Here is a 67,702-nt window from a genome sequence, read left to right on the forward strand (position 1 = left end):
TGGCTGCCTGAGCTAGTGTAGACACGTTGTGCAGAGTCGCTAGGTCAAGCCTGTGGGTTTGGGATTCTCACCTGTTATTGTAAAGCCTATTCTATTCTATTGCTTCACAACAAATTGCCATAAATTTAGCAGCTTAAAACAACACTCATGTATTATCTTTAAAGATTTATGGGTCAGGAGTCTGAGCAGGCTTGGCTGGGCTCTGCTCAGGTTAGTACAAGGCTGAAACCCAGGTGTCCACCGTCTGGGCTCTGGGGGGACACATCTGTAAATACTCCAGAAATGACACCTGTTCGCGAGGGCTTCCAACAGTTCTCCGCAGAGCGCTGCTAGGGAGGTTTTGGCCACCAGAGGGTGCAAGAACCACAATCCCTGTCCCGGGGGAGCTTTGCCTGTGTTCCCCCTCCTTTCAGCCGGTGTGGTCCAGGTCCCAGCAGCAGCATCCTCTGCAAACGTGTTAGAAAAGCAGAGCCTCTTGTGAATGGGACGGGCTATCACTCTCATGATTACGTTAGTCAGTTAGCCTGCACTTTAATAAAGGAAGATTGTTGTTCAAGGAAGGATGACTGTCCTTGGCAGGCTTGACCAAATCATCAGATTCCTTTGTGTCTGGTTCTAGAAGTCACAGACTAGAGAAGCCAGAGATTCAAAGCCCAGGGAGGATTTGACACATAGGATCCTGCCGCCAGCCCGGGGAAGAGGAAGAAGGCCTGTGGGAAGAAGCTGTGAGTGGCCTCCAGGAGTTAAAAGTGGCTCCCAACAAGCAAATGGGCACCTCAGTCATTCAACTGCAAGGAATTGAGTTTGGCCAACAACCTAAGTGAGCTTGAAAGCATATTCTTCCAGAGCCTCCAGTGAGCATGCAGCCAGTCAACACCTTGAGCGTGAGACCCTGAACAGAGGAGCAAGCTGAGCTGTGCCATACTCCTCACGGTGGAAACTGATAATACATTTGTGTTGTTTTAAGCCACTAGGTATGTGCTAATTTCTTGCACAGCAATAGAAAGCTAATAAGAATTTTGCTTCCAGGAATGGGGTGCTGCCATAACAAACACTAAAAAAATGTGTCAATGGACCAGGCGCGGTGGCTCACGCCTATAATCCTAGCACTCTGGGAGGCCAAGGCAGGAGGCTTGCTTGAGTTCAGGAGTTTAGGATCAGCCTGAGCAAGAGTGAGACCCCATCTCTACAAAAAATAGGAAAATTAGCTGGGTGTGGTGGTGTGCATCTGTGGTCCCAGCTGCTCGGGGGGCTGAGGCAGGAGGATCGCTTGAGCCCAGGAGTTTGAGGTTGCTGTGAGCTAGGCTGACGCCACTGTATTCTAGCTGGGGTGACAGTGAGACTGTGTCTCAAAAAAAAAAAAAAAAAGTGTCAATAGCTTTGGAACTGGGCAGTGAGTAGAAGCTGGAAGAATTTTGAGGAACATCATAAGGAAAACTTCAGTTGCCTTAGAGAAAGCCTACATTTCCTTGGACAGACTATGAGTAGAAAACTTGGACTTTAAGGATGCTGTCGATGAGAGCCCAGAAGGAAGTGAGGAGCAGGTTTTTGGAAATGGAGGCAAGTGAGGTCCTAAGGATGTCATGGCAGAAATTGCATACCTGTGCTGTGTGGAGAGCAAGCTGTCAGTGGATACTTGCACATAGGGCTAAGGAGATTTCTAGGCAAAGCTTTTGAGGCGCTACCTTGTTTCTTGTTGCTGCTTATAGCAAAATTTGAGAGGAGAGAGAGAAATTGAGGGGAGAACTGTTAAACAAAACGAACCAGGACTGGATGGTTTTGAAAATTCTCAGCCTCTCCAGAAATCAGAAGATGCTAGAAGTCAGAGAGGGTTGCTCAAACCACAGCACAGAGAAAAGGCTGAGACTATAGCTTTCTGCTAAGACCCCAGAAAGACCAAGAGGTCAGAATAGCCAAAGAGATTGAGTATTTCTCCCAGGTCTCCTCAGTCACAACAGAGGGCCGCTAGGAGGCCGTCATCACGGCAGGAGGCCAAGGCAGAGGAGGGATTGCCTCAGACCTGTGCGTGTGACTGTGTCTAATGAAGTAAAACCTGGTGAGACCCACTTACAAGGACCATGAGGTTCTTGAGATGTTCATGTCGGTAGAAACACTCCCAGCTCATACAAACAGGAACAGAGAAAGTACACAAGGAAAGCGGACCTTCAAAATTCTACTTGCAGAAAGCAAGCTGACAGACCTACTCAGATGCAAACATGTGCTACTTGCCATGAAAAAGGAAGGATAGTTAAGAATTTCCAAGGGACACAGCTGAGAGCCACAGAGAATTTTTTCCCAAGGCCTTGAAACCTAGTGGAGTTTGCCCAGTAGGATATAAACACTGCCAAGGACCAGGAGCTCCTTGTTACTGCCACTCCTCCCCCCAAGCCTCTTTTGGACAGAAATGTCTGCGACTGTTATCCTGTGCCCATCCCATAAGAGCTGTCGTGCATTTCATAGGTCCACAGGTGGGGAGGGATGTGCGCCAGAGCTGTACTTGGTGGATTACAGCAAGGAATCTCATGCACACCCCATGTAGAAAATTTAGATGATGAGATTGTGGATTTTGAGCTGATGGAATAAAGATATTTACATTAAAAAAAAAAAAAAAAAAAAAAAAAAAGAAAAGCAGAGCCTCGGGACCTAAAACCAGACCCCATCCGGAATCAAAATTTGCACTTTGTCAACCTCCCCATGCCCCCCAAGACTATTCATGTGCACATTTGAGGGGAACTCTAACTCAGTGGTTCTCTACCTTGGCTGCATGTTAGATTCACCAGAATTCCTGATTTGAGGACAACGCCCCCGGAGATTCTGATTTCACTGGTCTGGGGTGCGTCCTGGGTCCCCGATTGTTAAAAGCTCCCCTGGGGATTCTAAGGCGCAGTCAAGGTTGAGAATGGCTGCATGTCCGGGTCATTGCGCACGGTAAGAACCTTGGGCATGCATGGGACCATGCTATGACACACGGGAGGAGGACATAAACCCCCCACTCTCGGGAGTGTCCTGGCATGCAAGACCCCAGATCTCAGGGGCCTCCTGGTAACAGTGAAGTCAGGGCCGATGTAAAATGCCTCGAAGTGTTACTCCAAGTACTCGGAGGACTCAAGTCAAACACCAGCTGGTCAGACTGATTCTAGTTCCCCCACCCATGCTCGGTGGCAGTGCTCACCCCAGTTCCCTACAGGTGTTTGCTGGTCTTGCCTCCCCAGCTCCACTGTGGGCTCCTGGAGAGCAGTGAAGCTGTTGGTTCTGCCCTCAACGAAGGACCACTGCTCTGCCACCTGGGCGGCCCCCAGCTTGTGGTGGAATGGGCGAGTTGGGCTTCAGGAAAGAAGGTGCCCGGAAGACAGAGGAGCTCAGCAGTGTTAGGTGGGACTTTAAAACATATTAATATTTATTCTTTTCCATTTATGTGGCACTTTACAGTTTACAATTTGCATCGTTGCATATTCATAATATCCACCTGGGTTAGATGAGAGCAGGGTAGCTGGACAGACGAGGTAAAATGAGTGGCAGAGGCAAATGGATATGCTGGAATTTGCAGGATGAGTCAGGCAGAATTAGAACAAGAAACCATTGTTCCTAAATTTCCTAATTTTCTACATGCTATTTCCTGGATGTGGCAATGTCCAACTTCTGACCATTCTTTTCTCACTGTCAGGAGTATTTCTGAGAATTCGGTATTTGGTCTTTCTTGTCCACTCTCCTCCCCAAAGCTGTGGGTTTGTTTTGTCATTCCAGAATCTTCTGTTAACCTCCCACCAACATGTCCACTGACGTATTTGGTTTCTCTTTTTTTTTTTTTTTTTGAGACAGAGTCTCCCTCTGTTGCCCGGGCTAGAGTGCCGTGGCGTCAGCCTAGCTCACAGCAACCTCAAACTCCTGGGCTCAAGCAATCCTCCTGCCTCAGCCTCCCGAGTAGCTGGGACTACAGGCATGCGCCACCATGCCTGGCTAATTTTTTCTGTATATTTTTAGTTGTCCAGCTAATTTCTTTTTATTTTTTTAGTAGAGATGGGGTCTCGCTCTTGCTCAGGCTAGTCTCAAACTCCTGAGCTCAAATGATCCACCTGCCTTGGCCTCCCAGAGTGCTAGGACTACAGGCGTGAGCCACTGCGCCCGGCAGGTTTCTCATTTTTGATAGAAGATTCACCAGCTATAAAGTGTTCAATATGTGCAGGCTACAAGAAACTTAGAAGTTTTTTGAATGCAAGGAACTTATTTGCCTTTAAGGGGAGGAGGACTTGGTTGGGAAGACAACTGTGGGTCTGGGGGGTGCTAGCCACATGCTTTTGGTCAACCTGGGTGGTAGGTCCAAGGATGTTTCTTTTATAATGCATATTAAGCTGTACATTTATATTTTGTGCCCTTTTCTGTGTGCATAACCTGTCACAAAAAGGTTTTTAAAAATGATGAAATTAGCTGGGCTTGGAGGACTAGCTACTTGGAGGCTGAGGCAGGAGGATCACTTGAGCCCAGGCATTTGGGATTATGGTGAGCTACGATTGTGCCACTGTACTCCAGCCTGGGCAAAAGAGCAAGACCCTGTCTCAAAAACAAACAAACAAACAAAACAAACAATAAACCATGATGCACCAAAGGAAGAAAATCTAACAAAAGATAGGAAAGAACTTTACAAGAAAAACTATTTTTTTAAATGCCTAAACATCTGGTGGCAATGGTTGCACAGTAATGTGAATATACTAAATGCGACTCAACTGCACATTTTAAAATGGTTGAGGTGAGCCCAGCTTATTGAAATAGGAAAACAATTTTTTTAAATTAACAAAAAGTAAAAAAAAAAACCCCACACAAATTATGATTAAGGTGGTAAATTTTGTTATGCGTGTCTTTTACCACAATTTAAAAAAATACCTAAACACAAGGTGACGATTAAAATCACCTAAATATTATATACATGCAGGTTCCCCCATGTGGACACTTTGGAAAACTCGGCATTGAAAAGCTATCAGTTGTTGGCTATACGGCATAACAACCAAATTCTCATTGTGGATTTTTCTACCCCTTTAGAACTTGACAAGATTATTCCGGTGTAAGAAGAACTTACTTTATCTGATATCAAGACTTACCATAGAGCTCACATGAGTGAGGCAATGTCTTATGGGCCCAGGGCTGGAGAGCAGACCACCAGAACCAACCTGGCACCCAGAGACAGGCCACACGGACGGGGCAGGGGTGGCCAGGCAGTCAGAGGAAGCTCGGCTTCCCCAGGACCATCCACAACAGCTCTGTTCATCAGAGCAGAAAACCAGAACCAACCCAGTGCCCGTGATCAGGAAAAATGGATAAATAAATTGTGATGTGTTCCCACCACAGAATAGTGTGTGGTGGCAAAAATAGGTAAAATATAATTAACCTGCAACCCTATGAATGAATCTTAGAGATAATGTTGAGTGAGGAAAGCAAGTCACAGATGATATATGGTATGATTTCATTTTATCAAGCTCTAAAGCAAGCAAAACTAAAAAATATATATATTGTTTAGAGATGCATATCAATGTGATAAAAACCATTAAAGTGTAAGGGAGTGATAACTGTCTAATGAAGGTGATGGAGACTTCTGGAATAAAGGCAAAGGTGGGAAGGGGGTGCCTGAGGCAGTCACAGGGGTGACATCTCCGGTGACGTGCTGGTTCTCAAATTGGGCTGGGGGGAGACAGGGGGCTCGTCGTTATGCAGTGTTAACCCACATCTATGATACAGATATCCTTTGGCATGTGACAATTATTATATCATAAAAATGGAAAAGTATAAGTACGCGGACCCGAGCCTTGGGGAAAGTCAGCGTTTGCAAACCAGGTGGAGAAGCAGGAGGTGAGGGCAGGTGTGATGGGGCTGTCCCTGCCGGGGAAGTGGAGTTGCGGGGACAGCTGCCCAGAAGGAAGAGGCGTCTCCCAGGTTCGGGGCTTCTAAGTAGAGCGCAGGGAGGTGATGAAAATGTGCTGGATCTGGCCAGCTGGGGTCGGGGTGATCCCCAAACTTGGGGAGCAGTTCGGGGCGAGTTGGGGGACAGAAGCAACATCGTGGCTGGCGGCAGACCAACACTAGAGACAGACCACTAGAGCACTAGGGTGAGGACAGCCCTGTCCTCAACTGGGCAGTCAGAGGGAAGGGTGAGGTGGCCTTCTTCGGCGCCTGCCTTGGTAGGGGCACCCGTCCCACCCCCACTCTGCCCTTTCTCCCAGGAGCAGCTGGCCAGAGGGTAACATGACTCTGGCCAGACATGCTGGTCCAGCTGGCAAGGTCATGACTTTCTGGCCCTGCCAGGAGTCCTGGGGGGAAGGCAGGGCCTTGTCCACCGCCCTTACCCTGGAAGTTGGAGCCCCGTGAGGACAGAGGAGGAGGAACCCATAAGGTAGGTGCATTGGGGTTCTAGGGTGCCTGGGAAGGTCCAGGCCTGGCCTGTGAGAGTCAGGGTCTTTCGAAAACCCGGGAAAACCCTCTTGGGCTCCCCCAGGTCTTCCTTCCCTGTCCTCCAGACAGCTGGATGCCAAGAAGCCATCGCTGTGTGTGCCGAGAGGACAGACTTTGGTCTGGCCGTCCCCGACCCAGGCAGCCTCCAACTTCACAGCAGCAGCCGCAGTAGCTGGCCTGGCTTCCCGGGCCCAGGAGGCCGTGTGGCACCTCCTTGTGTTTGTCTTGGGAGGGGCAAGTGCTGAACAAACGAGAGGGGAATCCTTACTCTGCTTCTCTCTCTGCCTGACCAGCCGTTCCCAGGCCCTGGCCTCTGGTGCCCAGTGCGGCCTGGCTCCGTCCTGGCCGTGTGTGTGAAAAGGACATGGGGTGTGGGAGTGGCGGGGGTGTATAGAATACTCAGGGCCTTCCTGAATGCTCAGCAAAATAGCCCCCAGCTCCGGGGCAGGAAGAGGCGTTTACTGAGCACTCGCTGCGCGGCTGGGCCCTCTGCATGGCAGAGCCCCCTGACGCTGCCCAGCCACCCTAGGGTGTCATATCAAGATCTCCAGTTTTCAGGAGAGGAAACTGGGGCTCAGGGTCATGACGGGAGGATGTGAGCAGAGGTGGGAATCCCGCTCAGATCTCTCTGGCCACCAAACCATGCTCTTAACCACAGCTTGTCTCTTTTAGTGGGGCTGCAGGGGAGGATGGTAAGGGGCCCTTTCTTTCACTTCTCTTTTGTCTCTCCCAGAGACCACGCCACTGGCAGCTGTCCCAGACCCTCCTCATGAACGAGTTCCTGCCCCTGCTGCCCTGGGCACCCCCGTTGTCCCAGGACAGTGCCCAGGGCTTGTCTGCCCCCCCAGCTGAGCAGCAGAGGCAGCAGCCACAGGGCAATGGGGCACAGAGCCTGGCGCCTGAGGCTTGGAGGCTCCTGGAGGTGCCTGAAATTCACATAACACCATCCAGTGATGGGGAGTCACCCCCCTGCAGCCCGACCCCACAGCGCTCGCAGCGGCTGAGAACCCCAGAGCTGGAGAATCTGTCCCAGGACAGGTCAGACCTGGGCAGTGGGACGGGAAAGAGGGTCTCTCGGTCTAGGGGCTGCTGCTCAAGGGCGGGTTCCTTGTGGCAGTCACAGTCCAGGTAGAGGGTTGCAGGTCAGTTAGAGTGTCGCCTTAGCCCCACAGGGACCTGACCTTGAAGTTATAAAAAAGCTGCACAAACAAAAACAGGCAACTGAGAGCGTGCTTTGGGACAACCCACTATGAGCTCATCTGAGCACTGCCTAGGAAGAGCAGAGGCAGACACCCTCCTTGATCCACCCAGCGCTTTTCAAACTGTGGGGCAGGACCCACTTGAGGGCCATGAAATCAGTGTAGTGACTTGCAATGAGCACTTTTTATACAAACTAAAATAAAACAGAATCGAACATAATATGTACAAGCGATAGGGTAAGTGTGGTTTCCTGCAACTTCTGTGGCATTACATATATTTCTAAATGTGCGATGGGGGCCAATGTAAAAGGTATTTCCTGCTGTAGCTCACAGGCAAAAAGAAAAAAAGTTCAAAGAAAATTTCTGCAAAGAAACACTACCTCTGGCACAAAGAAACAGGAACTGGGAGGTTCAAGGCCACAGAGGGAAAGAGGAAAGAAATATACTGGCCCCAAACAGAAATATCCACAGTGGTTTCTTCCCACAGTGGACACTTGATAAGACCTAGTTTATGAAGTAGGGCTCTGTGCAGGGATGTCGACAAATCTCAGAAACAATGATGATGGGGAAAGCAAGTTGCAAAATGATACAGTAGGAGCCCCATTGTGTATCTCTTTTAAAAGATACTGAATAATAGGCTATATTGTTGGTGGGTGCATCCTAATACGGAAAAAAGGATAGAAAGTTGCACAGGAAAGACACACATCAACTGCAGGGCGTGTCTTGAGGGGCACGGGCAGAGAAAGGAGGGATGGGGGGCTGGGCCTTTGGATGTAACTTTAATAGTTTATTTCTTTTTTTAAAAGAAAGTGGGGGGAGGATCTGAAGCAAAATGTCCACATCTATTACATGTAAGTGGTGGGGACATAGATGACCATGATAGTTTTTCCTGTTTGAAATAAATATTCCCTAATCAACAATGTAAAAATATTTCAAAAGAAGAACCAGGCAAAGAGAAATACAAAGAGAGCAGAGGGACAGAGAAAGAGAGGCAGGAGGGTGCCTGACATCTGAGGGTAAGAGGCTGCCAGGGGAAGGACTGCAGGGAGAGCTTTCTGGGCAGGGTGGCCCTCAGGCAGGAGGCAGGGACATGCCCACAGAGTTAGAGAACAGCAGGGAGGCTGGGAGCCTGGAGGGTGTGAGTGAGTAGGTGATGAGGAGGGGAAGTCAGAGAGGTGACAGGGCCAGATCACTTGGGCCCCAGGGTGAGGTCTTTGGGGTTACCTGGAGCGAGGTGCAGCCCGCCAGGGCTTTGAGCCAGCAGGGCCCTGACCTGACTCAGGTGTTACCAGGCTCCCTCTGGCTGCAGGTGGGGACCAGACTATGGGGGCAGGGACAGAGCAGGGGACCAGGTAGGAGGCTGCTGGGATGTCCAGGTGGGAGGGGATGGAGGCAGGGTGGGGGTAGTGGAGGGGGGAGAAGAGTTTAGATTCTGGAGAGATTTTACAGGTGGAGCCGACAGGGTTTGTGACAGGTTGGATGTGGGTGTAAAGGAAAGAGAAGGTGTCAAGGAAGACTGACGTTTGGGGCCTGCCAGCCACCAAAATTGAGAAGTCAGTGGAGTTTTTTGGTGGGGGAGGGGAAAGGTGAAGGGCTCGAGGGATGGGAAGGGAGTGTTTTCAGAAGAGGTAGGGACAGCCTATCCTGGAGAGCCCCGGCTCAGGCGCTGCGAGGTGGGACTCCTATTTCCGCGTTCTGGGGCCAAGAGTCCAGGACATTACCAGACTGTGACAGCAGCTTGCAGAGGTGGACGCAGGTTACGGCGTCAGAGCCTTCCCACCGGGTTCCTTCCGCACGTCCCTTCCCGTCTCTGAGGCCGGGCTTTCCGGACGGTAAAAGGCCGAGGATGCCCGCCCCTGCGCCGTTGCCTGGGAAAGCCCTGGCCGCAGAGTTAGTGGGGTCCCCAGGACGGTGCGGGGCACTTGACAGGGTCACAGCACAGATAAGTGGGGGGCTGATTCTGACTTATCTGGCTGATGGAACAGTGAAGTCCCCAGGGATCGAGGCACGGGACCCCCCGCGGCCAGGAACTCGGGAGCTCAGTACTGGGAGGGGGAAGGAGGAGGCCTTACCCGCCCCATCCCTTCCCGCCAACTTCGGGGCCCCCTACACACACGCACGCGCGCGCACACACACACACACACACACACGCGCATCTCTGCTTCCCAGCATATCCCGCCCTCCCCGCCGCCCCGCCGCGCAGGTCCCCCCCGCCCCCCCCCACTCCCCGGGAGGCCGGGGGCTCCTGCCCAGGGGCATAACTGGAGCTGGGGACCCTTTACTCGGGGAGGGGCTCCCAGCTTGTGCCAGCAGCGGCCATCACGGCGCTCGGTTTCACTAAAGTCCCTCTCTGTCTCTCTTTCTGTCTCTGTCTCTCTCTCCTCCTTTTCTTCCTTCCCGCTCTCCGCGTGCGGCTGTCCCCAGCCTCGTTCTCTCCATCTAGGCCTCGGGTCCCTCCTTGTCCTTCCCCCCGGGCGGGGGGCGGCGCCGTGACGCAGCGGGGCGGGGGCAGGAAAGGGGTGTCGCTGACGCCTCGGCGGCCTCCAGCGGCTCCGGCCTTTTGTGCGGGTGGCTGGGTCGGGCGGGGGCGGTGGCCCAGGGAGGCCAGGCCGGTGCCCCGCGGGGACACCCAGATCTGCCCAGCCCCGCTCAGCCGGGCCCTGCCCTGCCCTGTGGCCGGGCGCGCCGCATCCATGTTCGAGTAAGGACCGGGCCGCGGAGGGTCGGGGACCGAGGGGACCCGGGAGGTCGCGGGGGGAGGGATTCCGCGGGCTCGGGGAGGGGGTGCTGCTGCTGGACCCCAAGTCTGGGCCTTGTGGGCTTGGGGCCGGGCCGAGGCGACCGGAGATGGAGCGGGGAGAGGTGGGGAAGGGGCTTGGGGACTGGAGGTGGAGCGCACGGCCCGCAGGGCCTAGGTCTGGTCGTCACTGCCGGCCAGTGCGCGATGCGCCGGGTTGCGGGGCTTGGCTGGGGGCCCGCGACTCGCCTAGCTGGGAACACGGCCTGCGGGAAGGGCGCCTAAGCTTCGCTCGCCCCTGCCTGGAAGGCCAGGGTGGGCGCGCAGCTGGCCCGGAGCCCTGGGCAGGCCCGGAACAGCCCCTCTGGGCTAGGCCCCCTCCCACCGCCCTCGTCAGTCGCTGTCTGGCTGCTGGGGGCGGGGGCTTCCTGAGGGCCCCACGCCCGTGTGCCTGAGAACCTCTGGGGCGCGTGTGCGGAACCGACCCACTCTCTATCTGGGCCCCACGTGCGACTGTGCTTCCCATAGTAAATTGTGTCTTGGAAGCGTGTGTACGTGGTCTGGGGCTCCTGGTGTGCACGGTTGTGCTTCTCTTCGGTGATGTTTGTGTGTGTCATTTACCGGAGGCTCTGAGTGTGACCTGAATTACCTGTGTGTCTGATTGTGACCCTATAGTGTGTGTCTGTGGCCCACGTGTGCGGCTGTGAGCCTCTGGTTGTACGTGTGTTGCATGTATTTCATTGCATCTGTGGCTCTCTGTTCAAATGCAAATGACCCGTGCACGTCTGGTTGTGACTTTGGAGCGTGTGTACGTGTGTCTGGGGCTCCTAGTGTGCGGCATCTGTGATCCTGTTTGGCTGCTTTTGTGTGCGATTAACCTACCATGAATTCCATCTGTGGCTCCAAAGTCACCGTAAGTTACCAGCGTGTGTCCAGTTGTGACTTTGCAGTGTGTGAACAAGCGTGTCTGAGGCTCTCTGTGTTCCACCATGACCCTCCTCTGTGCCTGCACATACCTGTAAGTTAGCTCTGTGTGCAAATGTCAGTTACCTGTGTGTGTCCATTTGTGACATTGTTGTGTGTATGGGGCTCTGTGTGTTGCTGTGACCTTTTGTGGTTATGCCTGTAATTTATCTCTGATTCCATCTTTGTGTGGCTGTTCCTGTGGGTATCTGTTCGTGACATCTTTGTATGCACCCAATGTATGCACCCATTTTTGTATGCACTCTCTGTGTGCAGCTGAGACCTTCTGTGACTTTGCATGTGTAAGAAGAGTGAGAGACAGAGACCCCTTGTGGCTCTCTGCGGGCCTGGGACTGCCCTCCTGAGACCTTGGGTGTATCCTTGACCCTCAAGAGGTAATAACAGCTGTCGTTGTCCCCCTGCTACAGTTTGTAAATCACATCCCATGCTTTATTTCGATACCTGGTCACCGGGTCCTCGGGGTCCACAACCCCTGCAGCCGCATTACTCCTGGGTCCTGCGTGGCGGCACGAGTGTCAGGGTTCTCTGCCGTAGCGATGGCAGCTGACACCTCCATCCTTTGCCACTTTAGTACTGGCCTTTGCTCTGTCTTTCCTGCCAGACGGTGAACACCACGAGGGCAGAGGGACACTCAGTCAGGATGTGTTGGCTGACCGTCTGGCTAACTTTACCCAGGATTGTGTATGTATTAGCTGAGGTCCTCTGTGACTCTTCTTTCGCTGTGTGGCTCTCTTTGTGACTGTGTGAATGTTATTTGCCTTCGACTCTTCCCTGAGACTGCCTTGTGGCTACCCATGTGAATATAATTTACCTGGGACTTTCTGTATTTCACTATGTATTTCTGCGACCCTCTGCAGCTCTGTGTACATATACATGTATGCATGTGTGTGTAACTTTTGGGGGACTTTGCCATATGACCATAGTATACGTGCCATGCTGCAGGGGTGTGTGTGTATGTGATTATTCCGGTAGTCCCTGTGGCTCTCTGTCGGACTATAACATACCTGTGATGCTATTGCTGTGTGTGTGTGTGTGTGTGTGTGTGTGTGTGTGAGAGGGAGAAAGGGGGAGTCAGGGAGAGAGAGAGGAAAGAGGAAAGAGACAGACTTTTTGCAGTCCTGGGGAAATGCAGTTTACCTGTGACACTGGCTGTGTGTGACCCTCATCGAGTTTCCCCCTTATGCACACCTGTGTATGCATCTGCCCCTCTCCGAACAGAGGCCGCTCTGGGCCTATTGCGGCCCAGGAAGCTGCAGGTCACGTGTCTGCAGTGGCAAAAACTTTATCACTTCCCGGTCCCTGCCCCATAACGGTCCTCCAGCCACAGCAGGCTCCTCCCTTCACTCTGCCCTCAGCTGGCCTGGCTGTGCAGCCCCAGGCTGCCCTTGAGTACTTCCTCTTTGCTCAGCTCAGGAGCCCGGTCTGTGTGCCCTGAACCTTTCCCCAGGCTTCCGGGTCTAGGGGCCCGTCACTGGAGCGTAGGGCAGGTCTGTGTTTCAGGTTACAGGTGTGAGAAGATAGCTGGGGGGGCAGGGGGTGTGGTCCCCTAATTCAGAGCCCTTCCCTGCTCACCAGCGCCCCTGGGGTGAAGCCCAAAGTCCTGACCACAGCCCCCGGCACGGGCTCCCCAGCCCCACTGGCCACCCCGCTCTTCCACACACCTGCAAAGCCCAGTCGTTTCCCAGCACTTGATGTTCTCGCACCTAGGACTGTCGTCTCCATTCTTTCCCAGCTCTCTCCTTTGTCCTCAGGGCTCAGTCAGGGGCTCCTTGCTCAGCGAGGCCTTTGCTGACTCTCACTGAAGAAACCCTCTCTGCTCCCAGCTGTCCCTTTATCTCTGTGGCCCTCAAACTTGAGCGTGCAACGGAATCTCCTGGCCCCACCCCAGTTTCTGGTTCAAGAGGTCGGGAGCCGGCCCTGGCACCTGCATTTCAGGCGACTTCCGAGTGCTGCGGTGCCGCAGGCGTGGGCCCCGCACACGGAGCAGGGCCTCGCAGCACCGGCAGCGGCCGAGGTCTCCAGCTTCATTCGCACGTTTTCTTTCTGTGTGGTCCCCAGCTAGAGCGGCGGGCCCCTGCAGGCAGGGCATTGTGTCTCTAGTTTGCTCACCTCGGTGTCCCCAGTGCCAGGTGCAGGGTATTCAGAGAGTGAATGACCGGAGTTTGGGGTCAGTCCGTGGCGGCTCAGGTGCTCTTGAGGTACCCGTAGCCGCTTGGACAGCGGCGCGCTGGGTGGCGGCAGGGCCGTACACTCCGCTTGGGTCTGCCAGTCCCTGCGGGCGGGAAGAGGACGTGGGCCAGCCAGAGTGCCTTCTGCGTGCCTGGCTTTGTGTGTCCTATGTCACTGTCTCCTGCCAGCGCCCCTGAGGGGTGGGCGCGGTTATTATTCCCATTACACACGAGAGGGAAGGGAGGCGCCAGAAGGTCAGACTCTGGCTCAAGGTCACACAGGGAGGAAGTGGCAACACTTGACCAGAAGCCCCTTCGACTGTGGGACCCCACTCCAGGCTGCTGCCCTGGAGGCCTGCGAGTCCTGCAAGTCACACACGGGTGGAATCCCAGTTCTGTGGGGGCCAGGGAGGAGGACCGAGGGATCGTGCGCTCAGCCCACAGCAGCCAGTGCTCGTGGAGCACCTGCTGTGTGCCCGGCCCGTCCTAGGCGGTGGGGACACTCACGTCCTGTGGGGGAGGAGGGTAAGAACTGAGGGGGGACACAGAAGAGAGGTCAGGAGAGCAATGGGGGTGACGTTTAATAAGGAGGGTGGCTTTGAAACATGTCCATTGAGCAGAGACCTGGGGGAGGCGAGGGAGCCCCTTGGACTTCTGGGAGGAAGAGCATTTTGGGCAGAGGGCACAGCCAAGGCAAGAGCCAGGGAGAGGGAATGGGGGCTGATGAGGGTCGAGGAGGACCAGCCCTGCACTTTTACTAGAGGGAGGTGCGGCTAGGAGGGCCCTGACGGGACTCACGGTTCCCAGGCTCCCTCTGGCTGTGGGTGGGGAACAGACTGCGGGGGCAGAAACAGAGCAGAGACCAGGGAGGAGGAGGCTGGGATGGCCCAGGGGTCCAGTGGCAGTGTCCCCGGCCACCATCTATTTAATTTATTTATTCATTTGTTTTACTCCACAAATTCAATTTATAAGTATTGCATGAATGCCTACCCCGGGCTCTGTCCTGGGGCCAGAGAAATGACCAAGACAACCCCAAGGTTTGCCATCACACAGCGACAGCCCAGAGCACTCAGGGCTGGGGTGGGAGCTGCCTGGGAGCTTGTGGGGACCCGCAGAAGGGAAGACGAGTCTGAGCAAGAGTCTTGAAGGATTTGCTATGCAAAGAAGAGAAACGATGGTCTAGACAGAGGGGACTAAGGCTTGGAGGCCAGAGAGACAAGTGTGAGTTTCTCCCAGTGGTGGAAGGAATCCCACCTCCACCCTGGAGCAGTTGAAGGCTCCCGCGTTGGAGTCCTGCCCTGAAATAAACCAGACACGCGTCCTTCGGCAAGTGGTTTATACCACCTGGAACCTGTTTCCTCCTCTGTAAAGCAGGGTCAGTAATAGACTCAAATGCACAGGCTATCTGAGGAGTAGTAAAATCAATCATACGAGAGCTTGACATAGTTCCTGATAAGAAGTCAACAATGAATGTCCCTTTAAAGTTCCCGATACTTACCCTACAGCCCTTGTGACAACGTTAGTATTTGTACAGTCAAAACCTTTGAGTCTGTTTGCTTAGTGTCTGCCTCCCCACTGGGAGGTTTAATTAGCCAAGAGCAGGAGCCACCCTGACTGATAGTCCCTGCCAGCTCCAGCCAGCGCACGGATTCTTCATGTCGTCACCGATGTTTATTGAGCATTCGCTATGCGCCACGTACAGTTTGGGGTGTGGGGACACAGTGGCAACCAAGACCTCCCCAAGTTCAATCTGGGCAGACAATAAACAAAGTCAATGAGCAGGGTGAGCGAAGATAGCCTGGGGTGTGACGAGGGGAAGGGGCCTATCCTAGGCTGGGTGGCCAGGATCAAGGACACTTGAGCTGAAGGGACGGAGCTGATGATGCCGGGGCTGTGGAAGGACTGTCCAGGGGGAGGAACCAGAATGAAGTCGGAGCACCTCAGGGACAGAAGGAGGCTGGGGTGGCCAGAGTGGAAGGAGGCCATGTAGGTGACAGGACCAGATTGCTAGGGTCGTAGGCCCCAAGGTGAGGGCTTTGCTGTTGCCTGGAGTGAGGTGCAGCCCGGGCAGGGCTCTGAGCCAGGACGGCCCTCACCTGACTCAGGTGTTCCCAGGTTCCTTCTGGCTGCCGGTGAGGAGCAGTCCATGGAGGGGGCAGGGGCACAGCAGGAGACCAGGGAGGAGGCTGCTGGGATGTCCAGGCGGGAGGGGATGGAGGCTGGTGCAGGGAGAAGTGAGTAGAATAGAAATAATGGAAATAGGTTTTGGACGTGGAGCTAGTGGGACTTGCTGACAGATTAGAAATGAGAGGTGAGGAATCAAAAAAAGAAATTAGGATGTTTAGGTTTTTAGCTTGAGCAATTGAATAGAAAGTCACTGTTCAATAAATATTTGTTGTATGAATGAAGTAATAAGTTAATAAAAAATAGCAGGTGTTATTGAGAGCTTGTTCTGTGCCAGGCTCTGTTAGAAATACTTCACGTGTATTAATTTAAGTCTCAAAACAGCCAGATGAGAAGGTGCATTAATCATTCCTGGATTGCGGCTGAAGTAACCGAGGCACAGAAACATGGGAAACCTGCTCTGAGTCACTAATGGGAAGTGGGGCGGGATGGCGGGATGGCGGGTGGATAAGCGCATAGGGGATGGATGCACAGGTGGGTGGGTGGGTCTCCAAAAATAGGCCTGTCCACGCACCCCAGCCTTTTCCCCCGTGACGCCCCCTTCCTCTTCCTGTCCCCAGCACCACGCCCCACTCTGGCCGGAGCACGCCCAGCAGTTCCCCATCTCTCCGTAAGCGGCTGCAGCTCTTGCCCCCAAGCCGGCCTCCACCTGAGCCGGAACCAGGCACCATGGTGGAGAAGGGATCAGATAGCTCCTCGGAGAAGGGTGGGGTGCCCGGGACCCCCAGCACCCAGAGCCTGGGCAGCCGGAATTTCATCCGCAACAGCAAGGTTGGTGCCAGCCCTGGTGGGGTGTGGAGAGAGGTGGGAGGGCAGTGGGCCGGGGCGGTGTCCAGGGGCTCATCTCGACTCCTCTCTTTTCTCTTGCAGAAGATGCAGAGCTGGTACAGTGTAAGTGTCTGGGGCAAGGGGCTTGCTAGAGGGGCGGAAGGGAGGGAGAGGCCAGGTGCGGGCCGGGGGAGCCCCAGGCTGTGACAGTCCAAGAGTGGGTGCTGAGATTAGCAGACCTGGGGTCACAGCCTATGATGCTGTTTCTCTGCTGTGTTACCTTGGGTGAGTCACTTAACCTCTCTGGGCCTTTCTTGCTCTCTTCAAGAAACAGCCCCACCTTACAAGGCTGAAGGGAACACTCGATAAGCCAGTGATGCTGGCTGGTACTTGGCGCAGGGTTTGGCTTATATAAGAAATCAGTAAATGGCAGCTGTCATTGTGGTTACTGCTGTGTTAGGGGCAGTGGAAACCAGAAGCAGGCTAGATACTGAGGGAGCTCCAAGAGTTTTGCAGGGCAGGACTGTCCTCGTCCAGGTCCCCACCTCCCACGTCCCTCCAGATGCTGAGCCCCACTTACAAGCAGCGTAATGAGGACTTCCGGAAACTGTTCAGCAAACTCCCCGAAGCCGAACGCCTCATCGTGGGTGAGTCCTGGCCCCCTGGCCTGAGTTCCCAGCTCTGTCCCCTGACTCCCCCCGGGCTGTGGCTGCCGGCACAGCCCTGTGACTCAGGTGTCTACCTGTCTCTCTCCTGGCCACTCTCAGATTACTCCTGTGCCCTGCAGCGCGAGATCCTCCTTCAGGGCCGCCTCTATCTCTCTGAGAACTGGATCTGCTTCTACAGCAACATCTTCCGCTGGGAGACGACGGTGAGCCGCTGGTGGGCGCAGCGGGCTGGGCGGGCAGGGCCTGGCCCCGTCTGACCCTCCTTTCGTACCCAGATTTCCATCCAGCTGAAGGAAGTGACGTGTCTGAAGAAGGAAAAGACGGCCAAGCTGATCCCCAACGCCATTCAGATCTGTACAGAGAGCGAGAAGGTGAGCTGGGGACAGACAATGGGACCACGTGGTCTCCAACCTCAGCAGGCCCCTCCCCCGCAAAGCCCCGTTTACTCTGCACCCCAAGAATCTCGTCTCCCAGCCCGTGTGCCTGCAGCCTGCCCCTCACACGGCTGCCCCGGGGCTGCAGGAGTACTGCAGTCCTTCCCTCCCGTGCACCTGGCACCTCAGCCGCCGGCCCCTCGGAAGTCCCCCCTGACTCTCCACCCAATTCTGCCCGGGGCTGTCACACCAGTGGCAGTGGGGGACACTTCCCAGCAGACTTCCCTTTGTGTTTTGCTGGCCAAAAGTGGATCAGCTGAGCACCCCTCGCGGCAAAGGAGGCTAGGAACATGCCCTGGGCTCCCCGATCCCAGCAGACCGCTCTGGGCTGACCCAGTCTGGAGCTGTGTCTGTCGCCCACCCTGGACTCTGAGGACAGGGCCAGCTCTTCACAGTGACCCTGTGCAGGGCGGGGCACAGGACAAGCATCTTGTGCAATGAATCGATTCATCAGGACAGAGACCGGAACACGGTGTGGATAAGGAACGGACGCCCCCGACTCCGGCCTTGTCCCTCCCCGCCCCCTCACGCTACCCCCCACTTCCCTACAGCATTTCTTCACGTCCTTCGGGGCCCGTGACCGCTGCTTCCTCCTCATCTTCCGCCTCTGGCAGAACGCGCTGCTTGAAAAGGTGGGCCTGGGTGGAGGCTGGGGGTGTGCTGGGGGGCCCCAGAGCCAGGGTTCCAGAACTCAGAGAGCTGCAGGCCTTGCTCCACGGCATCTCCGTGGGCCCCAGCGGGACATCCACAGGTCCCCGTGCCTGACCCTGAAGCTGCATCTCTGGCAGTGGAAGAGTGAGTCGGTGTAAACCAGTCATCACTCATCCCTGGGGCTGGGGAAGATCTGTACCCTGAACGAGATCAGGGCTCTGCTGGCAGGGAGGGAGGTGGGTAGATGGTGGTGGTCATCGGTGGCAGTGTCATCGGTGGCTGCTGCCACCCCTAGCACCGTGGAGCCCAGGCCCACTCATCCAGCCGAGCTGCAGTCACGTCCTGCCCTCCAGGAGGCTCTCGTCCCCCTGGGGCAGCTCCAGCCGTGGCAAGAGTGCCAGAGGGCCCCATTCAGAAGCCAGAGAGAGGGACAGTGTGGGGTCAAAGGCTCCTAGGAGGCGAGGGCAGACGAGGGCTCAACACTCAGGCCCTGGAGTTCCAGCCCCACCATGAGTGACCTGGGGCGAGTCATCGAGCCCAATCTGTCAAATGGGGACCGTCCCTACTTGATACCACCCAGAGCTGGGCCCAGAATAAGAACTCAGTCATGTCCGCTCCTAGGAGGCAGAAAAGCCCAGTGGTTGGCTCCAAGGTGCTAGACCAGCTCCCCTGGGATCACACCTCAGCCCTGCCACCTCCTAGCTGTATGGCCTCGGGCTTGGGACTGTGTCTCTCAGCAACATTGTCTTAAAATGATATTAGCACCAGTGTCCAGAACAGTTTTGGAGACTCAGTGAGCTCTCACACGTAAAGGGTTAGAAGGATGCCTGGGACCTAGTAACAACTCACTGGATGTCTGCTGCCGTTACCGTTTCATCGTCACCCTCATCCAGCCACTCTGGCCATGGGGGCTGCAAGCCCAGGGCTCCCGAGGACACCTGGGAATGTCATGAGGTGGGGGAGGGCAGGACAGCATAAGGGGTGGGAACTTCTGCATCAACCAGCCAGACTCTTGCGAGGACTGGGGAGGTGTGAGGTATAAAGTCCTGAGCTCAGGGCCCTTGCCCCGGTTCCTGGCGCCTTGGGGCCGCGGTCTTGCGCGGGAGGTCATGGCTGCCCCCATGTGGCCGCCAGGGGAACTGCCGAGGCTGGGGCTGGCGGGGAGCCAGGCGTGCGGGCTCCGGCTGCGGGGAGATGGAGGCCAACCCCAGGTCCTGCCTGCCCAGACGCTGAGTCCCCGTGAGCTCTGGCACCTGGTGCACCAGTGCTACGGCTCGGAGCTGGGCCTCACCAGCGAGGACGAGGACTATGTCTGCCCCTTGCAGCTGAATGGTCTGGGGTGAGTCGGAGGTTGGGGGTGGTTCCCGGGTCGGGGGAGAGAACAGGCGGGGCCGCGTGCAGAATGTCTGGAGTTCCTGGAGTGCTGGGTGGGTGTACGACGTCTGAGCGATCCAGGAGGGTGTGTGGGGTCTCAAGGATACAGCAGTCCCACTTCCTCTGTTTCCCCGCAGGACCCCCAAGGAGGTAGGCGATGTGATTGCCCTGAGCGACATCACCCCCTCGGGGGCAGCTGACCACAGCCAGGAGCCAAGCCCCGTGGGTTCTCGCCGTGGCCGCATCACCCCCAACCTTTCCCGAGGCAGCAGTGACGCCGACCACGGGGTGAGCAGGGGGCTGGGGGAGAGAGGAGGGTGCCGGTGGGAAGAGACAGAGGAAGTCCGGGGTGGAGTAGGGGAGAAGGACAGCCTGACAGATTGGGGGGATGGACAGAGGGACAGGGGAGGGGATGATGGAGGGGCAGGACGGAGATGGGGAGATGCACAAGGAAAATGGGGACCGATGGGAAGGAGAGACAGGAAAAAGGGGAAAACAGGTAGAAGGATGAGAAATAGAAGGGGCGGGGGAGGGGTGGATATCTGAGGCAGGAGACGCAGGTGGACTGGACAGGCCAGGAAGCTTGTGGCCCAGGCATCCGGGACACGGCTCTCTGGGTGGCTCCAGGCTGTGAGCCTGGGTATACGCTACCTCCCCAGCATTGGTTTCCTGCCCAAGGTCTGGACAGGCTCTGGAATCCTTGTGGCCAGTGTGGACACAGGTGCCCCCAGGCTCGGGTGGAGGTGGGGCGAGGCTGACTGAGCGCGCTCTGCAGGCAGAGGAGGACAAGGAGGAGCAGATGGACAGCCAGCCAGATGCTTCCTCCAGCCAGACGGTGACGCCAGTGGCCGAACCCCCCAGCACAGAGCCCATCCCGCCCGATGGGCCTGCCCCCCTGGGCCCCTTGGATCTCCTGCCCAGTGAGGAGCTGTTGACGGACACGAGTAACTCCTCTTCGTCTACCGGGGAGGAAGGTGAGGCAGGTGGGCCCGATTCACTCGCCTCAGTTACACACGTAGCAGACCTCACCCCAGCTTAAGCAAGAGCTCACGGGACTAAAACTCCAGGGGCAGGTGGGTGTGGCATTTGAGTGGTGTCGTTAGAAATCTTCCTGTCGTCAGCTCTGCCTTGTTTTTCTCATCTGAAAAATGGAGTCAGCAAGAGCAATACCACTTCATAGGGTTGTTTTTAAGAGAATTAAATGAGTTAATACATGTAAAACACTTAGGCCAATTTTGAGTCTTAGCTATTATTATTTCTCTTATTATTATTTTTATATTCATCTTCTCTCTGCCAACTGACTCCCAGGTAGCCTCTACTCTTGCCAGGCAGATAGCCTCAACCCCGTCCCACACACGCCTAGCAGAGAGAGCATGTTTTTCCCAATGACTACGGCAAACGCCCTCGGGCTGCCTCTGATTGGACCAACTTGGAGAAGGCCACCACTGAACCAATCACTGGGGGATTGGCCTGGCTCCTGAACCAATCACTGTGACCGATTGACCTGGCCTGGTCACACCCACAGACCCCTGAACCAATCAGTGTGGCTAATTGGTCTGGCTTCTGAACCAATCACTGTGGCCAATTGACCTGGCCTGGTCACACCCACACACCCCTGAACCAATCAGCGTGCCTGTGAGAGGGGCTGAGGAGGGCTCCGTGTCTGTCAGTGTCCAGTCTGCCCATCCACCCCACATGGGGAGGAGCGCCCCCCAGAGGGAGGGAGGCGTGGGGGCTGCCGTCACCCGCGGCCCTTCTCTCTCCCAGCTGACCTGGCTGCCCTGCTTCCCGATCTCTCGGGCCGTCTCCTCATCAACTCTGTCTTCCACGTGGGCGCTGAGCGGCTCCAGCAGATGCTCTTCTCGGACTCGCCCTTCCTCCAGAGCTTCCTGCAGCAGTGCAAGTTCACAGGTCAGGGGGCGGATGGAGGAGACGCCGGGGACACCCAGGTGCGGGGGAGGGGTGAGGCAGGGTGAGCCCCCCGGAGACAGGCAGGCCCTGCCAGGTGGTGTGGCTGGATGGGGCGGATAAAACCAGCATCTGTGATGCCAGAAGTGGTTCTGTCTCTTACTAGCTGGGCATGATTCTGAGGCTCTTTGTGCCTCAGTTTCTTCTTCTGTATACTGGGGGTGTGGTAACTACCTCCCTTGTTGGTTCTCACGAGAACTAAGTGAGTTAATACTGGAAAGCTATCTAGAGCAATAGCACGCAGTAAGGATTTAATAATTGCAAGTTAATGGTCACGCATTTAGCATCTACTTTGTCAGGGGTGTACAGGGCTTGGAGGCCCATGAGAGGCCAGGGTAGATGAACTCCTGTCCCCAGTGCCCAGACTCTAGTGGGAATGACAGGAAATAAATACACGAATAAGTACCACACATCACAGGTGTGGCGTGAGTTAAGGGTAGGGCTGCGAGTGTCAGAGGGTGTCTGTAATCTGAGGAGTATCGGGGAAGGCTGCCAGGAAATCAAAACCAAGGCCTGAAGGATGAACTGAGGAAGGGGGAGGTGGGGGATGGGGGGCAGAGGAACCTACGAGGCTGGCATGTATTGTAAAGGCCCTGGGGCTGGAGGCGGACACTGGGGGAAATCCCGCTGGGCTGGGCCACTGCAGCCAGGCGGAGAGGGGAGGGGAGGCCACTGCACGGGGTGAGGCTGAAGGGTTGATGTGCCCCAGGCTGTAGGAGGGACCAACCGGCTGAAAAGCTTGGGAGGCCACGAAAGAGATTCAAGTAGGGGAGGGATTAGTCAGGAGGTATAGTTTTTCTTTATTTCTTTTTTCTGTGTTGATGAAAACGAACCATACAGAACCCTCTGCAGGCCGGGCTCGGTGGCTCACACCTGTAATCCTAGCACTCTGGGAGGCCGAGGCGGGTGGATCGCTCAAGGTCAGGAGTTCGAGACCAGCCTGAGCAAGAGCGAGACCCCGTCTCTACTAATAATAGAAAGAAATTATCTGGCCAACTAAAATATGTATAGAAAAAATTAGCCGGGCATGGTGGCGCATGCTTGTAGTCCCAGCTACTCGGGAGGCTGAGGCGGTAGGATCGCTTAAGCCCAGGAGTTTGAGGTTGCTGTGAGCTAGGCTGACGCCATGGCACTCACTCTAGCCAGGGCAACAGAGTGAGACTCTGTCTCAAAAACAAAAAAGAACCCCCTGCAGGATCAGTAAGAATAAACCTTGTGTTGGGGGGGATATAAGTCCCCCCAAACTATGCCTATATCCTAGAGGGACTGGCACATCAGGCTGAGGAATTCAGTCCTGGGGGGCACTGGGGAGCCATAGAGTGTTCTAGGCAGAGAAGGGATAGGGTCAGGCTTGGATTTAATAAGATATCCCTGGGCAAGGTGTGGAGACTGAGGCCAGGTGCTCAGGGGTGGGCAAGGCTGGGCTGAGCAGGAGCCGTGCTCAGGAGAGCTGGTGGACAGACAGTGGAGCTGGCAGACCAGGCGTGGGCACGTCCAAGGCAAGGCTCAGGGCTCCGGTGGGAGCCTGGAGGACACAGGGGCCAGCCTTGAGTTGGGGACCCAAGAGGAGTAGCCAGTTTTGGGGAGATGCTGAGGCCAGTGTGGGGCCCAGTGGGTGCGAGGGGCCCAGGCTACTGCCAGGGGAGGACGTGCAGAAGATTGCGAGTCTGAAGCTCAGGGGAGAAGCCAGGACTGGTACAGAGGAAGGAACTGAGGCTGGAGGAGTGGATGAGATGGCCCTAGTGGGGTGAGAAATGTCCCCAGGAGAAGGGTTCCAGCTGTAAGTGTCATCAGCCTCTGAACTTAGAGGCTCCTGGAAGGAAGGTGGGGTTGACAACCAGGAGGGGACATGGAGGAGGGCCAGGGTTTGGGACGAGTCCCCAGAGAATCGAAACCCCAGCCTGCGGGCACAGGACTGGGGCATGGTCTCCTCATTCTTCTCCTCCCTCCCCCAGATGTGACCTTGAGCCCCTGGAGCGGAGACAGCAAGTGCCACCAGCGTCGAGTGCTGACGTACACCATTCCCATCAACAACCCACTGGGCCCCAAGAGCGCCTCTGTGGTGGAGACACAGGTGAGCCAGGTGGGCGGCTGGGCAGGGGGCACGGCTGGCAGGGGGGCCCTGACCTCCTTCTCCCTGTCTCTGCAGACACTGTTCCGGCGAGGCCCGCAGGCTGGTGGGTGTGTGGTGGACTCCGAGGTGCTGACGCAGGGCATCCCCTACCAGGACTATTTCTACACTGCCCACCGCTACTGCATCCTGGGCATTGCTCGCAACAAGGCCCGGCTCCGGTAAGCAGCGCCCAGGGCCCTCCACCTGGCACCCTTGTGGTCCCAGGGTCCCTGCCCCACCCCCAAATCACTGGCAGAACATTGGTTCCCACACTGGCAGAGGGACAGAAGTGTTGGGTCCCTGAGCCCCTGTGCTCAGGGTGCAAAGGTTGTTTGAGCCTCGAGACACAGGGATACAGCAAAACCAGACAAAATCCCCGACCTGACTCAGGGGTTCCCAGGCCCCCTCTGGATGTGGGTGGGGAGCAGACCGTGGGGGCAGGGACAGAGTGGGAGACCAGGGAGGAGGCTGCTGGAATGTCCAGGTGGAGGGGACGGAGGCCGGGCCAGGGTGGGGGCAGTGGAGGGGAGAGGGGTTTAGATTCCGGAGGGATTTTAGAGGCGGAGCCGACGGGGTTTGCTGACAGACTGGATGCAGGAGTGAGGGAAAGAGAGGAACCCCAAGGTGTTAGGCCTGAGCCGCTAGAAGAACTGAGCTGTCCTGCCCGAGATGAGGAGGGTGCCGGGGGTAGGCTTGAGCAAGGCCGGGGCTGCGCTGTCTCCGGGAGCCCCGCTGGAGCTGGGGCGCAGCAGCTGGGTGGCTCGTGAGTGGACAAAGGCAGCCAGGAGACCTGCCAGGTAGGGGGTGTGGACGGAGGAGGGGCCGAGGGCTGAGCTGGCCAGCCTGTGGGGTCAGGGGCGGGTCCAGGGAAGCCATGGGGTGGGAATGCGCCTGTTTCGTCTGTGACGGCCGTGTCTGAATGAGGGGAAGGAAGGAGCCTGCCTGCGGCTGGGGTGGCCAAGGCTGGAGTCACACCCTGCCCCTTTCCCTGTTCTCCCGACCCCAGAGTGTCCTCCGAGATCCGCTACCGAAAGCAGCCGTGGAGCCTCGTGAAGTCGCTCATTGAGAAGAACTCCTGGAGCGGCATCGAGGATTATTTCCACCACCTGGGTAGGGGACAGAAGGCCGGCCAGGGCGGGCTGGGTGGTGGCCCGGCTGGGTCCAGACACCCCGAGCCCGCTCTTCCTTCCCCAGAGCGAGAGCTCGCCAAGGCCGAGAAGCTGTCGCTGGAGGAAGGCGGGAAGGACGCCCGAGGGCTGCTGTCAGGCCTGCGGCGGCGGAAGCGGCCCCTGAGCTGGAGGGGTCACGGTGACGGGCCCCAGCACCCAGACCCTGACCCCTGCGCCCGGGCTGGTGTGCACACCTCAGGTGCGTCCATCGCGGCCTGGTCAGGGCGGGAGGGGGAGCTGGGGCCTGCGGTGGGGCGGCCGGGACGGGCTGTCTGACCTCACTGCTCTCCTGCAGGCTCCCTCGGCTCCCGCTTCTCGGAATCGTCCTCGGACCAGGGCCCCGGGGCTGGCATCCCCAGCGCCCTGGTGCTCATTAGCATTGTGTGAGTAACAGAGAGGGGCCAGGCTTTGGGTCAGACAGGCCTCGATCTGCGTCCTGGCTGTGTGACTTTGGGCAAGCGCTTGGCCTCTCTGGGTCTCTGCTTAAGTGGGAGCGTGGGCTCATCTCCCAGCAAGCATGGGACGAGACAATGTTTGGGGTGTGGCCGGGAGAGCCCCTTACACAGTGGAAATGCTCAGTTTGTCACGGAGAGGCCTGCCCCGCTGGAGGAGCAGAGCCCAGGGGCTATGTGAGGGCAGGGAGGGCTTCCTGGAAGCGAGGTCCCGGCCTCCCAGCAGACCCCGGGAGGTGAGGGTCGGGTTGGCCGCATGCCTGGCCTCTCCGGGCCTCAGCGGCCCAGCACTAGCCCCGGGAGAGGGTGTACAGCAAGCTCTACCCGAGCTGCGCAGGGCGAGGAGGGGCGGGGCGGCCGGGGCAGGCTGGGCAGCTCATCTCTGTGTCTCCCCTCATTGCGGCCGCAGGATCTGCGTGAGGTAGGGTCCTCTGTCCTCCACCTGCTCTCCCTTCCCTGCATCCCATCCCAGCTGCGGCCTCTGCTCCCTACCCCGTGCCCCCGGCTCTCCCGGAGAGCTGGCCTGGCCTGGTGGTCCTGGGCATGGGGCATTGGGCCTGGATTTGAACCCTGACTTTCTGCTATGGGCTGTGTGACCCTAGGCATGTCTGTCACCCTCTCTGAGCCTCAGAGAAGGGGGGTAGTCTGGTACCCCTTCAGGGTGTAGTTGTACGGGGGGTGGGGTCCGAGCTCAGTGCCCGACTCGTGGGAGCATCTGTAGTCCAGGACTCCTGACCCCTGACCCCTGTCCCCAGCCTCATCGTCCTCATCGCCCTCAACGTCCTCCTCTTCTACCGCCTCTGGTCCCTGGAGAGGACGGCCCACACCTTCGAGTCCTGGCACAGCCTGGCCCTGGCCAAGGGGTGAGTGGGGAGGCCGAGGGGCTGGGGGGATGGGCCGGCCAGGGGAGGCCGAGGCCCCACCCGAGCCCTGCACCCCACAGCAAGTTTCCCCAGACGGCCACGGAGTGGGCCGAGGTCCTGGCCCTGCAGAAGCAGTTCCACAGCGTCGAGGTGCACAAGTGGAGGCAGATCCTGCGCGCTTCCGTGGAGCTCCTGGACGAGGTAGGCGGCGCCGGCCCAGCGGGGCAAGGCAGGGGTGTGGGGCTGCGGGGGCCTGCCCCGCCCCGGACCTGTTTCCTCCTCCGTGAAATGCGGGAGCCACCCAGAGTCCCCCCTCACGGGGGTGCCGGGGAGATCAATAGGATGGAAGAGTGAGTTCACTGGCTCACAGGCTGGAAAAAGTCCAGGGGGTCTCACTTCGGGCACGGCTGGGTCTTGCGCTGTCTCGACTCTGCCCATGCCCAGCGTTGGCTTTCCTTTGGGGCGTCCTGTCTCCCAGGATGCCAAGGGTGGCGCCTGCAGCTCCGGGCTGACGGCCACAGGGAAGGGCTCGCTCCCATGGGCTGCTGAGGTGGCAGGCCCACCCCTGAGCCAGTCACAGCAGCCTGGGAAGGCCAGAGTTGGTCCCCATGCCCCTTGCCCCCCTTTGGGGCGACCAAGGAGTCACATGGTCTGAGAGCGAGACGTTCTTCAAAGGATATTGGGTCTCACCTCCAAAAGGGGGGTGACCCAGACGTCCCATGTAGTTCAGGGGCAGCATCTATTCCGACGACCAGGTTCAAATCCTGGCGTGTCACCCTGTGTGTGACTACACCTCCTCCTCTGTCCGTGGGATGCTCCCTGACGGCACCTGAGGGACTGTCATGACGATTAAGTGCGTCAACACTGGGAAAGTCCCGGGCACACAGTGAACTCTGCCTGCGTGTTTGTTCTGAGCGTGCGCCTGGCACCAGGCACACAGTAGGTCCCCGCGCGGTAATGGTGACAGCTAACGTGCGCTGAGCGCTCACTGTGCGCCAGGTTCCTGGCGTCCATCAGCCCCCTGACGCGATCCTGTGACGCAGATGTGCTACTGACCCATGTTTCGGATGAGGGGACTGGGGCCCGGGGCGGCTAAGTGATTTGCCCAAGGTTACCCCGTGAGCGGCAGAGCTGGGATTTGAACCCAGGCCCTCTGCGTCCCAGGTGCGCATGAAGTCCCTTCCTCTGCTGCCTCTGAGAAGTTAAACCGGGTGCGGTGTGACTCTGCTCTTCTCACTTGGAGGGGGGTGGCGCATCACCCCCACGGGCACTCAGCCCTCACCCTGTCCCGCTCCCCCTCCCTCCAGATGAAGTTCTCCCTGGAGAAGCTGCACCAAGGCATCACAGTCTCAGACCCTCCCTTCGATGCCCAGCCCCGGCCGGAGGACAGCTTCTCCTGAGGACGCCTGGCCCTGCAGCCGTCCTCGCAAATGGACAAACACACACAGCCTTGGCGGCCACTGCTGGCACGGTGTGAGCGCCGGGCACCTCCCGCCCGCCCCTCCCGGCGGCCCGACCAGGGACTGTGCAGATGTGGGGACCACAGAACTGAGATGCACTTTAGACCAGGGAGCTGGCCTGGCCTCTGGCAGGCCCCCCACTAACTTATTTTGCCTGGCTGGGGTTGTGGGGGGGGGGGCGCCTCCTGGGGTGCACGATTCCCTCAGCTCTGGGTTTAATGTATTATATTTATTTGGGGCTGGCGGAGCCCCAATAAAGGGTTGGAAATGGCTGTGCCTGTGCCTGGGAGCGGGTGGGGCCTCCTGTTGTACTCAGATCCTGCCGTGGGGAGGGGCCACAGTCACAGAAACGACCTGGCAGTCCCTCAGCATCCCACACAAGCTTTGCCTCCAGAGCTGGAGCTCTGAGGACAGACGCTGGTGGCCTGGGTTCTAATCCTGCCTCTGCACAGTCATGCCGTCTGGAGCAGGTCAACCTCTTTGAGCTTCAGTTTTCTTTTCTGTACAATGGGCGTAATTACAGTGCCTGTCTCTCAGGGTTGTTAGGAGTGAGTGGTTCTCAAACTTTAGCTGCATCAGAATCTCCTGGAAGGCTTCTTAAAACACAGACCCCTGGGCCCCACCCCCAGAATTTCTGATCAGCAGGGGCAGGGCTGAGAGTCTGCCTTTCTAACAAGTTCCCAAGTGATGCTGACGCTGCCATCCGGGGACCCCACTTTGAGAACTGCTATTATGAGTTCAAGGAGTTAATAAATATGGCTACTTACAACAGGACCTGGCACAGAGTAAGTATTCAATAAATGTTACACTTACTACATAAAAATTGAGAAGAAAACTAGTAACTCGTGTAGTGAGCACCAAATATGTACCAAGCTCTGTGCCAAGATCTGATGTGCATTTTATTCTCACAGTGACTTCTCGAGGTGGAGACAAATAAAGATTTACGCGCCTGAAGCAAAGACTCCAGGCCTGGCCCCTGGGGTCTCCACATTTAGATGCAAGGTCCTGACCCCTCAGGACCCCACAACAGCCCATGGAGGTTGAGGTTGCTTGGACCCCTGTTTCACAGAAGAGGAAATGGGCTTAGAGGCAGAGTCTCTGGTCCAGGTGGAACCCAGATCTGTCTCTCTAAAATCCAGTGCTGGGCCCAGAACGAGTGAGGGGTGAAGAGACCTTTGGCCTGCCACACGCCTGGCTGTGGGAATCATCTTAACTGGTGGCTTGGGGCAGGGGACCGGAGGAGGGGTTGGATAGAGGCAGGCGGATCACGAGTGGCACAGGCAGAGCTAGCCTCTCCTACCCTCCAGCTGTGTGATCATGACACGTTACCCTCCGTGAGCCTCAGCTTCCCGTATCTGTAACATGGGCATAATGATAATATCCATCTTGTAGGAAGAATTAAATGAGTTAATATTAGTAAAGTGCTTGGAACAGCACTGAGCCCGTAGAAGGTGCTCCACGAACATCAGCTTGTAGGGCTATTGGGAGGTGCCTCCTGTCCAGGGCTGAGGCCTGTCCTCACCAAGCCTCCACCCACCATCCCCCACCGGAGGAAGGGCCCGGAACAGCGTGAAGGTTATTTTCTGCAGGAGAATTTCACAGCTCCGGAGGTGCTGGCATAGAGGCCCAGACCACAAACTGTTCAGTGTCCCTGGCTGCCTGCCCCTGTGCCCTGGGCTTCCCCACACCCTGGTTCCTCCTGCCCAGCGGGGCTGGGCTAGGGGGATTCTAGGACTTTACCCCACCCAGAACTGAAGGGTAGGACGGGGCCGTGACCCCCAGGCAAGAGTCACTCCCACCCCTACTCTCTCCACCTGGCAGAACCTGCCGACAGGACAGGACAGGCTGCTGACCGTTGCTGGGGCAGGATTTCAGAGCCACCTCGGGCCAGCGGCACGACCCTGAGCAAGGGAGTGGTCCTCTCCCAGCCTCAGTTTCCTCATCCATAAAACAGGGATAATAGAATTTGCTGTAAAGGTTTGGGAAGTGGGTTCAGTGTATCACAAGGGCTTAATAAGCACCGACATTTATTTATTCATTTGACAAATATTTATCGATTACCTACAGTGTGCCAAGCACAGGTCAAGGTGCTAGAGACAGTGGTATACGGTGGGTGTCCTCACCCGGGGGGATCTTACATTCCAGGGTTGGAGGGACAGGAAATGCACAAACTGTATAAAGGAAGAACATAATGTCAGGTAGTGGCACTGCTGTGAAAAAAAGCTAAACAAGACTAAAGGAGGTCAACTGAGGCGTGGGGGAGGCAGTTTGCCCTGAATGAACACAGAGGACCTGAGGAAGCTGGCACTGGACTCGAGCTGCAGGAGGCAGAAGGGTGGTCCAGACAGACAGAGGAGCAGGGCCAAGGCCCCGAGGCAGGAACGAGCACCTCGTGCTGAGAGCCGCACGGGGCCTGGGTAGCCAGAGTGGAGTGGGAGGAGAGAGGTGGAAGGTGACGTCAGAGTAATAAAGGGGCGTTGGGGGAATCACGAAGGGGTGCTCGCCCTGAAACAGCACCTCCAAACTCCCAGAGCAGCCTCTCTGGCTCGAACTCCAGGGTGCCCCACCTGCCTGGGTGGGGTCTGGGGTATATTGCTGGCCCTAGCCTGAACCCCCTCCCTTGCCCGCTTGGGTCCCCTCCAGTGACCTCCACGCCCGGATATCAGGGATTGGAGGGGAATATCACTTGGAGGTCCCAGCCGAGCCTTCCTCAAACTCCGAAGATGACCTCCATAATCTGAAGTCGGAAGCCCGGCCCCCAAACTGCCCTGTAAGTCCTCCTGTGACTCTGTGACTCTGGGGGTGACCTTTACCAGACTCCGAAGACCGGGGTCCCCAGAGTCTGGCGGGGTCGAAGACACTCCGTCCACGTGCCGGTGTCCAGAAGCCGCGGTCCCTGCGCCACCCCAGAGGCCGGTGCCGCTGCGGCAAAGGCTGGGCGGCCGCGCCCTCCCCCCGCGGTGATTCATCCCGCCCCCTCCCTCTCCCTCTGCTGCCTCCTCCCTCCCGGGCCGCCGCCGCCGCCGCTGCAGTGCGCAGGAGACCGCGGTCCGCGCCCGAGCGCGCCGAGCCGGAGCCGGGCCGGGGTCGGCGCACCTGGCGGATGCGCCCGGCCGCGCGCGCCACCGCCCCAGCCCCAGCAGCGGCCGCCCGCGCGGCGGGGATGCCTGGACGCCGGGCCCCGGGGCTGGGCCCCCGGCGGTAACCGGAGCGGGGGGGCCGCGCCCCCCCTCCTCCCCCCTCGCCGGTCCCAGAGCCGCAGCTGCTGCGCCCGCGCGCTCCCGGGGACATTCGACCCGCCGCCGGGTCCCGCCGCCTCTCGCCCGGCTATTCATACCGGCGGCCCGGGAGCGGGGCGCAGCGTGCGCGGCGCAGCCATGGGGACGCTGCTGGCCTTCGTGGTCGGCGCGGCACTGGGTGAGTGCGCTGGGGGCGCGCGCGGCGGGGGGCGCGGGCCGGGCGGCGGGATTCGCGCTCGGGACTCCGGGCAGCGGCGCCAGGGCAGCCCCTGGCCCAGCCCCCGGCCCCGCCAAGTCGGCTTCCGAAGTTGTGCGCGCGCGGGAGCCGGGCCACGGAGGGCGGCGGAGGTGCGGTGGGCACGAGCGGGCGGGGGCCGGGCTGGCACAGCCTCGAGGCTGCGGGCGCCCGGCCGGGGGCGAGGAAACGCGGAGTCAGCTGCTCCCGGAGTCCCGCAGGCTGCAATGTGACACCCACAGCCGCGGGCGGGGGAGGGGGGAAGGCAGCGCCCGGAGACGGGGACGAGAGAGACCGGATACCCGGAGAGATAGGGACCGGAGGGAGGGGGCGAGGGACAGAGAAGGACTCGGTGCCCCTGAGTGCTCCGCTGGGCGACTGGGGACGTGGGGGCAAGTGGGAAGCAGGACAGAGAGAGGGCATGAGAAAGGGACAGCGAGAGTGTCACAAGTCTGAGCCGTGGAGAGAGAGAAACTTGGGAGAGGCAGAGGAGATGGAGAGGTGACAGGGAGACGGAGCCAGGGGCGCCGGGGAGAGAATCTGGATGGAGTTTAAAGAGGGAGAGACACGGAGAGATGGGGAGAGACGCTAGAGGCAGCGCGAGCCTGGAGAGAGGACACGAGTGGCGGACCTTCAGAGAAACCCAAAGAGCGACGCGGTTGGGGGAGACCAAGACAGAGGTGCCTGGAGAGACTGAAAGAGACAGCAGCGGGGGTGGCAGACAGAAGTCCTGAGGATTAAGGCACGGAGAGATTGGGGACAAGGAAAAGACCCAGAGCCGGAGCTGAAGAGATGGGGCATTAGCTAGTGAGTACTGGGGGACAGGAAGGAGCTGGCAGGTACTGGTGGAATTGGGTCCCGTGGGGACGCAGAGGTCCTGAGGCAGGAAAGAGCTCAGGAGAGAGTTTTGAGAAGCTGATGGGGGAGGGCATGGAGGTGACGGAGCCTGGGGAGTAGGGGACACAGGCAGGAGAAGTCTGGAGGCCTCGGATCACGCAGGGGCTGTGGGACTGGGGAGCAGGGCTGGGGAGTGGGTCTGCCCTGACTCCAGTGCCCACCGCACTGCCCACCCCCAGGCCTTCCTTTCCCCCAGCCCATGTCATTTGGGGCTGGCTGGTTTGGAAGACCCACTTAATGGTGGAAATGGCTCTGCCACCTTGAACTGCTAACACAGCTGGAATTCTAGCCCCACCACCTAGATGCTTTGGTACCTTGGGCAGGTGACTTTCTGAGGAGTCAGAAGGGGGACTTGGGTAGAGAGACTCTTGCGTTACTGACAACACTGACAGCCTGTTCATGGGCACCTCCCGTGTGCCGGGCCTGCCTAACTTATGGAATCTGCCCTGGCACCGCTGGAACCAAAGATGATCATTCTTTCACCTGAAACAGAGAGGGAAACTGAGACTCGCAGAAGATGAGCGACTTGCCAAGGTCGTGCAGCGAGTGGCAGGGCCCAGCGTGGCACCCAGCTCTGTCCACTCATAATCATTACTGAGCGGAAACAGATGGTTTTCGAGGGGCCGAAAGCCGACAGCCAGCGAGCCTGGCATTGCCTAGGGTGATGGGTGCCTCTGCTCGACCTGAGCCTGCTGTCCCCGCAGTGACCTCAGCCTGGGGGGGCTGTGTGGAGGTGGACTCGGAAACCGAGGCCGTGTACGGGATGACCTTCAAAATTCTGTGCATCTCCTGCAAGCGCCGCAGCGAGACCACCGCTGAGACCTTCACTGAGTGGACCTTCCGCCAGAAGGGCACCGAGGAGTTTGTCAAGGTGCGTGGGGGCCTGGCACGTGTGGGAGCTGGTGGGCGGGTCTCAGGCTGGGGGGCATTTGTTTGTATTAAATAACGTGCTATGATTGACGACCTGCGTCCAAATTCTGGGTCCACCACCGACTCGCTGGGACCTTAGGCAAGTCCCTGAGCCTCTCGGGCTCCAGCCCCTAAGTGTGTGTGAAGACTGAGCTGATGCAACTGGCACGTGGCTGGCATGAAAGAAATGTCATTGGACTTATTTGGCACCTGCAAAAATGTCTTGGGTTGTCATCATGGAAGAAAAGCAGAACTTTTTTTAACTTCTGTATTATGTGTGTATTTTGAACTACGTATGGGAGGGCACCATGAACTTCTATGACCTGTTGGAGAATTGGGGTCTCCAGCAGCTGGGATCAGGCTGTCCCATGCCTGGCTGAGCAGTGTGTCCGGTGGCTGGGGAAGAACTGCCGGGCAGGGTCCAGGGGGCCCGGTGGGGCTTGGGAGGAAGACTGAGGAATGGGTGTGAGTGCGCGTGGCGCTCAGGCCTAGGGGTAAGATCAGTGGGCCATGGGCCCAGGCACAACCCTGGCCCCCGGGCCCTTCCTGCCCAAGGTCAAAGTGACTGAGTTCGTGTGTGCCATGTGTGTCTGTGTGTGTCAGGGCAGGGGACAGCACTGGGGTCAGTTGGGGGAGACAGGCCCAGGCAGTGACGCCCCCACCGCTGCCCCCAGATCCTGCGCTACGAGAACGAGGTGCTGCAGCTGGAGGAGGACGAGCGCTTTGAGGGCCGTGTGGTGTGGAATGGCAGCCGGGGCACCAAGGACCTGCAGGACCTGTCCATCTTCATCACCAACGTCACCTACAACCACTCGGGCGACTACGAGTGCCACGTCTACCGCCTGCTCTTCTTCGAGAACTACGAGCACAACACCAGCGTCGTCAAGAAGATCCACCTGGAGGTGGTGGACAAAGGTGAGATGGGCCCTGCCTGCCCCTTCGCCCCGCCGCCCACCGGCAAGCCAGATGGAGGGACAGATGACAGATGGCAGGTAGGGGACAGGCTGGCTCTGTGCCTGGGCCAGCCAACCGCCCACAGCAGCAGGGGGAGCAGCACCTCCCCCCACCCCGGCTCCAGCTCTGGCTCCATTTCCCTTCAGTCCATGGAGGGGCACAGTACGCCTCTCCCCACGGACATTCTGGGTACAAAACCCAGCTCTGTCACCTGTGCTGTGTGTCCTCTGGCAGGTGCCTCCCCGTCTCTGAGCTGAGGGTAGTCCTGTTGGAGACCAGGATGATAACAGTCTCTACCTCTTAGGGTGTCCTGTGAGCCCTTGTTATGTCACAGGGGGTTACAAGGACTGAGCACAAGGTTGAGCATCGGCTGCTGGCGCGTGGCCAGCTCACAGCAGGGCCTCGTGCACGGGGTGAGGGCAGTGGTTCTGGCTGTTCCCGCCCTCTGTCACGAGGTAGTAGTATGTCCCCTGGAGCACAGCTCCTCAGGCTCCACTGTGCGCTGCAGTCACCAGGGAGTCTTGTTAAGGTGCGGGTCTGACTGCAGATCCGCGGTGCCCCTGGGAGCCATTTCTAGCAGCCCTCAGGTGAGGCTGGTGCGGCAGGTCTGGGGGCCACTGTGAGCGGCAGGGTCAAACGTGTTTTTGAACCATCTCGTCATGTTGGCTTCAGCCACCTTGGCCCCTTCTCCGAACCATCTGCTGACCGACATAAATTGGAATTTTCCAGGGCCCTGTGGCCCGCTGGCTTGGAGAGCCCGGGAGATATCCCAGGCCTGGAGTCAGCAAAGAGCCCGGGCAAGTGTGTCCCTCGGGCCGCAGCACACACGTCCTCGCAGCAACACGCGCTGCCTTTCCGCCCGCGAGACAGGTGCTGGCCGCAGCCTTCCGTGCAGTCCCGGCTGAGTCCTCCCCACCCTCCGGGCTGGGGCTCTCACTGTCCCCTTCTTACATATGGGGAAACCGAGGCTCGGGGAGGTAAGGTTCCGTGGCCAAGGTCACGCAGTTGGGACCTGGATTTGAACTCGTCCAGGCCTGGGTGACTGCGTTTCTGTTCTTGGCATGATTCACTGTGCTCTGTTGTCAGCCAGAGCCTGTGGGTTTCTTTTTATAATTAGCATTTTTACGTTTATTGTCAAAGTGGTGCAGCAGAGTGCAATGAGAATGCACGTCTGAGCCGCTCCTGGGTGCAGGGCACGGTGCTGGGGGGTGGTCGTCACGGACGACCAAGGGGGAGCCCTGCCCTCGTGGCGTGGTGGGGGCAAGGCAGAGTCGCTGAGGACAAAGACGTCCTCAAATCCTGGGGCTGAACAAAACCTGTGTTATTTCTGTCTCACAAACGTGTGCAGAGGTGAGGGGGGACGTGGGCGGGAGGCCGCAGGGCCTTTGCCCAGGATGCCGTCCCATCTGGGTGGCGGGGGCGGGGCTGTAACCCGGTAGAGCCTCTTTTTTAACATTATCTGCATATGACACCACCTCCCGGAGCCTGTGTTTTTAACAGTATTCACCACAATATGGAGCGCTTCACGCTGTCCTCCCGGAGTCTGTGTTTTCCGCATCATCCACCAAGTTCTGGCGTTTTTAATGCACCTGATTATAGCACTGCCTTGTTAGCATTGCCCCTACAGTCTAGTAGTTTATGTTATACTATCCTAGCGTTGCCAAACATACAATAGTATTTTATCATAATCCCTCATACTAGAGTATTTGTAGTGTTCCCCACCATGTTTTCATATTTTATCATTACCCACCCTGTATGCTGTAGTACTTAAAAATATTATCAGTCCTATTGTGGTATTTTTCAGTGTTCCTTGTTACACTATGCTGTTCTTCATTACGCATGGTGCTAGAGTATTTTTAACATGACTCATCACACTACAGTATTTTTTCGTTACCCGCGATGTTATTGCATTGGTAGCGTCGCCTGCCAGGGCGTGTTTTGAGGCCTGCGGAGGGGCGGCTGGGACTTCCGCCCTGGGGGCTGCCCGTGTGGGCCGGGCAGGTGAAGCTCTTAGAAGGTTTGGGTTTTTGAAGAAATCAAAGGTCTCCCCAGAGAAGGGGCCTCTGACCCTCTGAGTGGCCCCGCGAGAAGCTCCGCTCTGCCTCAGCGTCTTGTCTGTACCGTGGGGCAGCGGCAGTGCCCCGTCCTGAGATGTCTGCGTGGGTCTGTGGAGACTGTGCTGCAGTTACCAAGTGTCTCTGCTTGTGGAAGGTTCCAGAGCAGGTGAGAGCTCGGACCCTGCAGTCAGTTACACTCGGAGCTGAATCCTGGCTCCTGGAGTCCAATCTGGGCTGTGCACCTTTGGCCTAGCACCTTCTCCTCTCTGGGCCTCAGTGTCCTTATCTGGAACACGGGCCACAGGCCCATGGCTATCACTGTCCTAATCTGACGGGGAGAGGAAGTGAGAAGGCCAGGCGGGACAGCCGGAGATACCCTGCGCCTAAATCCAGTGGGGGCAAGAAATCCGGCCACTGAGCTTTAGCCAACGTGTATCCGGCTCTGCGTGGTTCCTGCAGCCCGCTGAGTGGGAAACCAGGACAAGCCCCGTCCTCGGGGCTGTTCCGAGGCATCAGGCGGAGGCTCAGATAGGGAACCTAGCACCGAGCCTGACTGAGACCAGGCACCCACTGCATGAGATGCATTAATGATGTCTGTTGAATGCGCAAACCAAAGAACAAATGAATGAAGGAATGGGGTGGAACCTGTCCCAGCTCCTCCTGCAGGGAAGCGCGGGTGGGGTGGGGGAGCACCCAGCCCTGCACCCTCCCTCGCTCTGCCCCAGAAAGCGTAGCTGCCATCTGCACAAGGTGGCGCAGCAGAAAGTGCCCCAGCCCCGCTCCTGGGGAGGAAGACTGGGGAGGAAAGCAGGAAATGGGATCTCGGCCCTCCCGGAGGGGCCGGGATGGGGGATGGTCGCCCGGGATATCCACCCCAGGATGTCAGAGTGGCTTTCGATCCTGGTCCGACCCTGGTCCCCTGGCCGACCGCGCTCCCTTTGCAGTTTAAATTTAGGCTGAATGAAAGGACGCTGGCAATGGCAGAGGCCAGCGCTGTGGAGAGGATGTGGGGTTTCCGGAAAGCAGCCAACACTTAGGCAGCGCTGGCTGCGTGTTCAGCCAAGCATGTCACGGATGTTAACTCATTTCCTCTTCCCAGCAGCCCGGGGACAGGGTATGGGTGTTATCATACTAATGTTACACGGAGGGAATGGAGGCTCAGAGAGGTGGAGTCATTTGCCTAAGGTCACACAGCTAGTAAGAGGCACAGCCAGGATTCGAACCCTGGCAGTCTGGCCTCAGAACCCCTGCTGTTCACCCTTATGCTGTCCTGCCCCAGTTATGATGTAATAGTAATATTCATACTAGTGAATATTTAGCGGGTGCTATTTATAGGTCAAGCACTATTCTAAGGATTTTGAAAGCTTATTTGATTCTCATAACACTCTGAGGAAGGAGGTATTGGGATTAGCAACGTTTTACATTTGGGAAAATGGAGGCCCAGAGAGGTCGAGCCACTTGCCCAAGCTCACGCAGCAAGCTTGCGGCACACTCCGGCTGTCGTGCCTCCTGAGCCGGGGTCTCAGCTCCCGCCTGACCCCTGCCTGGCCCCTGCAGCCAACAGAGACATGGCGTCCATCGTGTCCGAGATCATGATGTACGTGCTCATCGTGGTGTTGACCATCTGGCTCGTGGCGGAGATGGTTTATTGCTACAAGAAGATCTCTGCCGCCACGGAGGCTGCCGCGCAAGAGAATGCGTGAGTGGGGTCGGGGAGGGCGAGAGGTGGCCCAGGGCCCCTTGGGACTTGCTGCAGGGGAGTGTGAGCTGAGGGTGTGGGGACGAGGGAGTGGCCCAGGGTGCCAGCTGTCCCTCCCCTGAGGTTGGCAATACGGATACGGGGTCGTCAGGCCCCAGCCCCTCCCTCCCTCAAGCTCAGGAGCCCAGGCCCCAGGCAGGGCATCTCGCAGACCCTCCTGTCCTAGCTCAGGAGCACAGAGACCACAGCCTTCCTCAGTCCCCTGGGGGCCGGGCCAGACTGCTTATGGGCTCACTGTACCCCTGGCCTTGCCCCACAGCTCGGAATACTTGGCCATCACCTCGGAAAGCAAAGAGAACTGCACGGGCGTGCAGGTGGCTGAATAGCCCCGGTAAGCTGGGTGGGTGGGCAGGGGCTGGGGGGGCGGGGGGCGTTGCAGCCCACTAGGCACCTAACTCCCTCTCTCTCCCTCCCCTCAGGCCCTGTGCTCGCCTCGAGAAAGAGCTAGCCCTAACAGGGGCATCCAGGCGCAGCCTGCCCCCGGCGGGGCTTGGCCACCCTGGGCCTCCACATGCCTCAGAGTCCTGCCAAGGGAGCTGCCAGGGTGGGAGGGGGCGGGGGGGCTTGGCTCACACCCCAACCCAGCCTTCCTCCCCCTGCCCATCGCTGCCCACCGCCATGCATGATGGAAAAGCAATACTGCCGCTGCCCCACCCTTGCTTCTGCTGCCTGTTTGGGGAGGGGGCGGCAAGGTGGGGGCAGCGGCTCCTCGCCCCTCCTTCTTGCTGATTTGCACACATTGGCCGCTTCCTACACGCACTTCTGGGGCCAGCCCCTCCCACCTCATCCCTGCCCGTGGCAGGGGGGTTGTGACGGGCTGGAAGAGTTTGGGGCAGGGGGTCTGGGACCCACTCCAACCCCCAGCATCGTTCCCCCTCCTGCTTCCTCCGGCTGGACCTGGAGTCCCCTCCCTGTGATGCACTCTTGCCCCGGCCCAACCCCGCCCTCTCTCACCAGCCTTGGACTGGGGCCACTTAGAACGGGGCCGTTCAGCCTTGTCTCTCTTTACAGAAGTAGTTTTGTTCATGAAATAAAGATTCCTGGACTTGAGTCACAGTCTCGCTCATGAGCCCAGTCACCCTCTCCATCCCCACCCCCAAATCCTGGGGCCTCAGTTTCCCCCTGGGGACACTCCCTCCCGGGCAGGAACATGCCTCACACTTTGAGGGCTGAGGACAGGGAAAGAGCGCAGGTCAGGCTCAGCTGCTCGCTGTGTGATTCATGAGGAGGTTGGGGGTGCCGGAGTGGCAGGTGGGTGAGAAGGAGCCGGAGGGCGCGGGGGTGGGCCGTGGAGGGAAAAGACGAGGCTGATGCTCTGGGCAGGGTTGTGTGGGGTTTGATGTGTGCGCAGCAGTGTGGGCCTCTCTGGAGAAGGGGGAGCTGGGGAGGAGCTGGGAGGAGGGGAGGTGTGGATGGATGGAGAGAGAGGAGGAGAGGTGGAGACTGGGGGCCGGGGCTAATCCAGTGGGCACAGGGGGCACGTGCGGGTGAGCAGGTGGGTCTGTTGGGAGGGACAGCCGGTCTGGGGTGCACAGCCGTGGTGTGAGGGCGGGTGGGTGTGTGGCTGACCACAGGCAGGTATCTGGTGGTGACCCTGGTGTGTCCGGGTGTTTATCTGGCCCTGGGCTCTGACGTGGACACTCTTGGCTGCTGGTGGGACAGTGTGTGTCTGCTTCCGGCCACTTGGCCTGGGCCTCAGCACTCGGTGCTACCTTTTCCGGGCCAGCCCCCCCATCCCCCTTATCCAGGACTTTCCTGGCTCCAGAGGTCACCTCTGCAAGCGGCAGAGAGGCTGCCAAAGCAAACCAGCCCCCGTGACTTGTAGGAAAGCAGCTGGGGGAGGGGGCTGGGGGAGGATGGGCCAGGCCAGGCATCTGGGCTGGAGGGGCTGGGCTGGGGCTGGAGTCAGGGCAGGGAAGGGGGCTGGGGTCAGGGCGGAACTGGGTAGGGGTGAGGAAATGGCAGGCAGCATGGCCCGGGGCTGGGCAGGGGGAGCTGGGAGGCACAGGGGCTGAGCGAGGTGAGGCAGAGGCCGGGCAGGGGCTGCGGGGGCCTCCACCTGAGTCCTCCCGTGCAGATCCCCATCCTTCAGTGCTCCAGGCACCCCCGGCCCTCAGCCAAGCCTGTCCCTGTTCCCACCTCCCCGCAGACAGGCACACCTGGGGCCCCTGGAGGCTGGAGGCAAGACCGGTTGTGGGCCCAGTCCCACCAGCCAGGTGGCCTCCAGCGCTGCCAATCCCATTGTCCAGCCTCTCCCCGCCCCTTCCCCCGCCCCTTGCCCAGCCCCCTCCTCCTCAGGTGAGGCAGCCTGGCCTAGCAGGCCCCACGCCACCGCCTCTGCCTCCCGGCCCGCTGCTGCGGGGCCACCATGCTCCTGCCCAGGCCCGGAGACTGACCCTACACCAGCACCATCTCGCAGCTCCGCCCCCAGCAGCTGGACCCCAGGGTAAGAACCAGGGCCCCAGATTCACGATTCCAGTCCCGAGGACACGGGCCCCCTCACCGCCTACTCAGCCTGATGCCAACCTCCTGATGGAGGGGCCCCCAGGACCCAAACAGTGGGCCCTCTGACTGCTCCCCAAGGACCGAGGCATTTCAGCCCGCTCTTCCTTCAGACGCAGAGGACGGGCCTCAGTTCTCCCCTCCTCCCTCATGCTGAGGAGTCCTGGCCCCCAAATTCCTCCTTTCCCGGGACGGGACTCAGGAGTTCAGGCCCCTCAGCCCTCTCTTCCCTCTAGCCCAGGAGTTCCAATCCTCAGGCCCCTCCTCCCCAGGCTCAGGCATGGGGGTCCCCAGTCCTGCAAATCCAGTCATCCCCTGGCCGCTGATTAGACACTGACCCCAGCCTTGAACCCAGCCCAGTCTGCGTCCGTGATCACAGCGTGCTCTGGCCAAGGCCCCGGCCCTCCGGCCTCCCTGGATGGGCGCCTGGGACTGGGGCACCAGGATTGGGCTGGGCTGGGCTCCCCCAGGCCCTGCCTCCCTGTTCATCTCCCCACAGGTCCCACCCCGGCCCAGGAGGTCAGCCGGGGAATCATTAACAAGAGGCTGTGACATGGCGGAGAAGGAGGGTGAGTCCCCCTTCCCCGAGCCCAGACTTGACTTTGGCTCTGCCTGGTGCCTCTCCCTCCGTGCTCTATTCTCAACCATCGGCCCCCTGGAGCACTCCTCCCACCCCCATCTCCACCCCCTCTGAGGCCTCCTCCACCTGATTAACTATTAACCCAACTTTCTGTGTGCCTGTCCCACCTGCCTGCCTCCCTGCTACCCCTTGTGACCTTCCTGGCACCTGGCCTCAGTTCCCCCTCGCCCCCAGTGGTTTCTCAGCTAACCCCAGACCTGCTTTCTCCCTGGCGCTAGGGTGGGGAGACCACAGCTACCATGTACAGACAGATTCGACCATTTGAATTTGCTCCTGCCATCTTGACATCGTTTCTCTGGGCTTCGGTTTCCCTCTGGGTGGAGCGTGGACCCTAATACTCCCTCTGTGAGGTGGTTGGGAACATGGAACGCGTGAGACACCAGCACGGGGCTCGGCATGTAAGCCACACACCAGAACCCGCAGCTGTCATGGCAGAGCTTGGCAGACGTGGGGTCCCAGGGACCCAGGACCCCTGCAGATTCCAGACTTTCCTCCCACCTCCTGGCTCTGTGGGCAAAAGAGCAGAGGGGGGACTTTGGACTGAATGGATGGAGAGGGGAGAGACAGTGGCGGAGCCACCACAGGGGTGACGGACAGAAACCGCTCCATGGGGTAGCAGGCACAGGAGGGCTCCCGACGTGGGCTCCCTCTCCACCTCTCCCACGCTTGGGAGCCAGCTGGAGGGCCCTGGTTCGGGGCGGCCTTTCCTTCCTACCCTCCCCCAGCTCATGCTGACTCCCTCTTTTCTTCCTGGAGCCAGGCTAGCCGGGGTCAGTCCCAGGCAGTAGCGTTTCTAGCTGTGTGGCCCTGAGCAAGTAGCTTGCCTTCTCTGGGCCTCCATCGCCTCATCTGTAAAATGAGGTCATAACGCACGCCTCGCAGCGTGGCGAGAGGACGGAAGTGCCGTGGCAGGCAGGAAGCACTGAGTATGCTGGCCGAGATGGTTAGCACGGATCTCTGGCCTCCTCGGGCCTCCGCGTGGCTGGCGTCTCAGAGCCCAGACTGTTCAGCTAACCCAGACTCCCAGATGCTCCAGAGAAGGTGCCGCACCCTAGCTGAGCAGGTGGGCAACCCAGCTGGCTCCCTGTGGATGATGTCTTTCTTGGAGCTGATGGCAGGGGGACAGCAGGGCCGGAAACTATGTATGAATGAACGACGGAAGAAAAGCAGAGATGCCCGGATGGCAGAGATGGTCCGGCTGCAGAGAGAACAGGGGCAGGGAGGGCTCTGCCGTCTTCCCAGGCAGCTCAGGCTGGTCCCGGAGGGCATTCCTGCTGCTGGGGCCGGGGTCCGGGGCGTCACACCTGGACCCTGGTGCTGAAAGGTTCTGATGCTGCACTTACTTGCTGAGTGACCCGGGGTTGGTGGCCACACCTCTTGGGCCTCCCTTCCTCCTCTGCAAACTAGATGATGACAGTGGTAACTTCCTTAAGGAAACTGGGCCGGACGGGACAGGGTTAGGGCAGGGCTCTGGGCAGCGGCTCCTGGTGTCTGTGTTAGTGTGCTATTGAAGTGTGCCCAAGGTGAGGTTCCGGGTGCCACCTGGGGACTTGGAACTGGAGGAGGTGGTATCTGAGTTGCAACTCAAAGGACGCCAGGCAGAGGAAGAGCAAAGCTGGAAGCTGGGGGGGAGGGGTGTCGCAGCGGCGTGCAGTGGCACACAGATGTTTCGGAGTTTCTGGAGGTGTTGCTGGGGGGGAGGCGAGGTGCACAGCGGGACCAGGCTGGTTTGGGACTCATTTTTGGTGAGGGACAGGCTGATTCCTTGGCAGTGCTGGGTCTCTCCACAAGGTGGCGCTGCTGGTTAGTCTTTGTTTCTCCTATCTGCTCTGTATTCTCCAAGTTCTGTGGTTTGGGTGGCTTTTTGGAAAACTCTATCAGGTGTTTGATAATTACCTATGTGGCTATCTGGGAACTTGGGGAAACATGTTTAATCCCCAACTCCCTAAAAGCTAAGCTTATATCCTTGGGGGCCTGGAAATGCCAGGCTAAGGGTCTTAGCCTCTGTCCAGGGGGCACTAGGGAGCCACAGAGGGTTACAGGTAGGGAAGGGACAGGTTGGATTTGCTGTTTAAGTAGGCTCTCCAGGCTTCTGGTCCGGGGTGCACAGAGAGGGAGGCTGAGCCCAGCAGTTGGGTGGGGCTGCACCCAGGCCGGGCTGTGGAAGGGTGGGAATGAGAGTCACTCAAGAGGCCCGAGGGGCTGTGGGCCCGGAAGCTGTGGGGTGCGGGAGAAGTGTCCTGCAGACAAGGGACAGTCTGGGAGATGAGGGCCTCTGAGACAGGGTCTGGGAGGAAGAACACGTCTGGGGAGACGTTGAGGCCATTCTGGGACCCGGTGGGTGTGGTTCCAGCAGAGGCATCTAAGAGGCTGCGGGACCCCTGATCTGGGACTTAGAAGAGAGTCCAGGCTGGGGACACAGAGGAGAAAGAAGCCACAGCGGCAGGTGGGACAGACTTAGGAGGAGCGGGGGCGTGGCTGCGGCCCACCCGATGAACTCCAGATTTCAGGGAGAAGGTCCAGGGTCGGTGGATACGGCGCTATCAGAGAAGTAGAAGCAAAACCAGGTGTGTGTGATGTCCCAGAGGAGAGCATTTCGTTCAGGAAGTTGGAGTCACGTAAGACTCCAAAGGTGTCACCTGTGAGGGCTTTGCAACCAAATAGTGGGGCCAGAACTGTCTTGTGAGAAGATATGGGGCATCTGGGGGTGCCGGAGAAGCAGGGAGCAGAGTCTCAGGGAGGGGTGGGGCTTCCTGAGCAAAAGGCCCTGTCGCCTCCAAGGGATCGTGGGGTTGACGATGCCGCCTCTCACGCAGAATGAGGACACTTCCTGTCCCAGCAAGGATACACAGGGTGGATGCGTCCCACACTGGGGGACCAGAGTGAGGACACTTCCTGTCCCACCAGAGGCACCTGTTTTCGAGGTGCCTGAAGTTCTCTGAACCAGAAATCGTGGAAGGAGTTTCTTCCTCTTACCCTAGGAGACAGGGTGGCACAGCTTCCTGTCCCACCAAACCTGCCGGGACCTGTAGGCCGGATAGAGAGCCCTGACAGGCACCTCTGAAAACAAAGAAATCAGGACCAGCCTGATGGCTGCAGAGAGCCAAGACCTCCCGCCGGAACCAGGAGGGTGGGTGGGCAGAGTTGGGCGGCTTGCGTTTCCCTCTCAGGACAGGCAGGATTCAACCAGCAGGGGCTGGGCTGGCCCGGCCCCCAGGGGCCTCTCTAGGGGAAGGGAGTGTGGCCCCCATGCCTTGATAGGAGCCACTGAGCTCTCAAATTCTGAAGACACTCAGACAGTGGTCGTCCCAGGAAGGTCCCAGCCTGCTCCCTGCTCTGATCCAGGTGCTGGCCGGGCGCTGTGCCCGCCAACCGTACCACCACGGGTGCAGGTGGGAGAGCTGGGAGCTCCTGCAGCCCTGGGCGTGTTCTGCAGATGCCAAGGGCAGTGGAGCCTGAGCCAGGCCCAGCTGAAGGCTTTAAGCAGCCTTATCTCGTGGGTCCTCCCACAATCCCTGGCCAAGGGGCTGGCTTTTAATTTCTAGGTCCTCTGTTGCACTGGGGAGGAAGCCCCTCTTCTCCCTGGGCCACCAGGCCTCCTTAGCGGGCCCCAGCCTTGGTTCCCACCACTTCCCTCAAGCCCAGGCCGTCTGGCCACCTCCATGGCCTCTCCAGCCCTCGGGCAGATCATGCGCGTTGTGCTTATTCCTGCCGCAAGGCCTTTGCCTGTGCTGTTCCCTCTGCCCACGGTGCTCTTCCCTGAGGTCTTTGCGTGGCTGGCACCTCACCTGCCAGATCTTAGCTCAGAAGTCTCTTCCTGGGGAGGCCTCCCTGCTCCCCCGTCAGCGGCCCGTCTGCGCCCACAACCTGCAATTGCTGTCTTCACTGCCTTTGCTGCAATCTGGAAACTATCCGGTTCATTCCCTTGTTTACTCGGTTTCCCCAACTCCCCGTCTACACTCACGAGCCCTTTGAGCCATCACCTCATCTGTCTTGTTTGGGGTGCGTTCCCAGAGCCTGGAACGGTGCCGGGCACACAGTGGGTCCTCAGTAGGACAGTAAGCAAGTAAAGTCCCGTTTTACTGATGGAAAAAATGAGGCTCAGGGAGGTGTAGGCAGTTACCCAGGACCACACAGCGTTTTAAGAACCCGCCCTGTGCCAGGCACTCCCACTGGGTGAGCGGTAGTGTGGCTTTGTGGCCATACGCTTGGGACCTGGCACCACACCTGCCCGGGGTTCAGGACCCTTCCTCCTCCAGGCTGCGTCACTGTGGGCAGGTGACTCCACTCCCCTGAGCGGCCGGAAGCATGAGGACCATCATGGGGTTGAGATGAGGACTGAATGAGTTAATGAGCCCGGTTTGGCTAATATTATTATTATCATTTGAAAGACCTTTAAAGTGTTATTTTCAGACGTGGGTGCTAGGTGGGTGCCCATTTAATAGATGAGGACGCTGCGACTCAAAGACATGATGCCACCTGCCCAAGGTCCCAGCTAGGAAGGGGTAAGGCCGATATTTTAAGCGAGGCTGGCAAATTTGGATTCTCAACCTCCAGGGGCGGATTTGATCGGAGCTGGGTCCTGTGAGAGGGGTCTGGCTTGCGGGGTACCCAGGGCAAAGCATCTAGAACAGCAGAAAGAAAGGCAACAGCAGGGAAGGGAGCTGCCAAGAGGGCAAAGGTCAGGGGTCACAGTCCCCAAGAGGCTCCAAGAACATCTGGAAGAGTTGGCAGGAGTGAGAGGTCCAAGAAGAGACGGCACAAAGCAATGACGGCAATATGAAAGCGCAGCATCGTTGGGGAGGAGGAATCCCATAAGTGCCAGGAAAGTGCTGGAAGGGAGGCCGGGAGGGTGGCAGCTGGCCCAGCCTTGCCCCCTTCCCAGCTGGAACCCTTGGGGAGTTAGACACCTGGTGGTTCACGCAGCAGGGGAGGGAGGGCCCTGCCAACCGCTCAGCCCCGGGGAACTGGGCCCAGGGTGCTGCCTGCTCAGGCGTAATCCGTTAGCCTTGGGGGGCAGGGCAGAGCGGGCCCGGTGCCCAGACCCTGCCGCGATGAGGACAGGCCTGGCTGTGGCCCCAGCATGGTGTCTGTTGCAGGTGGCCGGACCGTGCCATGCTGCTCTGGACCCAAGGTGGCAGCTCTCACTGCGGGGACCCTGCTGCTCCTGATGGGCATCGGGGCGGCGTCCTGGGCCATCGGTGAGAGTGGTCCCCGTGCCTCTGACCTGCCCTGGGCCCTGCAGCCTCCAGCCCGCCCTCACCTCTGCCTTCTCTGCAGCGACTGTTCTCCTCAGGAGTGACCAGGAGCCGCTGTATCCAGGTGAGCGAGCAGCCCGGGCCCTCGGGGAGCCCCAGTGGAGACCTGTGTCTGGCGGGAGCGCTATGGAAGTTATTTTTTGAATGCATGTGCGAATGCGCGCGGATGTGCTGATAATAATAGTGCATTTGTACTGAGGGCCTGCTGTGTGCCAGGCACTAAACACCTCCCATGTCTAACCCAGTGTTTTCCAGTACCCACTAGTGCATCGGGAAATTAAATCAGTGAGTTGGAAAAACCACATTTTTTAAAAGTACGAAATAGAAAATATGAAAATATTGGGGTGCATCTCTTTCTCAGGAAAAAAAAAGTTGTTAATCTTTTGTTTTGGTTTTGTGTATTCATATCCATGCAAGCCACTGCATCCTTGCAGCATCCCTGTGAGGGTGGGACTGTTGCTCTCATTTTACAGATGGGGAAACTGAGGCTCAGAGCAATGTGGTGGCTTGCCCCAGACTACAGGCTCCTGCGGGCTACATCATAATGTGAAAATATATTTCATGCTGGTGGCCATGGTCAAAACACGTTTGAGAGGCACGGTGTGAATCCGGTGGACCTTTCTGGCTCTCCTAGGAGGTAGTTGCTATTATTGGCCCCATTTTACAGATGTGGAAAGTGAGGACCAGGGAGGACCAGGGGCCGGGAATGGCTCTTCGACACGCCCATTTTAGATGTCCCTGCAGGCATGCGGAATGAATGGGCACACGAAGGAATAGATGAAGACGCTGTTAATAACTGTGGGATGGATGAATGAATCCTCCCCGGTGCCAACTCCAAGCTGCCGTTCCTTGATGCCGGGCAGCAGGAGGAAAGGGGAAGTTGGGTGGTGGGATGGATTTTCACTCCCACAATGAGCCTCATCTAATTCCGTAAAGGATTCGGCTCGTGCTAAAAGGAATGAAGATCCAGGCCTAAAAAGCCAACATCCACGTTAAGCATCTCCGCCGGCGCTCAGAGCATTTCCATGCGCCAGGACTTGATGGTGTCTAGTCATTAAAGCTTCACAGCAACCCATTTCCATATGGGGAAACTGAGGCACAAAAAGGCCAAGCGACTTGCCCCAGGTCACAGAGCTAGTCGGTGAATTAATTGCCGTACTGAAGGCTCTGCCAGCAGCATTTACCAGCAGGCCTGAGAGACTGGGGCTGTTCCCATCCCGGCATTTTGCACATGGGGAAACTGAGGCCCAGCGAAGTGAACTCACTTGCCCAAGACCACACGTGAGACAAGTGGCAGAGAAAAGGGATCACACCCCTGCCAAAAGCCCCCTGTGGCTCCTGTGCCAGTGGGCAAAATCCTAGCACCTCGCAGGCTCCAAGCCTCCTAGGGTGGGGGTCCCTCTTCGCCCCCACCTCACGCTTGCTTCCGGCACTGCCTGGGCTCCAGTCCCCGGGCTGCCTCTCCCTCAAATGACCCCTTTGCAGGAAGCCTTAGCTCACCTGCTTCTTTCCAGCTCACACCTAGAGGCAGGTTTCAGTTTTAGACTGTCACTTCTGAGCTGTGGGCCTCTCTGATCCTCAGTTTCCTCATCTGTGAGATGGGAATGAGAATTCATCCGAGGAGGTATTTATACTTATCCCTGCAGTGCTTGGCTCTTAGCCACACCATAAACGCTGGCTGTGGTTTCTCACCCTTCAGGCTTGAACTTTCCTGAGCAAGGCCTGCCGGGACCCCCGGACTCCACGTCCCTCCCGCCCCATGGCCGTCCCTGCTGCCCCTGGTAACGCTCCTCACATTTGCAGTTAATTACTCCTGGTGAATTCCAGGAGGGCAGGGACACTTTGTTTACTGTCAGACGGTGCCTGGCACAGAGTAGGTGCTCAGGAAACCTTTGCTTAATGAGTGAGCCGAAAGACAAGTCCCCAAGAAGGACCAGCTCGTCCTGAGCGCCCATCTGGCGTGTAAGTGGGTCACGAGGCAGACCCGGCTCTGGCCGGCACCCTTTCCTTGGACTCAGGGTTTTTCAAAAATGTTGGGACATGATGAAACAAACAAACAAACAAAAACAACTCCGAAATTGTATTGCCACCTCATTTTTCTGAGATTTTCACACCTCTAAATATATAAGACAATTTGGGGAGCACATGAGGTGGCCCAGAACATGCTTTTTGTGTTGCTTAAAATAATGGAAACAAGAATAAAGACTTTAAAAGTGAGAAACAGTGGCATAGAATGTGGCTTTAAAAATAGTTGGAAGGGGCATTTGATGCCCCCCCCACCGTCTCCCCCAAGACACATCCGTAAAGTGCTATTTTTCCCCCCGAAAACCTCACACTTTCTGGAAATCACATTTCTGGAGCAGTTTGGAGTCATTTTAAAATAAAAATCCACCCCCCTGCCCCAGTTGGTATTTCAAACCCCAAGTCTTGGTCTTGGGACTCAGGGGGTGGGCACCACCCAGCAGGGGTGCCAGGGTCCCCTGCTCCCACTGCGGACAGGGACAGCCAGGTGGCTTCTCAGTCCTGGTCGAGGATGAGTGCATTTGGGGTGGGACAGGCAGGGTTGGTGTGAGACCTACAGAAGGAGCAGGAATATGCAGGTCCAGATTCGATTCCTGGTTTTGCCGGTTGTTAGCTGTGTGCCCTTGGGCCTCAGTTTCCCCATCTGTAAGATGGGCATAGAAATGGTCGCTATCTCCCAGGATGGTTGTGGGATTCAAAGAACCACCCAGATGTGACATATAGCGTGGGGCCAGCCCAGTGACCTCCCCCAGGGAACGGAGCCAGCGTCGTTACTGTGCTGTTGTTTAAGCCTCGGGAGGGGGGCAGGGGTCACTCGAGGGGGTGTCTAGGGCGACGTTGAAAGCTGGGGGTTTGGAGTCACTCAGGCCTCCAAATCCCCTCTCTCTGCCTGCCATGCCCTTAGTGATGTTGGGCATGTCACCCCACCTCTCCAAGCTTCGGTTTCCACATCTGGAAAATGGGGGTGATCTTCGTGAGCCCTGGGGGGTGTGGTGAGGCGTCGGTTGGCAATGGGGCAGGGAGAGCATGTCGCTTCGCCCTGGGCACACAGTAGGTCCTCAGCAGCCCAGGGCTCTCCTTGGAAGCCCGGCCTCTCCTTGTCCAGACCTCGAAGCTGGGGCGTGGCCTTGCCAGTTTCCTCCCAAGAGGACGGAAAAGCAAGTTTTCGGCAGACTCGTTTTCCCAGAATGTGCTCTCAGAACCAGACAGGAAGCTCATGAGAAAAGGACAAAGGGTTTTACAGCTGATCTTTCTCCGAACCTGCCCCTCCCGGCCGTCCCCATCTCTGCCAGTGTCAGCTCCATGCTAGAGGTTCAGGCCAAACACCTCGGCTTGTCCGTGAACCCTCACTTTGCTCGACATTCACGTATGAATCCAGTCTCCCAGCAAACCCTGTCGGCTCCACCTGCAAAATCCCTCCGGAATCTAAACCCTTCTCCCCTCCACTGCCCCCGCCCTGGCCCGGCCTCCGTCCCCTCTGCCTGGACATCCAGGCAGCTTCCTCCCTGGTCCCCTGCTCTGTCCCTGCCCCCACGGTCTGCTCCCCACCCGCAGCCAGAGGGTGCCCGGGAACACCTGGGTCAGGTGCCGGGAGCCCTGCCTGGGCTGCACCTGGCTCCAGGCGACAGAGAAGCCCAGTGTTGATCTATTCCCCACCTCTCGCCCCCTCGCTTCCTCCCTCCGCTCTGGCCTCCAGCCCTGGGGCCTTTGTGCGGGCACTTCCCTTGGCCCTACTTTGCTGTTCCCTCAGTGTCTGCGCCACTCCTCACCTCCTCCCGATCCCTGTCCACCTGCCACCTTCCCGGGACGCTTCCTGCCCACACATTGAAAAGTGCAGCCCACCCCCCCCCCCCCCCCGTTGAGTTTTATTTGTCTCCGTGGCCCCTTCTTTCCTTGTGACACATGATCTACTTTAGTCGTCTGTCCCATTCGTTATTCCATCTCACCTGCTGGGCTTTGGGCGTCACAGGGGCAGGGATTTTGTCCGACTTGTTCATTGAGGTGGCGATTTGTCCATTGCCTAAACTAGAGCTGGCACCTACAGAGCGTTAGGTAAATATAAGTAAGCACCCGAGGGCCGGACCCGCCCGCGGCGTTAACAGGGCTCTTCTGACTTCCTGTGGGCAGCAGACGGGGACTTCGGGGACCTTCAGTTCTCAGCACAAACTGCCCCCAGCCAGCCCCAGACACGAGCAATCTCCCACGAGCTCTCTCTGGCTCTCCTGTAGACCTCGGCCCTGCCTCGTGTCACCGTTTGTAACAATGTGTTTGGGTGGGTGACGATTTTACCGCCACCTACCTCCCCACCCCCAGACTTTGCCTTGGCGAGAGCAGAGCCCAGAGCTGTCTTTGTGTCCCCAGCGTCACCCCACACTGGGCATGGAGCATGTGTCCAGTTAATGCTTGTTGAGTGAATGAATGAATACTACATTTTCTGCTTCCAGAATTATTCACTTTAGCATGTTCAAGGCTCTGATGAGTCCTGCAGAAAAAGATGGTTATTCTTTCTCTCTCTCTTTCTTTCAGATTATAAGATATCTATTTAAACATTTTGCCAATCTGGTGTATTAGTCAAGGATTTTTAGGCTGGAAAAGACAAAAGGAAAAAGTAAAGAAACTGGTTTTAAAAGGGGGAAAATTATTAACTCACATAACCAACAATTCTGGAGGATCTTCTAGCCTGGATACATCAAGGGGCTTTAAAAATGTTATCCAAACTCTCTCGGCTTCCCTCCGTGTTAGCTTAGTTTCTTCCCCATGGGGGCGAAGATGGCCCCGCAGAGGCAGCCTCGTGGGCCCTTCTCCCGGGGGCTCGGCTGAGGCAGTTTTGCCAGTGTCCAAGTCCAGTTCCAGACTCACGGCTCCTGAGCAGAGCTTGGGCACGCTGGCAGAAAGAGAATTCCCCCTGGATTCCCACGGGGCCACAGTCCCCGGGCTGCTGCTCATCGGTCTGACTTGAGCCATCGAGTCACGGTGCCACAAGCAGTCACAGCCGTGGGGCGCTGGGGTTCGGGGCTAAAACCACGTGGCCGCGGGACAGGCTGGGAGACCCCAGCGGGGGGGCGAGTCGGGAGCCCGGCTGTGGGACCCAGGCGCCCCCGGCCCTGTTGCCCTGCAGTGCAGGTCAGCCCCGTGGACGCAAGGCTCACGGTGTTTGACAAGACGGAAGGGACGTGGCGGCTGCTGTGCTCCTCGCGCTCCAACGCCAGGGTCGCAGGACTCAGCTGTGAGGAGATGGGCTTCCTCAGGTACTGGGGCCCCCCGGAGGGGTGGGGGCCGGGAGGGGCGGGGGGAGCAGGCCTGACCCCTGCCCTGCCCAGGGCACTGGCCCACTCCGAGCTGGACGTGAGGACGGTGGGCGCCAACGGCACATCCGGCTTCTTCTGCGTGGACGAGGGGAGGCTGCCCCATGCCCAGAGGCTGCTGGAGGTCATCTCCGTGTGGTGAGGAGGGCAGCGGGCGGGTGGAGCCACACCCCGGCCCCCGCTGCTCCCAGGGCACCCCACACCCGCTCTGCTCGTGTTCCTTCTGTCCGTCTTAGTTGGTTTCTGTATTTCCCTGTCTCTCGCAGTGACTGTCCCAGGGGCCGATTCTTGGCTACCATCTGCCAAGGTAAGACCCTAAAACTCAGGACCCCCCCCAGACTCTCTGAGGGCTGCGTCCCCTGAGACTCTCCCCAGGGCAGGGCCAATCCTGGGCGCTGGGGGCCTGGGCCCCAGGCTCCTTCCGCCGGCCCGACCGCCCCCTCCCACAGACTGTGGCCGCAGGAAGCTGCCGGTGGATCGCATCGTGGGGGGCCAGGACAGCAGCCTGGGCAGGTGGCCGTGGCAAGTCAGCCTTCGCTACGATGGGGCGCACCTCTGCGGGGGGTCCCTGCTGTCCGGAGACTGGGTGCTGACGGCTGCCCACTGTTTCCCTGAGTGAGTCCCTTCCTCCTTGTGCCACTGTGGGGGGCCGGGGGAGCAGAGAGGCTGGGGGGCTACGCCTGGGCAGGCCGCCACCCTCCCTCCTGTTCCTGGTAGGCGGAACCGGGTCCTGTCCCGCTGGCGAGTGTTCGCTGGGGCTGTGGCCCAGGCCTCTCCCCACGGCCTGCAGCTGAGCGTGCAAGCTGTGGTCTACCACGGGGGCTACCTTCCCTTTCGGGACCCCAACAGCGAGGAGAACAGCAACGACATCGCCCTGGTCCACCTCTCCAGCCCTCTGCCCTTCACAGGTAAGCTGGGAGCTGAGGCTTGGCTTGGGGACGTGAGGCCAGGAGGACCAGGCGGGGGCCAAGGGCCCAGGAGAATAGACTTATGACTCGGGTGATGGGGCGTGACCTTGAGGAGCACAAACGGGGCTTAGCTGGGAGTGACTGGTGCAGCCACTTCGGGAAACCGTCTGGCATTTCCTCGAAAAGTTAAACGTAAAGTTATGTTAACATAACATAAAGTTATGCCTAACCCAACAATTCCACTCCTAGGGTACACACCCAAGAGAAATGAAACATATGTCCACAAAAAAACTTGTACACAAACATTCATAGCGGCATTATTCATAAAAGCCAAAAGACAGAAACAACCCAAATGTGTACACAACCCGAATGTGCGTCATCTGACAAACGGATGAAGGAAGTGTGGTATATCCATACACTAGACTAACATTGGCCTTAAAAAGGAACGACGTGCTGATTTACGCTGCAGCCGGGCTGAACCTTGGAAACTTTATGCTAAGTGGAAGAACCCAGACCCCAAAGGCCACACGTCGTATGATTCCGTTACTCTGAAATGTCCAGATTAGGCAAATCCACTGAAACAGACAGTAGATTCGTGGTTGGCGGGGTGGGAGGGGCTGGGCGTTGCGTGGGGCTGGGACGGGGGATGGAGAGGTGATTGGAAAAGGGTACGAGGTTTCTTTCGGGGGTGGCGAGACGTTCTGCATCCATCGCAGAGACGGTCACACGAGTCTGAATATGCGACAAGCCATTGACTCGTACGCGTTAAGTGGGTGAATTGTACGGTATGTGAATTATAGTTCAATAGAGCTGTCATCAAAAAAATAATTCAGTGAAATACAATGGAAAAATCTAAAAATATATGAATGAATCAAATAGAAAGAAAGCTGGGAGTTATTCCCTCTGCGGTGCCCCGAGCATTTCTTTGGTCTCGTTGAGAGAGACTCACTTGCTGCCAACGTGTCCTCAACAGCTCTCAGCAGAGCAGGCCTCAGGCCCCAGCTTTTAGCAGGCCATAGTGTGACAATAATAATAATAGTTATAATGATGGTTGTGATGATGACGATAAATTAATAGCAGGGATGATGAACGGACGCAATGCAATAGAACAATATCATAGCAGCAGTAACCATGACCAACGCCACCCCGCGCTGCCTCCTGCGTGCCGGCACGGCCCCAAGTGTCCCGGGTGTAAACTCGTTCAGTGCTCCCAGCCGCCCTGGCCCACCCTGGTGCGGGGGCCCCTGCTGAGATCCCGTTTTCCCACCTGGGGAAGGGTCCCGACACAAAGAAGGGAAATAACGCCCCGGACTCCCGGAGCTGGCAAGGGGCAAAGGTGTGAGCCCACACCACTGGCACCGGCATCTGTGCACGTGACCCGCGGGCTGTGCCCCAGAGAATTCGGGGCCATTTGGGGGTTTGCATTAGGTTTATTTTTACGGTTATTTTCTTTCCCATGGTCAGTGGTACTGGCTTCCCATCGAAGGCAGTGGTAGGTGTTTTTCTTTCAAACAAAACCTATCTCCTTAGAGAAAAGAGTGGGGAAGTTAAAAATACTGAAGTACCACACAGGGGGATGGGTGGGGGTGGCTGGGCTTTGAGACGCATGGTTGAGGGGTAAGGGCATGGGGACATGGGCTTTGGAGTCAGATTTAAGTACTTGCCAACTGAGTGGTTTGGGGCACATGGCTTCACCGCACTGTGCCTCAGTTTCCCTTATCTGCAAAATGACTTCCTAGGGTTGTTGAGACGATTAAAAGGGTAGATATAAGAGCTTAGAGAGGGGCCAGCACGTCATGAGCGCTCGGTAATGCTCGCAGTTGTTCTCCTGCTGTTATAATCACCAGGTATATGAACGCCTCTTACATGCTACTCAACAGTTCACCAATTTCTCAGTACAACCTCTGGGGAGAAATGATTGTTATTTCATTCTATAGTTGAGAGCTCTGAGACTCAGGCAGGTGAAGTCACCAGCTGGCAGCAATCAGGGCTGCCAGGACTGCTTGTATGGGTTGTGCACTGCACAAGGGCACCAGAGGCCGCTGGGAAGAGGTTTGTGCCAGGTGGGCTGGCCTGCAGGCGCTAAACCAGTGAGGTCTCTCTCGCAGAATACATCCAGCCCGTGTGCCTCCCGGCTGCCGGCCAGGCCTTGGTGGATGGCAAGATCTGTACTGTGACAGGCTGGGGCAACACGCAGTATTACGGTGAGTCTGGTCCTCTGCCTGTGAAGCCCCCATTAGGGAAACTGAGCTGGGCTGGGAAGGGCAGTGTGGCTGGCCAAGTGACTCTTGGCCCTGGGGTGTAGGGACACCAAGGGGCATGGGGTGGGCACCAGGAGGGCAGGGGGGTGTGCATGCTCCCCAGCTCTGCCAGCCTTGCCCGCACACTCCCAGGCCAACAGGCTGGGGTGCTCCAGGAGGCCCGAGTCCCCATAATCAGCAATGATGTCTGCAATGGCCCTGACTTCTACGGGAACCAGATCAAGCCCAAGATGTTCTGTGCCGGCTACCCTGAGGGTGGCATCGATGCCTGCCAGGTGAGGGACTGTGTGGGGGAGCCCCGGCCCCTGCCAGCCCAGGGACAGAGACACAGGGCAATGGGAGGCCGGGCTCCCTCTCTTAGGGCCAGACGGCTCTGGGACCCCATGGCCATCCGAGAGGGCTTCCTGGCCAGCCATCTTGGCCTCCAGCCAGGCCTTCCCTTCCCCTTCCAGGGTGACAGTGGTGGTCCCTTCGTGTGTGAGGACAGCATCTCTCGGACGTCGCGTTGGCGGCTGTGTGGCATTGTGAGCTGGGGCACTGGCTGTGCCCTGGCCCAGAAGCCAGGCGTCTACACCAAAGTCAGTGACTTCCGGGAGTGGATCTTCCAGGCCATAAAGGTGAAAGTTGGGCCTGGATGGGAGCCAGGGGTGGGGACGTTTGGGACATTGATGGGGGCAGAGGGAGGCAGAGATTTTTCAGGAAACCCAAGCTCAAGCCTAGAAGAGGCCCCACAGGGAACAGATGGACTTCAGAGGGCTTCCGGGGAGGGGAGGGACATTGTGGGACTTCAGGGGAGGCCTCTCAGACCTCGGAAGCCCCCAGTTGTCTTTCCCCAGACTCACTCCGAGGCCAGCGGCATGGTGACCCAGCTCTGATCCATGGCTTCTCCTCGATGCGTTCATCTCCAGGGTCTGAGTTGATCCAGGTGGCACTAGCCCCATGTGGTGGGATCCACGCTGGGCCTAGGATGGAACATTTTTCTTCTTGGGCCCAGCCCACAGGCCCAAGGATGTCCTGCCTCCAAGGCCTTCTCTTCCACAGTGGCAGGCCCACTCAGCCCTGGGACCACCCGATCCTCACTGTCCCAACCCCCATGTAAATATTGTTCTGCCATCTGGGGACTCCCATCTAGGTGCCCCTGGTGACGGGATGCTCTTTAAATAATAAAGATGGTTTTGATTAATGCGGCCTCTGAGCTTGCAAATGTAAGCAGCGATGAGGACATTTTTTGGGGGAAGGGAGGAATTAGGGCCTGGAACAAATCAGGTGGGGAGTACAAGTCCCCAATTCCCAGTGACCTTAGAGAGAAGACTTTAACTGGTTCACTTAACAGCAAATGCCCTGGAGCACACTGGCTTCAGGTGTGGCTGGATCCAGCTGCTTTCTCAAATCCATTTTGGTCTGTGTCAGGTTCATTTCCAAGCAGCTTCCCGTACAGCCAGAGACCGAGATGCCCCAATCACACAAACTCCAGACATATATGCCACGGACCAGCTTAGCAGCCCCAGTGGAAAGGGGCTGCTTCTTTTCCAATAGCTCCCGCAAAAAAAAAAAAAAAAAAAAGTCTCAGGCCAGGCTCTCATTGGACAGATTTAGGTCATGTGCTCATCCCTCATCCAATCCCTGTGCACCTGATGCATGAGGTGGGGGTGGGGAGGCCAGTTCTTCAAGAACTGCATGACCTGCATGTGGGAGATTCCCCAAAGGAAAATAGGGTGCTATTGTCAGAAAAACTGAAAATAGATGCCCAGGGAGCAAAAAAGACACCTACCCTGGGCCAGCACAGAAAACAGGGATGGAGACGGGGGCGCCGGACCCTGTGAGCACAGCCTGGGTGGGGGGGGTCCCGGCTTCTAAGCAGGGAGACACCCCACCCTCCCCTTCCCTAGAGCATCTGCAGATCTTCGCCGCAGCCCTCATGGCCACCAGGGGGCACCACTGTCCCTACACTATGAGAAATTAGGGCGTTTCCTGCCTCCTGTTGCTGAAAACCAGCTGCTCTATGGAAAAAAATGCTCACCGGTGCCTGCTCACCTTGATTTTATTTTATTTTTATTTATTTTTTTTTTTTTATTTTTTTTTTTTTGAGACAGAGTCTCACTTTGTTGCCCGGGCTAGAGTGAGTGCCATGGCGTCAGTCTAGCTCACAGCAACCTCAAACTCCTGGGCTTAAGCGATCCTACTGCCTCAGCCTCCCGAGTAGCTGGGACTACAGGCATGCGCCACCATGCCCGGCTAATTTTTTGTATATATATATTTTAGTTGTCCATATAATTTCTTTCTATTTTTAGTAGAGACGGGGTCTCGCTCTTGCTCAGGCTGGTCTCGAACTCCTGACCTCGAGCGATCCACCCGCCTCGGCCTCCCAGAGTGCTAGGATTACAGGTGTGAGCCACCACACGCCCGGCCTCACCTTGATTTTAAATGATAACAATTACAACGTGTCAACCATCAACCGCAAGCTCCCAGGCAATTTCCTAAAGTGTAAATAGACCCATGAAAGCGCCTTTGAATAAGTAACACACGATGCATTTGGAAAATGCCGGAGCGTTGGTCCCTGATCCCCGAACCCTTAGCCAGGTTGAGCTCCACCATCGCTTGGCCGGTCAAGAGCCCCCGGCCCCACGTCTCGTCTGGGGAGCCTCAGCGCAGTGTCCTGACACCTCTGCGTGTGGCCGCGATGCCCTGCCTGTGGTACTTGGGGTATAATTCGAGATGTGACCCACACGTTGCTTTGTGAGAAATGTATTGAATTACAGAGGGCGACTGTAAATTTTCCTTCGTGATTGTTAGCTGAGAAATGTAATGTACGTATGTTTTATGAAGTTTGGGGACTCTGAGAGGGCATGGTCCACGCTGGGGGGTTCTGAACAGATGTGACCATGTCCTGGAGGGTCTGAGGGGACACAGTTCGCCCTGGCAGGGAGGGGGTGGGTCTGAGCAGGGGGTACTGAACAGGGCATGGCCCTGCCCTGGGGGGTCTGAGGAGATGTGGCTCTATTCTAGGAGATTTGGCAGAAATTTGGGTATTAAAATCCAATAGGCAGTTTACTGGGAAAATAAACGCCAGGGGGCCGATCTGGGTCCTGCCTGCACTGTTGCTGTCTCCGGGCAGCGGAGGGGTGGGGAGATTATGATTCACTCGCAGCCATTCACCAGTTTCCTCTGCATATCAGGGGTCAGCAAGCTTCAGTTCTCCTGCTCCCACCAACCTTGCACGCACCCCAAGGAGACATTACAAAAATAACAACGATCGCAAGGTTGCTTTGAGGCTCCACCAGGGTCTTGGTCTGCAGAAAGGCTGAAGATTAAAACGCTTCCCTCCGTGTCATGGCGGTGCTTCTCCGAGTCAGAAGTGTTTGATCTACCTTATGGAACTAGCAAACAAGGGTTCGTGTTCCTGTGTAGCAGTTATATCTGAATATTCCCGCTCAAATAGAGAAAAGCCTTCTAGGTGTAACTTGGAATGGAAAGCTCCGCATGTGGTTTGTGAGTTGGCTTTCTCTCAGCCGAGTTGCGGGAGAAATGCAGTTACCGTTCCACAATAGTTATTCCACACATACGATCACCGCCATGATTGATTAACAGTGACTGTGAAGGCTGCTCGTTTCACATTCAGAAATCATAATTTCAGATAGTGGGATAAGTAGGGAGATGGATTTTAGTTTCTGCATAAAAAGTAATACTATTTCAATACTGCAGTTAATAAGTGAGCAGCTGTTCGGGCTCTATTGCTGTGTAACAAACCACCCCAAACATCGTGGGGTAAAGTGAAAACCATGCTATTACGCTCGTGGACTCTGTTGCTCAGAAAGTTGCACCTGGAACAGCAGGGACAGCTTGTCTCTGCTCCTTGATGTCCAGGTCCCGAGCTAGAAAATACTGTTGGCAAACAGGGACTGGAATGAGGACATTTCTTACTCACAAGTCTGGTGTCTGAGCTGAGATGGCTCAAAAGCTGGGCTTGGCTGGGACTCCTGACTCCTTGTCCAGCTGACTTGGGCTTCCTCCCAGCATGGCTGCCTCAGGACATCTGGACTTCTCATGTGGTGGCCGAGGGCTCCAGAGTGAGCATTCCAGCAGACATCGCCTTTTACATCCCGGCCTCATTTCTGCTCTGCTTGGTTGGCTGAAGCAGTCACAAACCTGCTGGGACTCTAGGGGAGGAGACAGACCCCACCCCTTGGTGGGAGGCAGGTCAAAAAAATCAAGGGCCATGTCCAAAAACTGACATGGAGCTTATCGACTGTAGGAGCAAGTTGGCAGCTGACAAAGCAGAGAAATGATCCCTCACTAAAGTGTTCAACCTGAAAGATCTGCCTGCCCAAATTGTGGATAATAAAATCGTGACAGTAATAACTTTTTAATACACTTTCAGATTTGTTTTTACATTTCAAAGAGTTCCTTCTAAGGTGGTGATATTCAGCTTTGGGCAAATCCTGATTTAAAAACAGCCAGTCAGCATTCAGCCACAGTGCCTGTTTCTTGCACTTCTGAATATTTTTTGTATTAATAAATACATCCGAGAGTATTTTTTGAGCACTTTCTATGTGCCAGGCACTGTACTGAGAGCTTTGCGTATATCACTTTGGTGTTCCCCTAAATTCAGACATTTGAAGGTGGCTGTCTTAATTTTCGCTATTCATTCAACTAATATTTATTAAACACCTATTATGTGCCAGGCACTGTTCTAGGTCCTAGGGACAGAGCAGGGAACAAAACAGACCAGAATCCCTGCCCTTATGGAGCTTAGGGGAAAACAGACCATGAACAAATACCGCTGGTGCCATTTGGGTTGTTTTACTTAAATCATCTCTTTTCCCTTCTCTTTCTTTTTGCCTTTCTCTTTTTGTTTCAACTTAGCCTTCACTTTACCAGTAATATTCATCGAAACTGTGGCTTTCACGTGGTAGTGGTAGATATATATGTTTTTCAATATAAATAAAAAATATTAAATAAACAAATATCAGTAAAATAATAATAAATGCTTTTTCATTGCCCTCCTGTACTCGCCTGGAGTCTCATCGCTGGTGGCCCACATGCCACACTTTGGGAGACTCTCATTTAAGCCTCAAACAAGCCGGGGGGAAGGGGCTGTGGGTCTGATATCCCACCGGGGGCTGTGGAATCTGTCCCAGGTGCCACATCTCGGGGGCAGAGCTGGGACTGGGGCCTGTGACTAGCACGTCTTGGGAGGTGCTGAGCCCCCACTCGCAGCCCCCCTCTGCTGGCCAGGCGTGGACACTGCCTCCCTGGGAGGTTCCCCGGGCTCCCAGCGAAGCACGTGTCTCCAGACGCTGAGGGCGTCCTGGAGATGAAGAGGCCTTAACTCAGATCCCTGGGGTGGTGAGGGGTCCTGCTCAGCTGTAGCGGGGCAGGAAGGAGCCTGCAAATCAGGGTCTGGCCCAGGCACCCCTCTGTCTCACCTGGTTTGACCATGTGAAGGGCTGGCTTGGCTTTGGGGAGTCAGAGCATGCTCCCTCTTTGAAGATGGAGCCCCCACTGCCTAGCTCCGAACCTCCTCTGTCAGGACAGGGCCCGTGGATCTCTGCAGCTGCCCAGGGCTTCACCCCCTTGCCTGCTTGTTCCTCATCCACCTCCACCCATGCACGTCCCCAGGCAATCTCCCCTCCTGCCACCGTGTCCCCCAGTAACACTCCCAAGCACCCGACTCTGCGTTTGTCTGAGTCGCCCCTCGCCACTCTCTGCAGATGCTGGTCCCTGGGACCCTGGGCTGGGCCGTGTCCCGCGAATCTCCCCAGCTGCACACCTTGGCCCCCTTTGCACAGCTCACTCAGCCTCCCGGATGCTGTGAGTCGGTCTTTAACCTGCAGGGAGAGGGCGGGCCGGTGGGAGGAGGGTCTCTGCATCACCAGCTCTGCAGGAGCAGCTGCCTGGCCCCCCGCCCCAAGCAGAGCCTGAACTTCTCCACCCGTGGGTGGCTTGGCTTGAGCACAGCCCTGCTCATGGGGTGAGGAGCTCCTCTGGGGTCCAGGGTGCCTGTGGCAACCCCGCCCACTGGAAAAGCCCCGGAAGACCTCCATCTCCTCTCTCCCTCCTTGCCCCACCTGCCTGCCCAGGGCTGGCTCAGCCCCAGCCAGATGGGATGGCTGGCGGATGCTTGAACAACGGGCTGGTGGAGCTGAGCTCAGGCCTCCCCAGTGCCCACCCTGGCCCCGTCCCGGGCTCCCACCTCAGCCCTGGGATAAGGTCGCCCAGTGTATGGGGCCACCAAGGGGCTGCGCTGGCTACTGCTGGTAAGTGAGTGGGGGTGGGGCTCCAGAAAGGGGTGGGCCCCAGCCTTCAGTTGACACCCCTCCCCTCTGTCCTGAAGAATCAAGTGACTTGGAATGAGGAGATCAGAAGTGAGGCTGGACATGAGCCTGAACCCGGAGGGGACAGGGCTCTGACAGCAAGCAGGGAGGGCCCCACCCTACAGTCCCTTGGGGGACTTGACCTTACACTTGGGGACTGAGGGGGCACAGCCTCACCCTGGGGGTCTGAGACGGATGCAGGTGCGGCTGGGGGAGCCTCACTGGGCTCATGTCCCCAGCCTGGGCTCCCCGCCAGCTGCTCCATCAGGGGCCCTGCCTGTCTGTGCCCACACGACAGGGAGGGCCGGCACCAGTCGCTGGCCTTCTGTGGCCTGCTGGGTGCCGGCGACGGGCCCTTCCAGGCCTGAGATGAGCCAGCGGAGGCCCAGTCCACATGGAGAACTGTGTCCACGACCTCTGTGCCACAAGAGGCTGGCGGCAGGTCTTGTGTGAGGTGCGGGGGAGCGATGCCCAGCATGGCCCCCTCGTGCCACCCTGGAGAGCCCTGGCGGACTGCGGTGAGTGGCACCTGTACCGATTCTCACCCCACGCGCCGCCTTCCTCTCTGTGCCAGCCGGGACTCCTCTGCTTGCCAGTTACAGAAAACCGCATTAGCTCATTTTGTTGGCTTGCATAATTAATGATCTCAGAGCAGCTACTTCTGGCCTGGCCCAGTCAGGCACTCAAACCCTGGGTCATGCTCCCCACCAGATTGGCCCCCAGTCTGGACAGGTTCACCCTGACCACGGTGGCTCCAGACCTTGCAGCCACTCAGCTTTGGGCCCAGCAGGAAAGAGAGCCCATTGGTCCCGGAAGGCCCAGTACAAATCGCGCCCTGTCTCTGTGGCTTTGATTGGCTCCTTCTTAAACCAATCGCGGTGGCCAGGAGAGTATGATTCTCCAGTGGGCTTTGCCCGACCCCGGGCTCTGTCCTGGGGAGATGGCCCAGGCAGAAGCGGGGATGAGGCTAGCCATGGGCAATGGGTACTGGCTAGCGCCCAAGGGACAAATGTCCACTCTCTCTTGTCCTTGTCCTGCTGCCAAGCGATCTTTGTCAAGAGCATTAAGCAGTCTTTCAAACATTTTTGATGGGGACTCACAATATGAAACATAGTTTGGGGACCCAATCGAATAGTTTTCTATTGCCGCCGTAACAAATTGCTGCAAATTCAGCAGCTTAAAATAACACAAGTCCCAGTTCCGAAGCGGTTCTTGTCAGACTAAAATCAAAGTGTTGGCAGGGACGCATTACTTTCTGGAGGGTCTAGGGGAGAATCATTTCCTCGGTTATTCAGATTGCTGGCAGAACTCGGTTCCTGGCGATTATAGGACTGGGGTCCCTGTTTCTTTGCTGACTGTGAACTGGGGACGACCATTGTTGGCTTCTGTGGGCGGCCCACACTCCTTGGCTTGCGGCCCCTTCCTTCATCTTCAAGGACCAACAGCGGGTCAAGTCCCTCTCATGCTTTGAACTCTCCTGCCTCTTTCTGCCAGGAGATTTCCGCTTCCCTCCACTTTTAAGAGTCCACGTGGTGACATCGGGCCCATCCAGGTAACCTTAATCTCTTCTGCAAAGTCCCTTTGCCATGTGACATGACACAGTCATAGGGTCCAGTGATTAGGCCATGGACATCTTTGGGGGGCTGTGATTTCACCTACCGCACCAAAACAATATACGCATCCACATAATACAAAGGGTCACCAAACAGGAACGTGCACTCAAGCACTTCCCATTCCATTCTTTTCTATTCTATTTCCTTTTCTAAAGCAGGGAATTCCTTCTTACCTGTATAGCATCGAGGTTGACAATGTAGACCCAAAGTCAAACTGCCTTGGTTGGAATCCCAGCACTACCACTTTTCAGCTGTGTGCTCTCGGAGAAATCACGTAACCTCTCTGTGCCGCAGTTTTCCCTTTAACAACAACAAAAGAATGATGGTAATAGTACCTAGCTTGTGGGGTTGTTGTGAGAATCAGACAGATTAACGGTTTCTGGCAATAGAGTGACTGCATTTGGAACCTTTGCGTTAGGAAAAGATACCACAGTGGCATCATTCTGCCCCCAGATCAAAGCCACAGGGCTCTGCATCCTCGGGCCCTGTTGCTGGCAGACCTTGTCCCAGACCAGCCTGTCCTGGCGAGGGCCTGGGGTTCCGCCGAGCTCAAATCCTCCCCAATCCACAGGCAGCGGGAGTGAGGCCTGAGCCATCTTTTCTCCCCTTTAGCGAGAACAGGACGATTTCACAGATGAGGAGCAGAAATGGAGGCACAGACGATGCAAAGGGTGAGGCTCCAGGCCCCACAGCCAGGAGGTGGCGGGGAGGAGTCCCTCTGGGCCTGACCTTGCGCTGGGTGATGCTGGGGACATGGCAGTGACTGAGAAAGGCCCTGACTCTGCTCCGCTGGGGTGGGCTGAGCTGTCCTCAGACAGTGACAACGCAGGCTGGTTGGGGCCGTGGGGGAAGCTCAGGGGTGTGTGGGAGCCCAGAGCGGGTGGTGGCCCAGCCTGGGAGGTCGGGGCAAGTTTCCCTGAGAAAGGGGCACATGAGCGGAGGCCTGAACGGCAGGTTAGTCAGACAGACGCACGCACGCCCACGCACACACGCCCACGCACGCACGCCCACGCACGCACGCCCACGCACGCACGCCTCCTCCACAATCTCTCCTCCACTGTGTCTCTCCCCTGACCTGCGAAACCCCCCACGACAGTAGTGGGATCTGTCTTGGTCACCACTGTGTCACCAGCACCTGGCATAAGGCCTTTAAAAGTATAAGTCAGATCTCCTCAGACTCCTGATTACAACCATCCCAGGGTCCCTATTGTCCCTGGGATGAACTTTGACCCTCAGGCCTCCTCCTAAGGGACCCTCACCGGCTGCCTCTCCCTGCCCACCCCACCGCCCCTACACACCCTCTCCCGAGCTCACTGCACACGGAGGCTCCGCCGCTCTCATTCCTGCCTCAGAGCCTTCGCATTTGCTGTTCCCCTGCCTGCGATGCTCTTCCCCAGACAGCACATGACTGGCTCCTTCCAGCGTGCAGGACTCAGCTCGGAAGTCACCTCTGCAGAGAGCCCTCCCCGTCCACGGTCCTCCAGGCAGCCCCCAGGGCCCGGCCACTGTTACATGACCCAGTTTCCCAACCTGAAGTTATCTTTTATTTATGACTAGTTCACCGTCCATTTCCCCCTCTAGAATAGAGTCGGCACATTTTTACTGTAAGGGACCAGGTAATCGATACTTTGGGATTTCTGGGCCACGCTCTGATGCAACTGCTCAACTCTTCTGTTATAACACAAAAGCAGCCACAGACAGCACATAAACAAACGAGGCGGGCTACATGGAAATGTTATGTACGGATGCCAAACGTTGAGTTTTACATAATTTTCACACCTCACAAAATAGTCTTCTTTTGATTTTTTTCTAACCACTTAAACATGTAAAAACTATTCTTAGATCACAGGCTGTACAAAAACAGGTGGCGGGCCAGATTTGGCCCCGGGGGTGTGGCTTGTCAACCTCTACTCTAGAACATCTGCTCCATGAGGTCAGGGACTTCTGTCTTAGTCACTGCCATGTCCCTGTCCCTGGAATGTCCCTGGCATGTAGTAGGTGCTCAGACAAAGTTGAACAAGTAAATGCTACAGGGAAGAGCTTCAATACAGTCGTGAGTTCTTTCAACAACTATTCATCGAGGCCTGCGGTGTGCGGGGCGCTGGGGAGATAGCAGGGGACAGAATGTGAGCTTGGGGCAGTGAGCTGATGTCCTTGTGGTGAATGAGTTGTGTTCCTCCGGAGCTGGCCCGTCGTCCCCACAGCCACTACGAGCTCTGCAGCTCCTCCTGTCCCAGCTCCCGCACCGAGCCTGCCCTGCCCGACACCGTGCCAGGAGGGCTGCCAGTGTGACTCGGGCTTTGTGCTCAGTGGCACTGACTGTGTGCCCTCAGCCCAGTGTGGCTGCTTCACAGGGGCCGGGTACCACCTGGCCGGGGAGTGCCGTGAGCAGTTCTGCCGCTGAGAGGCCTCCACCCACGCCGTGCTCCGCTTCCCTCCTCCTGTGGGCCTGGGCAGAGATGTGGGATCCTCGGGGCATCTTTGGGTGCCGCCCACCCTCCCCTGGCACCTGCCAGGCAACAAGGCACTCACACATCACCACCTTTGACGGGAAGACTGTTGAATTCCCAGGCACCCGCGCTGCTGTTTTTGCCAAGTCCGTTAGCTCTGCCAGCTTACTGTGCTTTTTCAAGGTGGAATTTGGGAGGAAGAACAGGTCCAGCAGCCCCACTGTGTTAGTTTCAAAGATGTCTGTCCGGGTTAATGGGACCTCTGTTTGTCTGCAGAGAGAGCCCTGACCTGGCAAACGTGAGCACTTATTGGCCTCTAGAGACTCTTGAACCGATTTAAGCTGAAAGAAATACATTGGCTCAAACTAAGTAAAAATCATGTGATATATCCTAGTGAAAGCGCAGTGAGTCTGGGTCCACAGAATTTCTCTATATACCAGTTTGGTTGTTTTGGTTACAATTAACAGAAAGCCTCACTCAAATGAACTCAAACAAGTCAAAATTTTAGATTACATAACTGAAAATCTCAGAGGGAGATCAGGCATGGTTTGATCAGGGTGCTAACTCAATTTCTCAGCATTTTTCTTGGTTTGTGGTCCTCTATAGCATTAGCTTTGTCCTTAGGCTGGTTTTTCTTGTGGTAGCAAAATAACTGCAGAGTTTCTGGGCCTCAAATGTGTATTCCCCCTGGGCCCAAAACCCAGATCTTTTCTTACCCCAGGTACTCAGAAAATTTCCTATGTTTGACTTTGATTGGACCCCACTGAACCAATCATCGTGGCCCAGGGATTGCCTTAAGCCTATCCAATTCTATCCTGAGGAGCTGTAGGTGGGAGAGATCCTCCCTCCCCCACCTCTCATGGCTGCTCCTTGCAGGGAGAGATGGTAAAATGGGAGCCCACCCCAGTGTCCTTGCAATCCCCAAACCAATATTTCTTGTTGCAACCATGTTCAAAGAATGTAAAGGCCCTGGTAAACCTCTGCTCTGAGACCTGAGACTTTTGTCTAGAACCCACAGGGGTGGATGTGTTTTCCACGCCTGAGGGCCCGAGCTCACAAGAGTCCCATTGTTGGCTGTTGGAAAACACACAGCCACACCCCTCCCACTCCATCCCCTTCCAGGAAGGGAACCAGCTTTCAGAGTTAGTCACGCTGTCAGCATCTCGTATAAGAACCCCATTGAATCCAAAGGGCAGCCCTGCGGAGCGAGTGCTATTATTAGCCCAGTTGTACAGATGGGGAAACTGAGGCCCAGGAAGGGAGACTTGTTTGCCTGAGGTCACACAGTAAAGAAAGTGGTAGATCTGGGATTTGAACCCAGGCTGTCTGGCTCTGAGTTCCTTCCCTCTCCACCTACGGGCCTACTGTGTGCCCCCAAAGCTGCGACCAACTTAAGGAGAGTGGGGTGCCTGATTCTTCTGTGTGGGGCCTGGAATATAGAGTTACTCGCAAGAATGGTTTTCGTTCACTCAATAAATATTTTCTGAGCACCTACTATGTGTCAGACCCTGCGTTCAGGCCCCTCCCTCACGGAGCTGAGGTTTCAGAGGGGAGAGAGACAATGGACTTAAGCAGTGAGTGCATCTTCTACAGAATGTTGGGGCGACACGTGTTGGTGCTACGGAAAACACAGAGAACAGAGTGGAGGGGGGTGGCTTCCAGGTGTAAGACGTGGTTTTAAACTGAGTGGCCAAGGAAAGGCCCGCTGGGAAGGTGAGGTCTGAGCAGAGCCCTGAAGAAAGGTGAGGGAGGGACCCACAGGCACGTCTAGGGGAAGAGTAAGTCCCAAGGGGGCTGGGGCGGGGCCTGGCGTGTTGGGGGAACAGGGGAGGCCCGCGTGGCAGGTGCAGAGTGAGCGAGTGAGCGAGGGTTTGAGCGGGAGGAGATGATGAGGTCAGAGAGGTGACGGGGACCAGGAAGAGGTCATGGGTTGAAGTGAGGACTTTGCTGCTACCTGGAGCGAGGTGCAGCCATGCAGGGCTCTGCGCCAGGAGGACCCTGACCTGACTCAGGGGTTCCCAGGCTCCCTCTGGCCGTGGGTGGGGAGCAGACCGTGGGGGCAGGGACAGAGCAGGCGACCAGGGAGGAGGAGGCTGCTGGAATGTCCAGGCGGGAGGGGATGGAGGCCGGGCCAGGCTGGGGGCAGTGGAGGGGAGATGCAGTTGGTTCTGGAGAGATCCTCTGGACTCATGCGCCCTCTCCAAATCCGCTGCTGTCTTTTGGCACCCACACCCCCCGCACTCACTTGGGCTGTGGAGGAGACCTGGGTTGGGATCTAGACTCTGCCCTTTAGTTAATCCAGCGACTTGCCGCAAAGCGACGGAGCCCACGTGCCGTGGCCGTGCGCAGTTTCCTCAACAGGAGGAACAAAACCCGCCTGGCAGGCAGTGAGCCCTGCAGCCCGCAGCACGGTTGGCTGAAAGCAGAGAGACCGTCAGCAGTTGTCGTGAATGACTCAGGCGCCTACAGGGCTGTGGCGCTGGCGCTCGCTGGGTGCAGGGGGAGGTGGGGGGTGCTGAGAGGGGCCCGGGCTGCCAGCAGGCTGCTGGGTCAGTGCCTCCCCGTGGCCGAGGGTGCCAGCCAGGCTCTTAGAACTGCAGACTCATCGTGCTGCCTCTGCAGCCAGGTGGGAGCGCGCCAGCCCAGCGCCAGCCTCAGAGCCTCGGGCCGCCACCATGCGGGGATGGGCAGCCGGAGGGGTTAATTCACCGCAGCTATGAAGGGACAGAGTTGGGCACCAAGGGGTCAC

At 57.4% G+C, this 67,702-nt stretch overlaps 3 protein-coding genes across 10 annotated transcripts; all 3 read left to right on the forward strand.

Annotated features, from left to right (window-relative positions):
- Window positions 1–7,207: 7,207 nt before the first annotated feature.
- Window positions 7,208–27,912, forward strand: GRAMD1A (GRAM domain containing 1A). Of its 5 annotated transcripts, XM_069457134.1 has the most exons (20): window positions 10,195–10,338; window positions 16,271–16,481; window positions 16,581–16,601; window positions 17,041–17,125; window positions 17,246–17,349; window positions 17,422–17,517; window positions 18,132–18,212; window positions 19,458–19,570; window positions 19,743–19,893; window positions 20,381–20,579; window positions 21,373–21,516; window positions 23,529–23,647; window positions 23,723–23,865; window positions 24,693–24,796; window positions 24,881–25,054; window positions 25,151–25,238; window positions 25,717–25,728; window positions 26,063–26,170; window positions 26,251–26,371; window positions 27,478–27,912. In XM_069457134.1, the coding sequence occupies exons 1-20, from the start codon at window positions 10,331–10,333 to the stop codon at window positions 27,568–27,570; spliced, it is 2,175 nt and encodes a 724-aa protein (XP_069313235.1). In that variant the 5' UTR covers window positions 10,195–10,330; the 3' UTR covers window positions 27,571–27,912. The 5 variants fall into 5 exon arrangements, with proteins under 5 accessions (XP_069313233.1, XP_069313235.1, XP_069313236.1 ...); XM_069457132.1 differs by lacking the exons at window positions 10,195–10,338; window positions 25,717–25,728 and adding an exon at window positions 7,208–7,476 and having other exon boundaries at window positions 27,478–27,626; XM_069457135.1 differs by lacking the exon at window positions 25,717–25,728.
- Window positions 27,913–30,660: 2,748 nt separating this feature from the next.
- Window positions 30,661–38,730, forward strand: SCN1B (sodium voltage-gated channel beta subunit 1). The gene is made up of 6 exons (XM_069457574.1): window positions 30,661–31,047; window positions 32,706–32,872; window positions 33,585–33,825; window positions 37,479–37,620; window positions 37,940–38,011; window positions 38,100–38,730. The coding sequence occupies exons 1-5, from the start codon at window positions 31,008–31,010 to the stop codon at window positions 38,004–38,006; spliced, it is 657 nt and encodes a 218-aa protein (XP_069313675.1). The 5' UTR covers window positions 30,661–31,007; the 3' UTR covers window positions 38,007–38,011; window positions 38,100–38,730.
- A 1,244-nt stretch (window positions 38,731–39,974) lies between these two features.
- HPN (hepsin) lies at window positions 39,975–55,771 on the forward strand. Of its 4 annotated transcripts, none has more exons than XM_069457817.1 (13): window positions 39,975–40,126; window positions 40,682–40,751; window positions 45,922–46,023; window positions 46,103–46,144; window positions 51,221–51,350; window positions 51,423–51,545; window positions 51,674–51,714; window positions 51,857–52,022; window positions 52,125–52,315; window positions 54,424–54,519; window positions 54,709–54,851; window positions 55,029–55,193; window positions 55,413–55,771. In XM_069457817.1, exons 2-13 carry the CDS (start codon window positions 40,736–40,738, stop codon window positions 55,449–55,451), a joined length of 1,254 nt encoding a protein of 417 aa, XP_069313918.1. In that variant the 5' UTR covers window positions 39,975–40,126; window positions 40,682–40,735; the 3' UTR covers window positions 55,452–55,771. The 4 variants fall into 4 exon arrangements, with proteins under 4 accessions (XP_069313918.1, XP_069313920.1, XP_069313917.1 ...); XM_069457819.1 differs by having other exon boundaries at window positions 39,977–40,126; window positions 40,538–40,751; XM_069457816.1 differs by having other exon boundaries at window positions 39,983–40,126; window positions 55,399–55,771.
- The last annotated feature ends 11,931 nt before the right edge of the window (window positions 55,772–67,702 follow it).

Source organism: Eulemur rufifrons, chromosome 24 (genome assembly GCF_041146395.1).
Source record: "Eulemur rufifrons isolate Redbay chromosome 24, OSU_ERuf_1, whole genome shotgun sequence".
Taxonomy (NCBI): Eukaryota; Metazoa; Chordata; class Mammalia; order Primates; family Lemuridae; genus Eulemur; species Eulemur rufifrons.

Coding starts and splice junctions, on each gene's coding strand:
- GRAMD1A (XM_069457132.1), top strand. CDS start 7,208: ATGAACGAGTTCCTGCCCCTGCTGCCCTGGGCACCCCCGTTGTCCCAG. Junction 17,126..17,245: donor AGCCGAACGCCTCATCGTGG/GTGAGTCCTGGC, acceptor GGCCACTCTCAG/ATTACTCCTGTGCCCTGCAG. Junction 17,350..17,421: donor TCTTCCGCTGGGAGACGACG/GTGAGCCGCTGG, acceptor TTTCGTACCCAG/ATTTCCATCCAGCTGAAGGA.
- SCN1B (XM_069457574.1), top strand. CDS start 31,008: ATGGGGACGCTGCTGGCCTTCGTGGTCGGCGCGGCACTGG. Junction 32,873..33,584: donor GCACCGAGGAGTTTGTCAAG/GTGCGTGGGGGC, acceptor CGCTGCCCCCAG/ATCCTGCGCTACGAGAACGA. Junction 37,621..37,939: donor GCTGCCGCGCAAGAGAATGC/GTGAGTGGGGTC, acceptor CTTGCCCCACAG/CTCGGAATACTTGGCCATCA.
- HPN (XM_069457819.1), top strand. CDS start 40,601: ATGGGCGCCTGGGACTGGGGCACCAGGATTGGGCTGGGCTGGGCTCCC. Junction 51,715..51,856: donor CTTGGCTACCATCTGCCAAG/GTAAGACCCTAA, acceptor CCCCTCCCACAG/ACTGTGGCCGCAGGAAGCTG. Junction 52,316..54,423: donor CAGCCCTCTGCCCTTCACAG/GTAAGCTGGGAG, acceptor TCTCTCTCGCAG/AATACATCCAGCCCGTGTGC.